At 47.5% G+C, this 51561-nt stretch overlaps 2 protein-coding genes across 8 annotated transcripts; both read left to right on the plus strand.

The window, feature by feature from the left end:
• The first annotated feature begins 1556 nt into the window (after nt 1–1556).
• Nucleotides 1557–5502, plus strand: TARM1 (T cell-interacting, activating receptor on myeloid cells 1). The gene is given in 4 exon segments (XM_021666509.2): nt 1557–1658; nt 3578–3874; nt 5202–5242; nt 5245–5502. Coding segments are annotated over 4 exon segments (630 nt in total). The 5' UTR covers nt 1557–1624.
• A 5504-nt stretch (nt 5503–11006) lies between these two features.
• On the plus strand, nt 11007–30059 carry VSTM1 (V-set and transmembrane domain containing 1). Of its 7 annotated transcripts, XR_010344208.1 has the most exons (10): nt 11007–11362; nt 15812–15847; nt 15968–16252; nt 18025–18063; nt 20814–20916; nt 28164–28256; nt 28337–28364; nt 28555–28592; nt 29012–29049; nt 29803–30059. XR_010344208.1 is itself a non-coding variant. In XM_064380879.1 (9 exons), exons 1-9 carry the CDS (start codon nt 11329–11331, stop codon nt 29920–29922), a joined length of 711 nt encoding a protein of 236 aa, XP_064236949.1. In that variant the 5' UTR covers nt 11007–11328; the 3' UTR covers nt 29923–30059. The 7 variants fall into 7 exon arrangements, 6 of the variants coding, with proteins under 6 accessions (XP_064236949.1, XP_064236950.1, XP_064236951.1 ...); XM_064380879.1 differs by lacking the exon at nt 20814–20916; XM_064380880.1 differs by lacking the exons at nt 28555–28592; nt 29012–29049; nt 29803–30059 and having other exon boundaries at nt 28337–28430.
• The last annotated feature ends 21502 nt before the right edge of the window (nt 30060–51561 follow it).

Raw genomic sequence — 51561 nt, forward strand, 5'->3', positions numbered from 1 at the left:
TTCTCCTGCCTCAGCCTCCTGAGTAGCTGGGACTACAGGCGCGCGCCACCATGCTCAGCTAATTTTTTTTGTATTTTTAGTAGAGACAGGGTTTCACCATGTTAACCAGGATGGTCTCGATCTCTTGACCTCGTGATCCACCCGCCTTGGCCTTCCAAAGTGCTGGGATTACAGGTGTGAGCCACCACGCCCGGCCCGATCCTAGTTTATTTTTTAAAAATGATAGAAATTACATTTTTGAGACAATCAGGGAAATTTCAATACTGACTGGGTATTAGCTGGTATCAAAGAAGTACTGTTAACTTTTCTGATGTGACAGTGCTATGGTGTTTACATTATTTTAAAAATGGTTCTTATTTGATAAAGATAGATACGTACTGAAATATTCTGAGCTTAATAAATGAGCTCATAACTGGCTGGGCACGGTGGCTCCTGCCTGTAATCCCAGCACTTTGGGAGGCTGAGGAGGGTGGATCACTTGAAGTCAGAAGTTCAAGACCAGCCTGGCCAACATGGTGAAAGCCCATCTCTACTAAAAAATACAAAAATGAACTGGGTGTGGTGGAGGGTGCCTGTAATCCCAGCTACTCAGGAGGCTGAGGCAGGAGAATCACTTGAACCTGGGGGATGGAGGTTGCAGGGAGCTAAGATTATGCAACTTCACTCCAGCCTGGGTAAAAAAGTAAAACTCTGTCTCAAAAAAAAAAAGTGGTGATGAAGTTCGGGTGCAGTGGCTCACGCCGGTAATCCCAGAACTTTGGGAGGTCGAGGAGGGCAGGTGACCTGAGGTCAGGAGTTCAAGACCAGCCTGACCAACATAGAGAAACCCCACCTCTACTAAAAATACAAAATTAGCTGGGCGTGGTGGCATATGCCTGTAATCCCAGCTACTCAGCAGTCTGACACAGGAGAATCACTTGAACTTGGGAGGCAGGGGTTACGGTGAGCCGAGATGGTGCCACTGCACTCCAGACTGGGCAACAAGAGGAAAACTCCATCTCAAAAAACAAAAAACGGGCTGGGCGCCGTGGCTCATGCCTGTAATCCTAGCACTTTGGGAGGCCGAGGCGGGCAGATCATGAGGTCAGGAGTTCAAGACCAGACTGGCCAACATGGTGAAACCCTGTCTCTACTAAAAAAGACAAAAATTAGCCGGGCATGGTGGCTTGTGCCTGTAATACCAGCTACTTGGGAGGCTGAGGTAGGAGAATTGCTTGAACCAGGACCCAGGAGGCAGAGCTTGCAGTGGGTCGAGATTGTGCCACTGCACTCCAGCCTGGGCTACAGAGCAAGACTTCATTTCAAAAACAAAACAAAAACAAAAACAAAAACAAAAACAAAACAAAAAAAAAAACCCAGAATGAAGTGCTTTCATCTCTTCAATACAAACCCTTCAGGGACAAGTCTGAAGCATTTTGGGGTTACCTGTTTGATGCCTGAAATCTGCCTGAGACAGGAGGATTTCCTGTGAGTCAAGTTCTTGAACACTGGTGTGTAAGGAGCGTGTTGCAATCAGCAACTGCCCATACGCTGGGGTGGGAGAGAGGCGGTGATGACTCCAGCTCTTCTCCCTTCTGTGGACTGCAGAACCCAAGATGGACCCTGGGAGGGCTGAGGAGCCGTCATGATCTCTCAGCTGCTTTCCCTTCTCTGTTTCAGTAAGTCTCACGGGGCTATCCACTGGGACTGCAGAATATCATGGAACTGGTGGGATAGTTGGGCTGGGGATGGAAATAATATCATCAACTTTGGCTTACATAGTGCATGGGAGGAGTGAGAAGTCCTGCTGAGTGCACTGCAGACATTCCCTGGAAACTAGCGCTCTGTAAACTTCAACTCCTCTAGTTTCAACTTGGTGATTTTTGCTGAATGCCTCCACCACCTGGACTTCACTGGCTTACCCTTTTTTTCAGGATCAACTCTGACTTTTTGTGTGTAAGTAAAAGTATTCAGAACAGAAATCTTAACTTAATACCATAAATACAAATTTAGTGTCAAATAGATGATAACCATAAAGTAAATTGAGGCTGGGCGTGTTGGCTCACACCTGTAATCCCAGCACTTTGGGAAGCCGAGGTGGGTGGATCACCTGAGGTCAGGAGTTCGAGATCAGCCTGGCCAACACCATGAAACCCTGTCTCTTCTACAAATACAAAAAAATTAGCCAGGCATGGTGGTGGTCACCTGTAATCCCAGCTATTTGGGAGGCTGAGGCAGGAGAATCGCTTGAACCTGGGAGGCAGAGGTTGCAGTGAGCCGAGATCACGCCATTGCATTATAGTCTGGGTGGTAAGAGCAAAACTCTGTCTCAAAAATAAATAAATAAATAGAATGAAAGGGAAACAACGTTAGGAGATTCTAACTATGTACTATTGCTAGGTCAGGTTCTGAGCCTGGAAACTGCTGTTTCTTTTATTTATTCATTTATTTTTTTGAGGCAGGGTCTCATTCTGTTGCCCAAGCTGGAGTGCAGTGGTGCAATCTCAGTCCACTGCAGCCTCAATCTCCTGGGCTCAAGCTATCCTCCTGCCTTAGCCCCCTAAGTAGCTGGGACTACAGGCACAAGCCACCATGCCTAGTCAATTTATATTTTTTTGTAGAGCCTCCAGAGTAGCTGGGATCACAGGCATGCACCACCACACCTGGCTAATTTTTGTATTTTTAGAAGAGAAGGGGTTTTGCCATGTTGGTCAGACTGGTCTCGAACTCCTGACCTCAAGTGATTTGCCTGCCTTGGCCTTCCAAAGTGCTGGGATTATAGGCGTGAGCCACCGCACCCAGCCTCGAGTGCCGTTTTGAAATGGAAGATGAGAATAGAAGGGTCAGTGGATGATGTGGAACCAGGAAAGGCTTGGAGCAAGGGGAGGTGAGAGCCGCATAGAACGGCCAAGGAGAATCTCTGGGAAATGAGGAAGGAGCTGGAAGTCGAGCGGAAGCCACAGTCCAGTGTGGGGAGAACAAGAGCTCCTGAGTGCATGACCTCCAAGTGTCTGTTCTCAGCAGGAGCCTCTGGGACGGTTCCCGGGGGTCAGGGCAGGCTGGCGACGTGGCCCCAGGCGGGGGCTTCTGTCTCACGGAGGATTCTCTTACAGGACTGTGCGTGGGCCAGGGAGACACAGGAGGAGATGGTGTTTCTTCAGCGACACCTCCTTGATCGGTCATCCCAAATCCCCTCCTGTTCTGCCCTCTTCTTAAAATGGGCTTCCTGGCCGGGGGCAGTGGCTCACACCTGTAATCCCAGCACTTTGGGAGGCCGAGGCGGGTGGATCACCTGAGGTTAGAAGTTCCAGACAGCATGGCCAACAGGGTAAAACGCTATCTCTACTAAAAATACAAAAATTAGCTGGGTGTGGTGGTGCCCACCTGTAAACCCAGCTACTCAGGAGGCTGAGGCAGGAGAATCACTTGAACCCGTGAGACGGAGGTTGCAGTGAGCCGAGATCGCACCACTACAGTCCAGCCTGGGCGACAGAGGGAAACTCCGTCTCAAAAATAAATAAATAAATAAAATTTTAAAAGGGCTTCCCGAGAGCAGGGGAGGGCGTCGGGTCCAGCCCTGGGCTCTGCTTCCTTCCAGGGTCACTGCCCAAGCCCTCCCTCGGTGCCTGGCCCAGCTCGGTGGTCCCTGACAACAGCAACGTGACGATGCGATGCTGGACTCCTGCCAGGGGTGTGAGCTTTGTTCTCAGGAAGGGAGCAACTGTTCTGGAGTCCCTGATGTCCCTTGATTCTACAGAGGGCCCGGCCGAATTTCACCTCCATAACTTAAAAGTCGGAAATGCTGGTGAGTACACCTGTGAATACTACAGAAAAGCGTCCCCCCGCCCCCACGTACACTCACGGCGCAGTGATGTCCTTCTACTGTTGGTGACAGGTGCAGACAGGGTGCCTTCCAACGACCTATGGGGGACGGGATGAGGGAGGAAGTGGAGGAAGAGAGGGAGAAATGGAGCCCACCTCCAGAGTAGTTGGGGGTGGCAGGAGAGGGAGAGAGACAGGAACGAAATTGCATACCTTGGTTTTATAGTCTGTCGCCCAGGCTGGAGCTCAGTGGCACAATCTTGGCTTACTGCAACTTCTGCCTCCTGGGTTCAAGTGATTCTCCTGCCTCAGCCTCCCGAGCAGCTGGGGTTACAGGTGTGCACCACAACACCCAGCTAATTTTTGTATTATCATTATTTTTTGAGGTGGAATCTTGCTCTGTTGCTAGGCTGGAGTACAATGGTGCGATCTCGGCTCACTGCAGTCTCCACCTCCCAGGTTCAAGTGATTCTCCTTCCTCAGCCTCCCAAGTAGCTGGGACTACAGGCGCACGCCACCACACCCAGCTAATTTTTTTATTTTTAGTAGAGATGGGGTTTCATTATGTTGGCCTCGATCTCCTGACCTCTTGATCCGCCCGCCTTGACCTCCTGAAGTGTTGGGATTACAGGTGTAAGCCACCATGCCTGACCTAATTTTTTTTTTTTTTTTTTTTTTTTTTTGAGACGGAGTTTCGCTCTTGTTACCCAGGCTGGAGTGCAATGGCGCGATCTCGGCTCGCCGCAACCTCCGCCTCCTGGGTTCAGGCAATTCTCCTGCCTCAGCCTCCTGAGTAGCTGGGACTACAGGCATGCGCCACCATGCCCAGCTAATTTTTGTATTTTTAGTAGAGACGGGGTTTCACCATGTTGACCAGGATGGTCTCGATCTCTTGACCTCGTGATCCACCCGTCTCGGCCTCCCAAAGTGCTGGGATTACAGGCGTGAGCCATCGCGCCTAGCCTAATTTTTGTATTTTTAATAGGGACAGGGCTTTCACCATGTTGGCCAGGATGGTCTCGAACTCCTGACCTCAGGTGATTCACCTGCCTCGGCCTCCCGAGTGCTGGGATTACAGGTGTGAGCCACCGCACCCAGCCTAATTTTTGTATTTTAAGCAGAGATGGGGGTTTCACCATGTTGGCCAGGCTGGTCTCGAACTCCTGACCTCAGGTGATTCACCTACCTTGGCCTCCCTAAGTGCTGGGATTACAGGTGTAAGCCACTGTGTTCAGCCTTATACAGGTCTTGTAGGAAGGAGCCGGAGTAGAAAGTGAAGGAAGGTCGGAGAAATCAAGAATCTCATTTCCCACACTCCATGAGAGCCTCCTGTCAAGAGAACAGAGGTGAGTGGGGGATTCCAGGCTTCTCCCCAGGACCTTAGAGCCTGACTTCTACAGGACATTTATCTAAACCTTTCCTGCAAATCTACCAAAGGGGTATGGTGACACGGTGACCGCAGGTGGAAGGGTGACTCTGCAGTGCCGGAAGCCAGACCAACTGTTGGCGCCTGTCATGTTCGCTCTGCTGAAGGCAGGGACGTCATCGCCCATCCAGCTGCGGAGTCCAGCGGGGAAGAAGATGGACTTCACCCTCGAGGGCGTGACAGCCGGCGATGTAGGGAACTATAGCTGCGTGTACTACCAGGCGAAGCCTCCCTTCAGGCCTCGGAACCCAGTGATGGTTTCGAAATCAGCTTGAGATATTGGTGACAGGTAAGGGTTTGTGTGATTTTGAAGAATTGTGTGTGTGTGTGTTTTTCAAATCAGAGATTGTTTTTTCTTTTTGTGAATCTCATTTCTTCATTACTTGCAATATCATTGCTCTTAAAAAAAATTTTTCCTTTTCAGCCAGGCGTGGTGGCTCATGCCTGTAATCCCAGCACTTTGGGAGGCCGAGGCGGGTGGATCATGAGGTCAGAAGTTCGAGATCAGCCTGGCCAATATGGTGAAAACCTTGTCTCTACTAAAAATATAAAGATTAGCTGGGCGTGGTGGTGCGCGCCTGTAGTCTCAACTACTAGGGAGGCTGAGGCAGGAGAATCACTTGATCCTGGGAGGCGGAGTTTGCAGTGAGCAGAGATCATACCACTGCACTCCAGCCTGGGCAACAGAGTGAGACTCTGTCTCAAAAAAACAAACAAACAAACAAAACTTCCTTTTCACAATTTCCACTCCTTTGCCTTTTTTCTTTTTTCTCTTTTTTTTTTTTTTTTTTTTTGAGACAGAGTTTCGCTCTTGTTACCCAGGCTGGAGTGCAATAGCGCGATCTCGGCTCACCACAACCTCCGCCTCCTGGGTTCAGGCAATTCTCCTGCCTCAGCCTCCCGAGTAGCTGGGATTACAGGCACACACCACCGTGCCCAGCTAATTTTTTGTATGTTTTAGTAGAGACGGGGGTTTCACCATGTTGACCAGGATGGTCTCGATCTCTTGACCTCATGATCCACCCGCCTCGGCCTCCCAAAGTGTGGGATTACAGGCGTGAGCCACCACGCCTGGCCTCTTTTTTCTTTTTTTTTGAGACAGAGTCTCACTCTGTCACCCAGGCTGGAGTAAAGTGGCACAATCTCAACTCATTGCAAATTCTGCCTCCTGGGTTCAGGTGATTCTCCCGCCTCAGCCTCCCGAGTAGCTGGGATTACAGGCATGCGCCACCACACCCGGCTAATTTTTGTATTTTTAGTAGAGATGGGGTTTCACCATGTTGATCGGGCTGGTCTCGAACTCCTGACCTCATGATCAACCTGCCTCAGCCTCTCAAAGTGCTGGGATTACAGGCGTGGGCCACCGCGCCTGGCCCTCCTTTGCCTTTTTGTTGTACTAGATCCTTGGATAACTTCTAGGCTGTTCTTCAAAATTATGAATCCACCAGCATCAGATTCCTTCTACCAGTCTTTGCATCTCTTAGTGTTTTGGTTATTTGCTTTGTTTTTTGTGAGACGGAGTCTCTCTCTGTCACCCAGGCTGGAGTGCAGTGGCGCAATCTCGGCTCACTGCAACCTCTGCCTCCTGAGTTCGAGGGATTCTCCTGCTGCAGCCACCTGATTAGCTGGGACTACAGGCGCCCACCACGCCTGGCTAATTTTTGTATTTTTAGTAGAGATGGGGTTCTCACCATGTTGACCAGGCTGATCTCGAACCCCTGGCCTCAAGTGATCTGCCCACCTCAGCCTCCCAAAGTGCTGGCATTGTACATGTGAACCACCGCACCTGGTGTGTTTTGGCTTTTCTTGGTGTTAGTGATTTCACTCCCAATAATTCTTTCTCAGTCAGGCATGGTGGCTCAGGCCTATAATCCCAGCAGTTTCGGAGGCTGAGGCTGGAGGATCGCTTGAGCCCAGGAGTTTGAGACCAGCCTGGGCAACGCAGTGAGACCCAGTTTCAAATTTAAAAAACACTTCTCTCGACCTCAGAACATGGCATTTGCACAGCCTCCTGCTTCTGTGCCATGGATGTGATGTCTACTTGTGTCTTTGAGCACTGGCTGCTATAATTCTTCCGACAGTATCTTGTTTCCTGCCAGAGTTCTGCCTCACTGGATGCTAGCACTCTGCTTCCTCAGCTCTGTAAATTATTTTTCATGCTGATGTAACTGTTGTAACGGGTTCCTCTTGGCGGCTGCCCAGATGAAGCCCATTCATCAAGACAAAGAAATTGCAAGAAAGAGTTTAATACACAGTGAGCCAGGTAGGTGGGAGACCAGAGTTTCATTATTACTCGAACCAGCCTCCCTGAAAATCTGGAGGCTAGGGTTTTGTTTGTTTTTCTTTGAGATGGAGTCTCACTGTGTTGCCCAAGCTGGAGTGCAGTGGCACGATCCGGGCTCACTGCATCCTCTGCCCCCATTCCCCCAGGCCTGGGTCAAGCGATTCTCCTGTCTCAGCCTCCCGAGTAGCTGGGATTGCAGGCACCCTCCACCACTCCCAGTTAATTTTTTTTTTTTTGTATTTTTAGTAGAGATGGGTTTTCACCATGTTGCCCAGGCTGGTCTCGAACTCCCAGCCTCAAGCAATCCTCCCACCTCTGCCTCTCACAGTGCTGGGGTTACAGGCGCGGGCCACTGTGCCCAGCCTCACCTCAAACTTTCTCAAGTGCTCTGCCTGCACAGCAGTGTGTGTGCTGTGAGGATGCTGACCCAGCCACGGAATTCGGGGCTCTGTGGAGCTTTCCCTCCCATGTGCTGCTCCTGAGACTATTCCTTAATAGAAGGATGGGGAAGGAAAAAAGGGAGTGTGGGAAGGTAGAATGGGACAAAGAGCAAATAAATGAAGGAAGAGAGCTAAGGTGGAGTGAATATCAAGGAAGGAAGATAAAGGAACTCCCAAGCCAGGTACGGTGGCTCACGCCTATAATCCCAGCACTTTGAGAGGCCAAGGCGGGCAGATCATGAGGTCAGGAGTTCAAGACCAGCCTGGCCAATATGGTGAAACCCTGTCTCTACTAAAAATACACACACACAAAAAAAAACTAGCCGGGCATGGTGGCGTGTACCTATAGTTCCAGCTACTCAGAAAGCTGAGGCAGGGGAATCACTTGAACCCTGGAGGCAGAGGTTGCAGTGAACTGAGATCATGCCACTGCACTCCAACCTGGGTGACAGAGCAAGACTCTGTCTCAGACCAAAAAAAAAAAAGGAACTCCCACTACAACTCATTAAGATTCCATATTATGGCCAGGTGCGGTGGCCCACGCTTGTAATCCCAGCACTTTGGGAGGCCAAGGCTGGTGGGTCACCTGAGGCCAGGAGTTCGAGACTAGCCTGGCGAACATGCTGAAAACTCATCTCTACTAAAAGTACAAAAATTAGCCAGGCATGCTGGTGGGCATTTATAATCCCAGCTACTTAGGAGGCTGAGGCAGGAGAATTGCTTGAACCCGGGAGGTGGAGGTTGCAGTGAGCCAGGATCGTGCCACTGCACTCCAGCCTGGGCAACAGGGGGAGACTCCATCTCAACACCAAACACAACAAAAGATTCCATCTTTTGTTTTCAGGGATTAAAACTTTAAAGTTCAATTAAAAGTTCAAAGTACAGCGGACTGTTGGCTAGAAAACACGAAGTGGATGATGAGAGTGAGATTTGGCAGGGCCGTTTGAGAAGGAGGGATACTGTCTGAGGGTCAGTGCATGCTGATCAGTTGTGGGATCGAGCCTGTGGATAGCCACTGCACTCCAGCCTGGGCAACACAGCGAGACGTCGTCTCTTAAAAAAAAATACAGTCTATCTTTTCTCTATTGATATGGCATGCCCCCGATCATAAACCAAAGTCCATGTATGTGGGGACCTGTTTCTGTGATTCTTGTTCTACTCTGTTCCTTTGATCAGCGTGGCTTCATTTTGCATTTTCCTGAGAGCATATGTTGTTGAGCGTGTTTTCTCACATGCTAATTGCTATATATATAATATTAAATCTAATATATGTTTATATTCCTGATAAATTACTGATTCAATACTTTGTCCATTTATAATTGGGTTGTCTCATTTTCTTTCTTTTTTTTTTTTTGAGGCAGAGACTTGCCCTGTCACCCAGGCTGGAGTGTAGTGGCATCATCTAGGCTCACTGCAACCTCCACCTCCCGGGTTCAAGAGATTTTCCTGTCTCAGCCTCCCAAGTAGCTGGCATTACAGGCACTCACTACCACATCCAGCTAATTTTTTTTTTTTTTTTTGAGGCAAAGTCTCACTCTGTTGCTCAGGCTGGAGTTCACTGATCTTGGCTTACTGCAGCCTCTGCCTTCCAGGTTCAAGTGATTCTCCTGGCTCAGCCTCCTGAGTAGCTGGGATTACAGGCATGTGCCACCATGCCCAGTTAATTTTTGTATTTTTAGTAGAGACGGGGTTTCACCATGTTGGTCAGGCTGGTCTTGAACTTCTGACCTCGTGATCCGCCCACCTTGGCCTCCTAAAGTTTTGGGATTACAGTTGTGAGCCACTGCGCCCAGCATAATTTTTAGTAGAGATGGGGTTTTCCCATGTTGGCCAGGGTGGTCTCAAACACCTGACTTGAGGTGATCCATCTGCCTCAGCCTTCCCAAGTGCTGGGATTACAGTCACTGAGCCTGGCTGGGTTCTTTTCTTTCCTTTTTTTTTGAGATGTAATCTTGCTCCTGGTATTGAAAATATACCATACACCAGTCGCGGTGGCTCAGGCCTGTAATCCCAGCACATTGGGAGGCCGAGGCAGGTAGATCACCTGAGGTCAGGAGTTTGAGACCAGCCTGGGCAACATGGCAAAACCTCGTTTCTACTAAAAAGAACAAAAAAATTTAGTTAGGCATGGTGGCAGGCACTTGTCGTCCCAGCTACTCGGGAGGCTGACACAGGAGAATCACTTGAACCCGGGAGGCAGAGGTTGCAGTGAGCCCAGATCACACCACTAAACTCCAACCGGGGTGACAGAGGAAGACTCCATCTCAAAAAAAGAAAAAAGCAAAAAATTAGCCAGGCATAGTGGCACATGCCTGTAATCCCTGCTACTCAGGAGGCTGATGCAGGAGAATCTCTTGAACCCAGGAGGCAGAGGTAGCAGTGAGCCAAGATTGCACCGATGCACTCCAGCCTGGGCAACAGAGCAAGACTGTCTAAAGAAGAAAATAGGTTCCAATTGCAGGAAGTCAACATGTCTCAGGGAAACCCTCACCCAGTGGGGGAGTGAAATTTGGCACATACACGTCCCCGCCCTCCATCTCTGTGGCAGGGGATTACATTAGGTGGCACATACAGTCCTCAACAGGCTTAAAGGAATCAAGCCCTCATTGTCCACTTCACAGACTTCAGCATCTTCTCCTTAGACAGGGTGTTGGCTCCCTGTCCTTCCCTGTCTTACTCTCCCTGCTACCTCTCTCTTGGTTTAAGACCACATTCTAGCCTGGGCGCAGTGGCTCAGACCTGTAATCCCAGCACTTTGGGAGGTTGAGGCGGGTGGATCACTTGAGGCCAGGAGTTCAAGACCAGCCTGGCCCATATGATGAAACCCTGTTTCTACTAAAAATACAAAAAATTAGCTAGGTGTGGTGGTGCATGCTTGTAATCCCAGCTACTTAGGAGTCTGAGGCAGGAGAATCCTTGAACCTGGGAGGCAGAGGTTGCAATGAGCTGAGATTGTGCCACTGCACTCCAGCCTGGGTGACGCAGTGAGACTCTGCCTCAAAAAAAAAAAAAAATTACCATTGTGGGGAGCTGCCTAGTGGGTACACAGAAAGCTATAGGTATTAATGTTGTAAAATAAAAACTACATTTACAGAAAAGTCTTGGCAGGACTTCAGATAAGGCAGGACTCAGCTCAGGCGGGTGGGGCCACACACACAGGACTCATGGGGAAGATGTTGTCATCGACGGTTTGTTGTTTCCTAAGTCGGTTGTGAGAAGGAAACTGGGGCGAAGAACCAGAGCGTCAGGACGAAGCCTCTCCCCCTGCACAGCCTGGGGACGAAGCAGTGGCGAGGGAGCCACGGCCACCCCAGTCCCGCTCCACCTCCGAAGGGTAAAGCCAGACGCGGGGTATTGGTTCTGGCAGAAGGGTCACTATGACCACAGAATTCCTCTCCCTGCTTTGCCTCGGTGAGTCTCCAAGACACGTGGGCTTGGACGGGGGCGCGGGGGGAAGTCCAGGTGGAAAGGCGGTGTGTGGAAGGAATGACTTCCACGCCTGCACACCTGCGGCGGGTGGGGCTGGGCTGTGAGCACTGCCTGCGTGAGTTCTGCTGCCCACATGGAGGCGACGAGGAGGCCACGCTGCAGAGACACGGGGGCAGCCTCTGCTTCCTCCGCTGGGCGATGCGGAGCTCGGGCAGGATCTCCCAGTCTGTCTCTGCTGAACACCGCAGTACTGCAATGCATCCTTCCTTGGCATAGAGGAGGCCCGGGCTTAAGGATCTACAGGGTGCAAGGCTATGGGCAGAAAGTCAATTTTCTCTCTCTCTCTCTCTTTTTTTTTTTTTTTTGACACAGTACCTCACTCTGTCATCCAGGCTGTAGTGCAATGGTGTGATCTTGGCTCACTGCAACCTCTGTCTCCCAGGCTCAAGGTGGTGTGTGGAAGTAATAACTCCATGCTTGCACACCTGCGGTGGGTGGGGCTGGGCTGCGGGCTACAAGCCCCGCCTCATCTTCCCAAATAACTGGGATTACACGTGCCTTCCACCACGCTCGGCGAATTTTTTTTTTTTTTGAGACGGAGTTTCGCTCTTGTTGCCCAGGCTGGAGTGCAATGGTGCAATCTCAGCTCACCGCAACCTCCGCTTCCTGGGTTCAGGCAATTCTCCTGTCTCAGCCTCCTGAGTAGATGCGATTATAGGCATCCGCCACCATGCCCAGCTAATTTTGTGTTTTTTATTAGAGACAGGGTTTCTCCACGTTGGCCAGGCTGGTCTTGAACTCCTGACCTCAGGTGATCTGCCTGTCTCGGCATCCCAAAGTGTTGGGATTACAGGTTTGAGCCACTGTGCCCGGCCTAATTTTTGTATTTTAAGTAGAGACAGGTTTCACCATGTTGGTCAGGCTGGTGTCGAACCCCTGACCTCAGGTGATCCACCTGCCTCTGCCTCCCAAAGTGGTGGGATTACAGGCATGAGCCACCACACCCGGCCCCAAGAAGACAATTTTCTGACCAGCTCTATTCTTAGGCTGATTTTAACCTTCCTCAGATTGAACCTGATTATTCAGACAGAGCTTAGACTGTCAGAAGGAAGATCTGGGTTACAATCTTGGCTTCACTACATAGGAGCTCTAGGCTTGACCCAGCAGAGCTCCACCTCCCTAAGGCCCCAGTTCCTCCCGGATGCATGGAGGGGTGTGGTAGACATCAACAAGCTTCACTGCCTCAGTTCCTTCCCCCTTTTCTGGGTGCAGCCCTTCCCTGTGGGGTAATGCTCCTCTCCTCTCACATTTGCACCTTAGATTAGCTTTTTTTTTTTTTTTTGAGACAGGGTCTCACTCTGTCACCCAGGCTGGAGTGCAGTGGTGCCACCATAGCTCACTGCAGCCTCGACCTCCTGGGCTCAAGCGATCCTCCCCGCAGCCTTCTGGGCAGCTAGAACTACAGGTGCACACCGCCATGCTGGGCTAATTAAAATCATTTCTTTTTTAGAGATGGGGTCTTGCTGTATTGCCCAGGCTAGTCTCCAACTCCTGGGCTCAAACGATTCTCCTGTCTCGGCCTCCCAAAACCCAGTGATCGCAGCCTGGCCTCTGCCTCTGTCTTTGCATGGCTATCTTCCTTCTTCGTGTCTCTGTCTCCTTATTCTCTTCTTATAAGTTTTTATTGGATTAGATACCCAGCCTACTCCAGTATGACTTCATCTTAGCTTAACTAATTACATCTGCAAAGACCAGATAATGCCATTTCCAAATAAGGTCATAGTCACAGGTCCTGAGAGTTACAGCTTGAACTTATCATTTCAAGAAATGCAAATCAGCTGGGTGCAGTGGCTCACGCCTGTAATCTCAGGACTTTGGGAGGTCGAGGGGGGCAGACCTTTTGAGGTTAGGAGTTTGAGACCAGCCTGGCCAACATGGTGAAACCCCACCTCTACTAAAAATACAAAAATCAATTCGGTTTGGTGGCACGCCCCTGTAATCCCAGCTACTCAGGAGGCTGAGGCTAGGACAATCGCTTGAACCCAGGAGGCAGAGGTAGCAGTGAGCTGAGATTGGGTCACTGCACTCCAGCCTGGGTGACAAGGGAGACTCCATTTCAAAATAATAATAATAATAATAATAATAATAATAATAATAATAATATGGGAATTGGACTGAGTGCAGGTAGCTCACACCTGCAATCCCAGCATGTCGGGATGCCAAGGTGGGAGAATTGCTTGAGCTCCAGTGTCCGAGACCAGCCTGAGCAACATAGTGAGTCCTCATCTCTACCAAAAAATTTAAAAATTAGCTGGGTGTGGTGGCACGTGCCTGTAGTCCCAGTTATTTGGGAGGCTGAGGTGGGAGGATCACTTGAGCCCAGGAAGTCAAGGCTGAAGTGGGCTGTGATTACACCCCTGCACTCCAGCCTGGGCCACAGAGTGAGACCCTGTTTCAAGAAGAAAAAGAATACAGGAATCACTGTTTGAACAGATGATTGGCGGATAGCAGAGATGAGATGACATGAGTCTAAAGCGGGATTTAGGGAGGGTCTCAAAAGAAAGCCTGAGTCCTGGGATGCTCTGCTCACGCAGAGGTTGCTTCCTACCTGCCCATCCCAGCCAGTCTCGCTGCCAGCACAGCCTGGATCCATCATGAGGCCTCAGCCTCATTCCTTTGGGTGAAGCTTGGTGGTGGCGGGGGACACGATCTGTATCCACACCTGTGTCAACAAGGAACCCACGTCCTGAGACACTCTCATGGCTCTGGAGAAATTCTACCTAACTTCACCCTGAAACAAACCCCATGACCGATGTCCCATTTTCCACACAAGTTTATGACGCTCCCTTCCCAGTGGGGAGTATAGAGAGCGGAGAACAGAACAAGGAGGGGATAATGTAGGTGGAAACCAAAGATAAAGCGAGGGGAGCATTTGGTACCAGAAGACACGGGGAAGCGGGAGCAGATCTCTCCATCGGAGTCAAGGGAGAAAACCTGCCCCTCTCACTCCTCGGTAAAATAACCTTTGCATTATTTAAGTGGCAAGGCTGAAAACTACAATCAGGCCCGGCACAGTGGCTCACGTCCATCATCCCAGCCCTTTGGGAGGCTGAGACTGGAGGATCACTTGAGCTCAAGAGTTTGAGACCAGCTTGGGCAACATGGCGAAATCCAGTCTCTACTAAAAATGCAAAAATTAGCCGGGCATGGTAGCGGGCACCCGTAATCCCAACTCCTCGGGACACTGAGGCAGGAGAAGTGCTTGAACCTGGGAGGCAGAGGTTGCAGTGAGCTGAGATCCTGCCATTGCACTCCAGTCTGGGTGACAGAGCAAGACTACATCTTTAAAAAAAAAAAAGAGAGAGAGAGAGAAAGCCGGGCACGGTGGCTCACGCCTGTAACCCAGCACTTTGGGAGGCCGAGGGATCAGGAGATCAGGAGTTCCAGACCAGACTGGCCAAAATGGTGAAACCCCGTCTCTATTAAAAACACCAAAATTAGCTGGGCATGGTGGTGGGTGCTTGTAGTCCCAGTTACTCAGGAATCTGAGGCAGGAGAATTGCTTGAACCCAGGAGGTGGAGGTTGCAGTGAGCACTCCAGCCTGGGCAACAGAGTAAGACTCCATCTCAAAAAAAAAAAAGCGGTTGCTGGAATTTTGTACATACCATAGCTTTGGAATGACAAACAATGGAACAAAAATTAAAGGTAAGTCTGGGGAGACATCTGCTAAAATATATATGTATAATAGGCCGGGCGTGGTGGCCCACGCCTGTAATCCCAGCACTTTGGGAGGCCGAGGCAGGTGGATCACGAGGTCAAGAGATCGAGACCATCCTGGTCAACATGGTGAAACCCCGTCTCTACTAAAAATACAAAAAATTAGCTGGGTATGGTGGTGCGTGCCTGTAGTCTAGCTGAGGCAGGAGAATTGCCTGAACCCAGGAGACGGAGGTTGTGGTGAGCCGAGATCGCACCACTGCACTCCAGCCTGGGTAACAAGAGAGAAACTCCGTCTCAAAAAAAAATATATATATATATATATATAAATAAAAACAATATATATATTTTTTGGCAGATGTCACCCCATATATATTATGTATATATTCATATCTAAATATGAAAAAATACATAATATATATTAAAGTATATTTTTAAAATAAATATGTAATAAAGTATATAGATATATAAAAATATATAATATGTGAAATATAAGTCTACATTTAATATATGTATTACATAATATATAAATATATAATTTACATATACGTATTTATGTATATGTATATCTGCATATATATGTATTTATATTTATAAAATACATGTATTATTATATATATATCAGACCTTTAACGAGCTGGTCATGCTTTCTCTGCTGGATTTGTACTCGAAGACAAGCACGTAATTTTCTCTCATTGCCATTTCTCTTCCAGGGCTGTGTCTGGGCTATGAAGAGAACAAAGAGAATGGTGAGTTTTCTCCCACTTAAACTTTATTCCTGCATCCCACATATCATGACCTTTTCCTTTAATCCTCTGAATTCCAGGTCATCAACATGCAGACTCGAATTAACTCTGAATTCTTTCCAGAGAAACTGTCCAAGCCCTCCCTCCACGCCTGGCCCAGCTCGGTGGCTGAAGCCGAGGGCAACGTGACCCTGAAGTGTCGGGCTCATTCCCAGAACGTGACATTCACGCTGCGCAAGGTGAACGACTCTGCGTACCAGCGCGAACACAGCTCGGCGGGAAACGAAGCTGAATTCCCCCTCACGGACTTGAAGCCTGAGGATGCTGGCAGGTACTTTTGTGCCTACAGGACAGCAGTCTCCCATGAGTGGTCAGAAAGCAGTGAGCACTTGCAGCTGGTGGTCACAGGTGAGAAGGGCAGCCTCAGATGCGCTCTTGATGCACACGTCTTCGGTTTTGCTTGCCTTTTTTTTTTTGAGATGGAGTCTCGCTCCGTCGCCCAGCCTGGAGTGCAGTCGGCTCACTGCAACCTCTGCCTCCTGCATTCAAGCCATTCTCCTACCTCAGCCTCCTGAGTAGCCGGGATTACAGATGTCCACCACACCCGGCTAATTTTTGTATTTTCAACAGAGATGAGGTTTCACCATACTGGTGAGGCTGATCTCAAACTCTTGACTCAGGTGATCGACTCGCCACAGCCTCCCAAAGGGCTGGATTCACAAGTGTGAGCCACCTCGCCAAACCATTTTTTTTTTTTTTTGAGAGGTTGTCTTGCTCTGTCTCCCAAGCTGGAGTCGGGTGACACAATCTCAGCTTACTGAAACCTCCACCTCCTGGGTTCAAGCACTTCTACCTCAGCCTCCCGCGTAGCTGGCACTACAGGGGTGTGCCACCATGCCCGGCTAATTTTTGTATTTTAGTAGGGTTTCGCCATGTTAGCCAGGCTGATTTTGAACTCCTGACTTCACCCGATTTGCCTGCCTCAGCCTCCCAAATTGCTGGAATTACAGGAGTGACCCACTGCGCCCAGCTGCTTTTGTTTTTTGCTCTGTCACCCAGGCTGGGGTGCAGTGGCATGAACACAACTCACTGCAGCCTCAACCTCCCAGGCTCAAGCAGTCCTCCTGCGTCAGCCTCCCAAGTAGCTGCCAGGCAAGCACCACCATGCATGGCTAATTTTTAAATTATTTGTTGAGACAGGATCTCTCTATGTTGCCGAGGCTGGTCTTGAACTCCTGAGCTCAGGTGATCCTCCTGCCTTGGCCTCCCAAAGTGCTGGGATTACAGATTTGACTCACCGAGGCCTGCCTGATGCGAGTTTTTCTTTTTTTTTTCTGTTGGGGGATGTGACTGGGGAAGAAGGAACTCGGGAGACAAAAAGATGCGACATCTTAAATGTGGAAATGGGAACGGAATGTGGGGCAAGATTCTCATCAGGGATTCTGAGAGGGTCCCAATCATGTGGATGCTGGAGAGTGGTGTAGAATACGGTCAGTTAATAGAAAATGGGGGTACAGGGCTGGGTGTGGTGGCTCATGCCTGTAATTCCAGCACTTTGGGAGGCCAAGGTAGGTGGATCATGAGGTCAGGAGATCGAGAGCATCCTGGCCAACATGGTGAAACTCCACCTCTACTAAAAATACAAAAAATTAGCCAGGTGTAGTGGCACATGCCTGTAGTCCCAGCTATTCAGGAGGCTGAGGCAGGAGAATCGCTTGAACCTGGGAGGTGGAGGTTGCAGTGAGCTGAGATCGTGCCATTGCACTCTCTCTACTTAAAAAATACAAAGTTAGCCAGGCTTGGTGGCACATACCTGTAATCCCAGCTAGTCGGGAGGCTGAGGCAAGAGAACTGATTGAACCTGGGAGGCGGAGTTGCAGTGAGCCGAGATCGGACCATTGCACTCCAGCTTGGGCAACAAGAGCAAAACTCCATCTCAAAAACAAAAAACAAAAAACAAAACAAAGCAAAACACCTATCAAACTCCAGGAGTATTAGGAAGAGTAATCTGAGATTCTGTCCCCGGTCTGAGGACCCAGGGAGCATCTAGGAATGGAGAAGCCATTCTCTTTTCTGCTTCCCAAACAGGACAGGAAGTCAGTAAGTAGGACGTGAGGACTCCTGCCCACAATGTTCCCATATAATTAGCCTAATTCCTTATCTTCTCTTCTGTTTTCCAGATAAACACGATGAACTTGAAGCTCCCTCAATGAAAACAGGTAAGATAATTAGAAAGGAGATGTTTTTCCCAATTAGATCTGCTTCATAATACAGGGGATCGCCTTTCCTTAAAGTGCACAGGAGGGCTTTATTTTTACTTTATTTTTTGAGACAGAGCCTTGCTCTGTCACCCAGGCTGGAGTGAAGTGGCACAATCTCAGCTCACTACAATCTCCACCTCCTGTGTTCTGGGTTCAAGCAATTCTCCTGCCTCAGCCTCCCAGGTAGCTGGGATTACAGGCACCCACCACCATACCCAGCTCATTTTTTTTTTTTTTTTTTTTTTTTTTTTTTTTTGAGACGGAGTCTCGCTCTTGTTACCCAGGCTGGAGTGCAATGGCGCGATCTCGGCTCACCGCAACCTCCGCCTCCTGGGTTCAGGCAATTCTCCTGCCTCAGCCTCCTGAGTAGCTGGGATTACAGGCACGCGCCACCGTGCCCAGCTAATTTTTTTGTATTAGTAGAGACGGGGTTTCACAATGTTGACCAGGATGGTCTTGATCTCTCGACCTCGTGATCCACCCGCCTCGGCCTCCCAAAGTGCTGGGATTACAGGCTTGAGCCACCGCGCCCGGCCTTTTTTTTTTTTTGAGATGGAGTTTCATTCTTGTTGCCCAGGCTGGAGTGCAATGGTGTGATCTCGGCTCACCACAACTTCTGCCTCCCGGGTTCAAGCGATTTTCCTGCCTCAGCCTCCCAGGTAGCTGGGATTACAGGCATGCACCACCGTGCCTGGCTAATTTTGTATTTTTAATAGAGATGGGGTTTCTCCACGTTGCTCAGGGTGGTCTCGAATCCCAACCTCTGGTGATTTGGGAATCCTCCTGAAGGCTGGACTTACAGGCGTGAGCCACTGCACCTGGACTTTTTTTTTTTTTTAAGTAGAGATGGGGTTTTGCCATGTTGGCCAGGCTGGTATGAAACTCCTGACCTCAACCAATTCCCCCACCTCAGCCTCTCAAAGTGTTGGGATTACGGGCGCAAGCCACTGCACCTGGCCTACAAGAAGAACTTTAATGTCCACTTTCTCAATGTTATTGGGGAAACTGCTGTGTTTTGGGGGGTCGGGGGAGGTAACTTCTAAAGTGCTTCCAGGTTCTGAAGAAGCTGGTGTGTAAAACAGCACAGAGTGCATCATCTGCCATATTACGTGATGAAAAGCTAGGGTGGGGCTTGGGGAATAATGGGGATGAATTTTTGTGTGACTTCTTTGGGGAGTAGGACCAGGACCTACTAAGAGTAGGTACTTAGGGAATTTGTGTAATCAAGAGTTTGTTATAATTCTAAAATTCTCAAAAATAGGTGAATATTAAATTCATTTTCCTGATGTTGCTTATTCATTAACAATTGACTAGCCACGCGTGGTGGCTCATGCCCGCAATCCCAGCACTTTGGGAGGCTGAGGCAGGCGGATCACAAGATCAAGAGTTCGAGACCAGCCTGGCCAACACAGTGAAACCCTGTCTTCACTAAAAATACAAAAAATTAGCTGAACGTGGTGGCAGGCACTTGTAATCCCAGCTACACAAGAGGGTGAGTCAGCAGAATCCCTTGAACCCAGGAGCTGGAGGTTGCAATGAGCTGAGAGTTCACCACTGCACTCCAGTACCTGCCAGCATCCTCAAGCTTCAGGTTCTCATAAAAATTAGAGCTTTTGGGCCAGGCACAGTGGCTCACGCATGTAATCCCAGCACTTTTGGAGGCCAAGGCGGGTGGATCACTTGAGGTCAGGAGTTTGAGACCAGCCTGGTCAACATGGTGAAACCCATCTCTACTAAAAATTCAAAATTTAGTCACACCTGTAATCCCAGCTACTCAGGAGGCTGAGGCAGGAGAATTGCTTGAATCTGGGAGGTGGAGGTTGCAGTGAGCTGAGATGGCACCACTGCACTCCAGCCTGGGCAACAGAGTGAGACTGTCTCTAAAAAAAAAATTTTTTTCAAAGTTAAAGATTTTGACAGTATTCAGCTGAAACAGGAGCTCATCCAGACTTTAAGGGCCAAATGCAGAATATAAATTGCCATCTAGATGCTTAATCATCCTTCCTTTCAGCAAGTCATAATCTTCCTGTAACCACGCCAAAGAGCCAAAGTTGCTGAAGGTTGATGTTAGCAGTCTGTGCTGGTATAATTGGGTTTTAAAAAGGTATCCTCCAAAGTGTTCTTGCAAGATAACTATTTGAAACGTTTTTTTTCCATGATAGTAGGTTTGGAAAGTGACTACTACCCTAGCACTATGAACACAATTCATGCCAGGCACATTTTCTAAGAAAGACATGAAGTCTAACAGAAGAGAGGAACATAGAAGTATCAGGAATAAGGAGGGAGATCTAGTGAGGTGTAAGAGGGAGGAGAAAGAGAAGCTTTTTTATTTTGAGCTCTTGTATCTTTTGTTTTCTTTCCTTTTTTATGGATATATAATTCACGTTCCAAAAATTCACCCTTGTAAAGTGTACAATTCACTAGCATTTGGATATTCACGAGGTAGTATAACCATCACCACTACATAATTCCAGAACATCCTCATCACCCTAAAATGAAATCCTGTACCCGTTGAGAAGCAGTCACTCCCCATTTCCCACTCTCCCACCAGACCCTGCCAACCATTAATATGCTTCTTCGTGTCTATGGTTTCATCTATTCCAGACATTTTGTGTAAGTGGATTCATTCACTATATGATTCTTTCTGACTAGCTCCTTTCGCTTTACCATGATGTTTTCTTTTCTTTTTTCCTTTTTTTTTAAATTAGACTTTAAGTTCTGGGGTACATGTGCAGATTGTGCAAGATTGTTACATAGGTATACACATGCCATGGTGGTTTGCTGCCTCCATCCCCTCGTCACCTACATTAGGTATTTCTCCTAATGTTATCCCTCCCCAATCCCCTAACCCTCTGCTATCCCTCCCCTAATCCCCCCACCCCCCAACAGGCCCCAGTGTGTGATGTTCCCCTCCCTGTGTCCATGTGTTCTCTGTGTTCTCATTGTTCAATATCCACTTATGAGTGACAACATAGCATGTTTTCAAAGTTTATCTGCAGTGTAGCATGTATCACTGTTTCATTTCTTGTCATGGTGAAAAGCATCTCATTGTATGGATAGACCACAGTCCAAATTTGCTTATTCATTCCTTTTTTTTTTCTTTTTTGAGATGAAGTCTTGCTCTGTGGCTCAGGCTGCAGTGCAGTGGCACAATCTCGGCTCACTGCAACCTCTGCCTCCCAGATTCAAGCTATTCTCCTGCCTCAGCCTCCTGAGTAGCTGGAAGTACAGGCGCGCGCCACCACACCTGGCTAATTTTTGTATTTTTAGTAGAGATGGGGTTTCACTGTGTTGGCCAGGCTGGTCTTGAACTCCTGACCTCAGGTGATCCACCCGCCTCAGCCTCCCAAAGTGCTGGGATTACAGGCGTGCACCACCACGCCCGGCCCCATTCTTCTTTTGATGGACATTTGTGTTGTCTGTACCTCTTGGCTACAGTGAGTAATGGTGCTTGAACACTGGTAGGAGTATCTGTTTGCCTCCCCGCTTTAAATTATCTTGGGTATGTACCTAGAAGTGGAATTGCTAGGACATATGGTGACTATTATGTTCAACTTTTTGAGGAACTGCCAAATCATTTTCCATTGTGGCTGTATCATGTTATATTCATTCCTTCCAGTAATATATGTGGGTTCCAATATCTCCACATCCTTGTCAACACTTCCTTTTCTTTCTTTTAAATTATAGCCATCCCAGTGGGTATTACATAATTTCTTTAAATGTAGTTTTTGAGTTCAAATTTGTATCATCACAATTCTAAACAGAACAAAGGATCTCGGCCGGGCACAGTGGCTCATGTCTGTAATCCCAAGACTGTGGGAAGATGAGGCAGGAGGATCACTTGAGCCCAGGGGTTCAAGACCAGCCTGGGCAACCTGGTAAGACCCCATCTGTACAAAAAATACAAAAATTAGCAAGGCATGCTGGTGTGGGCCTGTAGTCCCAGCTGCTTGGGAGGCTGAGGCAGGAAGATCATTTGAGCCCAGGAGTTTGAGGCTTTCAGTGAGCTGTGATTGCACCACTGCACTCCAGCCTGGGTGACAGGGTGAGACCTTGTTTCAATAATAAAATAAAAATAAAATATCTTTAAGCACAGGTATAATGTCTCCATCCTGTATTTATATGCCTCAAACACACCAGAAAAGGACCCTATATTCAACTGCTATGTAGAGAATGAAGATGAATTTAAGCCAGGTGCAGTGGCTCATGCCTGTAACCCCAGCACTTTGGGAGGCCAAGATGGGCAGATCACCTGAGGTCAGAAGTTCAAGACCAGCCTGGCTAACATGGTGAAACCCTGTCTCTACTAAAAATACAAAAAGTTACCTGGACGTTGTGGTGGGCGCCTGTAATCCCAGCTACTCAGGAGGCTGAGGCAGGAGAATCACTTGAACCTGGGAGGTGGAGGTTGCAGTGAGCCGAGATTACACCATTGCACTCTAGCCCGGGCAACAGAGCAAGACTCTGTATCCAAAAAAAAAAAAGAGAGAGAGAATAAAGATGAATTTTATCACACAAGACCCGGCTTTCTTTCTGGTGCCTGTGGCTTCATTTATGCCCCAGTCTGGCTGTATCCTGTTGCTCAGTTTGATTCCAGCAATGTAGCAATTTATAATTTATTCTGGCAATTTGTAAATAGTGATGTGAAATCTGGCCAGGATATGTGGACATCTTGGGGTCTACCCAGTTCAGCTCATTATGGTGTCATATGAAGACGAGAATTTTACCATAATGTACTTCTCATTTCGAGCAAAGTGCTGCTTGAAAGATACTGTAGGCTAGAAAAAAAGAGAGAATTGAAGGGACAAGGCAAGGCTGCTGTTTCTCTGCTTCCATCTGGGGAACCCGAGGATCCAGGAGCAGCTGTGCCTGCCCTGGATTTGTAACTCCTTGGAGATGCACTGACAGAACTTTTGCTTTTTGCTGGGTGCAGTGGTTCATGCCTGTAATCCTAGCACTTTGGGAGGCCAAGGTGGGCAGATCACTTGAGCTCAAGAGTTTGAGACCAGCATGGCCAACATGGTGAAACCTTGTCTCTACTAAAAATATAAAAAATTAGCAGGGCATGCTGGCAGGTGCATGTAATCCCAGCTCCTTGGGAGGCTGAGGCAGGAGAATCGCTCGAACCCGGGAGGTGGAGGTTGTAGTGAGCCGAGATTGCACCACTGCACTCCAGCCTGGGCGACAGAGCAAGACGCTGTCTCAACAAAATAAAAAAGAATTGTTGCCCTTGAGGGGTTTTCGGATCCAACTCCACCGGAAGCAGGCTCTTAGCATTAGTGTGAAAGTGACATTTTAGGGCAGTGGGGAAGAAGGCCTGGGAGGAAAGGAGATTAAACACGGGTGGGATATTCATGTCCCTCAGATGGTATATTTGGCTCAATCCTGCAGAAAAGCAGTGGAGACAGAGAAGGTCAAAGACCGGAGGCTGGGGAGCTGGGGTCTTCCTATTCCCCTGCAAACAGCAGGCAGTGGCAGTTCGGCCGGGAATATACATTCCAAGGCATTTTGAGTCCTCTCTGGCTCAAAGAAGAGACGTTCACTTTGGAAAGGGAAAGAAGCCTCGATCTAGAATGCATAAAAATGGTAAAGGGATCTGGGGAACATGGGTTGAGGAACACTGACAGAATCTGTTACAGAGAGAGATGTGTGTGGGTGGAATATTGGGTGAAAAATCATCATTATACCTACAATCCCATTATCCTACACAGTGAGTCAGTTTCTAGACTGAGTGCTTGAAAGCCAGGATTTTTCATCATTACCTAACTCCTCAAGTTAGGTATTATTAGCTCTCTGCCTCCTCCTTATATTTAACCAAAGAATAACGTATTCCAGAAAGGGAAGGGAACATTTAGAAAGTCGGGAGGTGGGAGACTCAGTACTAGAACCCAAGTGTGTGCTGTTACAAACTCTCCACTCCTCCTGCTGCTCGCTGATGGTCAGCTCAGAAACAGCCTTATTTCAGGGAGGGAGGGAGACAGATAATCAGATATGACAGACAGATGATAGGTAAGTAGGTAGATAACTAGATATGATACATTAGATAGATATTAGATAGATGGTAGGTAGATAGATATGATAGATTAGATAAATAGATGAGAGGCAAGTAGGTGGATAACTAGATACAATCGATTAGATAGATAGATGATAGATGATAGGTAGATACATAACTAGATATGATAGATTAGATAAATAGGTAATAGGCAAGTAGGTAGACAGATAACTAGATATGATAGATTAGATAGATGATCGGTAAGTAGGTAGATAGATACAGATGATAGATTAGATAGATGATAACTAGATATAGGTAAGATAGATGATCAATTAGATAATTAGATACAATTGATAGATACATTAGATGATAGATTAGGTAGACAGATGATAGGTAAGTAGGTAGATAGAGATAGGTAGGTAGATACATAGATACCTAGATAGGTGATAAGAGTTGTAAGATAGAAAAAATAGATAGATAGATAGAAGATAGATAACTAGATATGATAGATTAGATGATAGGTAAGTAGGTGAATATTCAATACCTACAGATGATAGATGATAGATAATAGATATGATTGATAGATACATTAGATAGATGATAGATTTGTTAGATGATAGGTAGGTAGGTAGATAAGCAATCATTAGAATAAATTACATAGATGATAGGTAATTAGGTGGAGAGATATACACAGATAGATAGATAATTAGATGTGATAAGATAGATTGCACAGATGATAGGTAAGTAGGTAGAGACACAGATAAAGATGGCTAGGTAGACAGATAATAGATACCCAGACAGATGATGGACAGATGAGTGAGGCAGATAAATCAGGTAGGTACTTCTCCCTGCATAGGTATGTAGAAATGCCGACGCAAGCACAGTGAGAGAACGCGGTAGGGGGAGGGTCTGGATGGGAAACTGTGGGTGCAGAGGACCAGGCGCGTGAAGCAGCTCAGACGCGGCTCTGCCATGTGGCCACAGATCCGCACATCCAGGAAGCATTCTCAGCCTCGAAGCGCACTAACAAAGACAGCCAGGGTCTTGGTGAGGCCCCGCTCTGCGGCTTCACTTCTAAAGTTGCTCACCTTTTTGTATTCAATCATGTTTCTGCTACTGACTCCTTAAAGTCTCATGACGTGTGTTTCCTGAATCTCAAGTGCCAAGAAAAAAAAAAAAAAAAAAAACAGGGGAATTGCAGGGACTCTTTCACCCAGTCTTAGTAACAGGCTCGCTCTCCCTCAACACTGTGAGCTTTGGATGGAACCCTTGTCGTAATCCCGGGAGTTACACGGGAACACATGCTCTTCACCAGTGGGATAGGAATAATGGTGCTACCTTGCAGGGTTGTTCTAAGAATTTTAACATGCTACGATGTAGACTTACGTGGCAATATTGCTCAAGGACTCATTTGTTTTTTGAGACAAAGTCTCGCTCTGTCGCCCAGGCTGGAGTGCAGTGGCTCAATCTCGGCTCATGGCAACTTCCGCCTCCTGGGTTCAAGTGATTCTCCTGCCCCAGCCTCCTGAGTAGCTGGGACTACAGGTGCACGCTATCACGCCTGGCTAATTTTTGTATTTTTAGTAAAGTTGAGGTTTCACCATATTGGTCAGGCTGGTCTCAAACTCCTGACCTCAGGTGATCCACCTACTGAGAGGGATGATTTTTAGTTTTGGTTCTTCTTTTTTTTTTTTGAGACAGAGTCAAGCTCTGTTGCCCAGCCTGGAAGTGGTGCAATCTCAGCTCACCGCAACCTCCGCCTCCTGGGTTCAAGCCATTCTCCTGCTTCAGCCTCCCAAATATCTGGGATTACAGGTGCCCGCCACCACACTCAACTAATTTTTGTATTTTTAGTAGAGATGGGCTTTCACTGTCTTGCTGGTCAAGCTGGTCTCAAACTCCCGACCTCATGATCTGCCTGCCTCGGCCTCCCAAAGTGCTGGGATTACAAGTGTGAGCCACCGTGCCTGGCCTAGATTTGGTCATTCTTATTTATTTATTTATTTATTTAGAACTGGAGTCTTGCTCAGTCAAGTGCATGATGCAGTGGCATGACCTTGGCTCACTGCAACCTCTGCCTCCCGGGTTCAAGCGATTCTCCTGCCTTGGCCTCCCGAGTAGCTGGGATTACAGGTGCGAGCCAGCATGCCCAGCTGTTTTTTTGTATTTCTAGTAGAGACAGGGTTTCACCATGTTGGCCAGGCTGGTGTCAAACTCCAGACCTCAAGTGATCCATCCACCTTGGCCTCCCAAAGTGCTGGGATTACAGGCCTGAGCCACCATGCCAGGCCATTAGTCTTTCTTTTCCACCCTGGTCTAACCCCATTCTTGTTAGGAATCCTCCCTGAGTTCTCCCAGCTGATCCCTTGTCGTTCTGGTGTCCAAGGGAATCATGTGTTCTTCAGAGAACCTCACCCTTTCCCATACCTTCTGTGCCCATGTCACTGCTGTTCATTACCTGGCATCAACAAGCTCACTGAAGTGTGTTTGAAGTTGGCTGGGCACGGTGGTCTGAACTCTCAGCTACCCTGGAGGCTGAGTGAGGAGGACGGCTTAAGCCCAGGAATTTGGGTTTGGCTGTGTCACTGCACTTCAGCCTGGACGACAGAGTGAGACTCTGTCTCTTCATCAAACTGGTAAGAACAGATACTACACTTAAGCTCTTAACCAAGAGGCCGAGAAGCGATGACTCTGTCTCTTTAAAAAAAAAAAAGAAAAGAAAGAAAAGAAAAAGAAAGAAATGTATTTGAAGAGCTGAGATCATGTCTGTTAGCCAGGGTTTTCCAGAAAAGCAGAACCAATAGAACATATACATGTATATACACAGAGAGAGATTTGTTTCAATGAATTGGTTCACGTGATTGTGGGAGGCTGGCCAGCCTAAAATCTGCAGGATAGGCAGGCAGGCAGGAGATCCGGGGGAGACTTGATCTTGCAGCTTAGTCTGGAGGCAGAATTCCTCCCTCCTTGGGGGACCTCGGTCTTTTCTCTTAAAGCCTTCAACTGATTGGATGAGGCCCAGTCACATGACAATGGGTCATCTGCTTTACTCAAAGTCTATTGGTTGAAATGTTCATTACAGACAGGCGCGCTGGCTCACCTGTAATCCCAGAACTTTGGGAGGCCAAGGTGGGCGGCTCACTTGAAGTCACAAGTTTGAGACCAGCCTGCCCAACATAGTGAAACCCCATCTCCACTAAAAATACAAAAATTAGCTGGGCGTGGTGGTGTACGCCTGTAATTCCAGCTACTCGGGAGGCTGAGTCAGGAGAATTGCTTGAACTTGGGAGGCGGAGGTTGCGGTGAGCCGAGATCGCACCACTGCACACGCCAACCTGGGTGACAGAGCGAGACTCAGTGTCAAAAAAAAATTATATATATATATGTTATATACACACACATATATATAATATATATATTTGAAGCACCTGGCACAGAGCTGGCTCACAATAAATGATCAATATCATGGCTATGCACCAAACATTCACTTGGAATTTTCTATGCACCAAACACTGTTCCTTTTTTTTTTTTTTTTCCCGGAGTCTCACTGTCACCAAGGCTGGAGTGCAATGGCATGGTCTCAGCTCACTGCAACCTCTGCCTCCCAGGTTCGAGTAATTCTCCTGCCTTGGCCTCCTGAGTAGCTGGGACTACAGGCACGTGCCACCACGCCTGGCTAATTTTTATATTTTTAGTAGAGACGGGGTTTCACTGTGCTGGCCAGGCTGGTCTCGAACTCCTGACCTTGTGATCCACCCACCTTGGCCTCCCACAGTGCTGGGATTACAGCTGTGAGCCACTGCGCCCGGCCTGTCCCAGCCTTCTCTATAGGTACTGACCCACCATCCAATAAAGTAGCCACTGCTGCTATCCTCACTTTACAGATGAGGAAACAGAAGCTTGGAGAAGATTAAGAAAATTCCCCAAAGCGATAGGAAGTTCCAGCTCTGAGGTGGGAGATCCAGGCTTGGAAGCCAGGCTGTCTGGCTCCTCTTAGCTTTTCTGCTCACCCTCTCAGTGCATTTCAGGAGCCAGGCTGATTCCCTGACCTGCTCTTCCTCTCTAGACACCAGAGCCATCTTTGTCAGCATCTTCAGCTGCATCTCCATCCTTCTCCTCTTCCTCGTAGTCATTGTCATCTACAGATGCAGCCAGAACGGTGAGCTCAGAGAACGCAAAGGGAGAGAGGGAGGGTGAAGCATTTTCTCAGTAGGTAAATTCCTCCTGCATTTTTTGTAGGTTCATCACCTGAAGAATCCACCAAGAGGTACATGCTTGGCATAGCTTATGCTCCACCCAATTCCCATGTCATTCTCCAGGGAACCCACTGGCACATCCAGGATTGGCGCCCTAAGCCCCTACTCCTGCCCATTCTGTGACCTCCTGTCCCCTCCATAGCCCTCACCCTCTCCCCACAATCTTCACAGCCCATCCTTTCACGTGTTTCTCTCGCTTAGAACCAGTCATTCCAAACTTCCAGAACGAGAGGCTGCTGGTAAGGGATAGGGGAAGTCAAGGGGATAACTAGACAGAAAGACTAAGTTCTGGCCGGGCGCGGTGGCTCACGTCTGTAACTCCAACACTTTGGGAGGCTGAGGTGGGTGGATCACGTGAGGTTGGGAGTTCAAGACCAGCGTGGCCAACATGGAGAAACCCCATCTCTACTGAAAATACAAAATTAGCTGGGCATGGTGGCGCATGCTTGTAATCCCAGCTACTCGGGAGGCTGAGGCAGAAGAATCACTTGAACGCAGGAGGCAGAGGTTGCAGTGAGCCAAGATCGCGCCATTGCACTACAGCCTGGGCAACAAGAGTGAAACTCCGTCTCAAAAAAAAAAAAAAAAGAAAAAAAAAGAAAAGACTAAGTTCTGACATCTGCAGCTGAGAACTGATTTTTTTCTCTCTCTCACTCAGATGCAGATTTATTCAAGATGGAAAGGGTATATCTCTCGGTGAGTCCTCCAGCTTGGGAGTCCTTCACCATGACAGAAGTTCGAGACCAGCCTGACCAACGTGGTGAAACCCTGTCTCTACCTATGAGTCCCTCCCTTACCACACCGGGCTGGTAGTGTCTGTCTGCTGGTTAAGCCCACACAGAAATGTCCACTGTTTATTACCCGTGTGATCTTAGACAAGTCACAAAACTCCCATAATGGGAACCAAAATCTCCATTTAAAAGGCTTATGCGGATCTGCTGATGTCACAAACATAAAGGTTTTAAAAATAGAAAAGAGGCTGGGCATGCAGTGGCTCATGCCTGTAATCCCAGCACTTTGGGAGGCCGAGGCGGGCAGATTACCAGATGTCAGGTGTTCAAGACCAGCCTGGCCAACATGGTGAAACCTCGTCTCTACTAAAAATACAGTAATTAGCCGGGAGAGGTGACGGGTGCCTGTAATCCCAGCTACTCGGGAGGTTGAGGCAGGAGAATCGCCTGAACCCAGGAGGCAGAGGTTGCAGTGAGCCGAGATCACGCCACTGCACTCCAGCCTGGGTGACAGAGCTAGACTCCAACTCAAAAATAAATAAAATAAATAAATAATAAAAACAGAAAAGAAAAAGAAATGCATCTGGCGTGACCGAGGACCTGGATTTTAAATTTAACTGTAATTAATTTAAATGTCAATAGCCATGGGTGGCTAGTGGCTGCCATATTGACCACTCAGTGCTAAATGCCTGTCCGTATTCATCTATTTTCCCCAAAGACCGCAGACCCCCAAGGAGTGACCTATGCTGAGCTAAGCACCAACGCCCTGTCTGAGGCAGCTGCTGACACCACCCTGGAGCCCCCAGGGTCTCACGAATATGTGGTACTGAAATTGTAGCAAGAACACAGCACAGGCCACCAAAGGAGGGGGGAGGTGCCGGCTGAGGTTATCGAAAACGTGGAGATGTGGGTGACTCTGTGTCCCTTGCTTCTCGTTCATATCAATAAAATTAAGTTTCTCATCTTAAAAAGAAATCTGTCTTATTTATGGATTATTCATGCCCCAGAACCCCGCCATACTCTTTCTACCCCACATTTCCTCCTAGAACAATTCAAGGGAATAATAATTATTGATCAGCTATCCAGCAAAGAATGTAAGAATTATTGAACATCTCCAGGAAGCACAACAAGCAAAAGAGAAAATGGCCAGGAGGCTGGGCTTGGTGGCTCACGCCTATAATCCCAGCACTTCAGGAGGCTGAGGCGGGTGGATCATCTGAGGTCAGAGTTCAAGACCAGCCTGGCCAACATGGTGAAATCCCATCTCTACTAAAAACACAAAATTAGCCGGGTGTAGTGGTGGGCGCCTGCAATCCCAGCTACTCGGGAGGGTGAGGCAGGAAAATCGCTTGAACCCAGGAGGCAGAGGTTGCAGTGAGTCGAGATGGCGCCATTGCACTCCAGCCTGGGCAACAGAGTAAGACTCCATCTCAAAAAAAAAAAAAAAAAAAAAAAAAAAAAAAAAAAAAAACAGCCCAGACCTGCAAATTCCTACACCAGAGAGCAGAAAACAAAAGGACCAGAGAGTAACATTTCCAGCTTTGTGGGTGGTAGGATCTCTGCTGAGGTTACCCCACTCTGCTGTTGTATCATGAAAGCAGCCATTGCTGATATGTAAACAAGTAGGTGTGGTGGTGTTTGAATAAAACTTTATTTACAACCTCATGTTCTCACTCATATGTGGGAGCTAAAACAGTGGATCTCATGAAGGTAAAGAGAGAGTGAGTTATTAAAGGCTGGAAGGGGCGGGTTAGTTAATGGGCACAAAAGCAGAGAGAAAGAATAAGTTCAAGTGTTCAACAGCACAGAAGGGTGACTGTAGTTTACAACAATGTATTGTATGTTTCCAAATAGCTAGAAGAGAAGATTTGAAACATTCCCAACACAAATGATAAACGAGGCAGGTGCAGTGGCTCACTCCTGTAATCCCAACACTTTGGGAGGCTGAGGTGGGCAGATCACCTGAGGTCGGGAGTTTGAGAGCAGCCTGATCAACATGGAGAAACCTCATCTCTACTAAAAATACAAACTTAGCCGGGTGTGGTGGTGCATCCTGTAATCCCAGCTACTCAGGAGGCTGAGGCACAAGAATTGCTTGAACCTGGGAGGCAGAGGTTGCCGTGAGCCAAGTTGGTGCCACTGCACTCCAGCCTGGGCAACGAGAGTGAAACTCCATCTCAAAACAACAACAACCACAAACCCTGATTCCCGAATGCTCAGGGAGACTGATTTGAGTAATAAAACTGCAGTCTCCCACACAGTCAGCTCTGCGTGAATTACTCTTTCTCCACTGCAATTCTCCTGTCTCGATAAATCAGTTCTGTCTAGGCAGTGGGCAAGGTGAACCCATTGGGTGGTTACAGGTCTGGGGACTCGTCTGGGATGGTCTTGTGGCTACCTGCTCACGGTTTGGTACCCCGCTCCAGTGACGGGTGCAGCAGCTGGCCCAAGTGACCGCCTAGTTCTCTTGGTCTAGGGGCTGACTCTGGCACCGTCTCCACTAGTGGGGCACTGCCAACCCAATGTGCATGGATTAAATTGCAATTCCCCTGTCTTGATAAATTGGTTCTGTCTAGGCAGCAGGCAAGGAGAACACACTGGGCAGTTCACCTCTCAAAGGCCCTACCTTCTAATGAAGCATTGAGGGAATGTATTCTCTTCCCGGGTCCACAAGGGGGCGTGGTTTCAAAGGCAAGAACTTCCCAGTGCCATGCCTCCACCTACCTCTCCATCCAGGAGCTTAGAGTTCTTTGTCAGACTTTCGCCAGCAGGAAGATAGACTGCCCAGGTGAGCTTTTCTAAACAAAGAAAAGCCCACGGGAGGACTCTGGAACAAACAACAAATCAAAGGTCAGAATCAAAGATCAATCACTCCAGCGGAAGTTTAAAGGAACTCCTTTCACAGGACAAAAAACTTGAATAGGGTGGGAATAACTCCCAGATTAAAAGTCCCCTTCTGTCTCATCTGGGCGGATTCCGTCTCTGGATCCCCTTCCACGACATCGTGAGAGCTGCCTTTCCTTCTCCTTTTTCTCTCTCTCTGCCTAAATAAATCACTTTCTGCAAAACTCTTTGGGGTCCAATGTTTACTTAAAATGAGCTCACTGCACTGGGCGGGGTCCTCTCCCCGATTCTTGGGTGAGTGAGGGACCAAGGGCCTGGAAGAACACATCCTATCAGGGAGCAACCTGAGCCCATCATCTGCAATTTGGTCACAGCATCATTGTCTGGGGTAAATACCTGAGATTCCTCGTCTCATGCCAGGGAATTTGGGGATGCAGACATACAAGAAGTGAATTTAAGAGTGGAGATTTAATAAGCAAAAGAAAGAGAAAACAGAATAGCTTCCCTAAAATGTGTAAAGCTAAGCTGCGCCTCAGCCACCTTGGGTACATGTTGTCTGGACCTCCTGAGGGCTGTGTCACAGGCCATGGTCATTATCATCGTTGGCTCAGAATAACTCTCTTCAAATAATTTACAGAGTTTGACTCTTTTTGTCGATAAGAGTTAAATCCTGAAATGTGCTTGTTTTCTTTCCATTAGCATTTGTATTACGTATCATTTCTCTATTTATTTATTTTTTTTTTTGAGATGGAGTCTCACTCTGTTGCATAGGCTGGAGTACAGTGGCACAATCTCAGCTCACTGCAACCTCTGCCTTCTGGGTTCAAGCAATTCTTCTGTCTCAGTCTCCCAAACAGCTGGGATTACAGGCGCACACCACCACGTCTGGCGAATTTTTCTATTTTTAGTAGAGATGGCATTTCATCATGTTTGCCAGGCTGGTCTCGAGCTCCTGACCTCAAGCTATCCACCTGCCTCAGCCTCCCAAAGTGCTGGGATTACACGTGTGAGCCACCACGCCCGACCTATTCATTTACTTTCAACCTTTCCATGCCTTTATGTCTCTTGGAAACATAACAATTTTTTTAGTTCAACCAAATGTTTTTTTCTAACTTGATCCTTTAGTTCATTCACATATATTTGTGAGAGAGAGAGAGAGGCTCCCAAGTGGGACTTCTGATCTTGTGGTGAAATGCACGGGAGTTTTATAGATGAGATTGAGGAGGCAGTGTCTGATTTAGATAGGGCCTGAGAGATTGGTTGGACCCGCTGTGATGTTGGCATAGCCCATGAAGAAGCAGGCCATCCCACTCTAATCTTTTATGCAGGTGGGGTCTCTACCTGGCCAGGGCCATGTTTCCTGCTTTTTTACTGCACATGTGGGGACACAGAAAATGGAAGAGCGAACTTCCACGTAGCATATACCCTGCTCCCAGGCATCCCTTTTCTATTGGCACAGCTGCTGGCATTTACCTGTGCAAGGTTTTAGCTTGCTCATCTATGCTTGCATCTAGATTTTTCAGGCTGCTTTCTGTTAGAGAAGAAATGATTTGGGGCTGCTCTTTATGAATAGGAAACCTTACTGAGGACTCTCTTACCCTCACTGTCTGCCTAAATAATTTCGTTTTAGCTCCTGTATTACTAATACCTTTAGCTGTTGGGGTTGGGTTCCAGCATCTGAGTTTTGTCGGGACGCAAACACTGAGTTTACAATACCCATGAAGCTGTCCCCTGCTTGTCTCTTGTCCTAACCAGAGGCTCCCAGGAATGCTGCAACTGAAGGAACAAGCTTGATATGGCTTGTGTCCCCACCCAAATCTCATCTTCAGCTGTAGGTCCCATAATTCCCACGCGTTGTGGGATGGACCCAGTGGGAGATAATTCAATCATGGGGGCAGATTCCCCACTACTGTTCTCATGATAGTTAACAAGTGTTGGAAATGGGTTTGTAAGGCCGGGAAAAATCCACACCGAGACAATGGATGACTCAGCAAGGCTAGTTTTACTTCCTGCAGGAAGGGTGCAACTCCCCGGCAGTGTTGCCACGAGAGCACACCTGAACAAAGGAGACAGGGACATTCATAACTTTCATAACCTGACACAGTCGCCCTACTGCTGTGTCCAGTTTCCATTGGCCGGAATGGGACCTCACATTTTATACTTGACCCAATTGGCTAAAAACTTATTTTAAAGAAGTAAAGGCAGAGGAGAACAAAGGAAAAGAGGAAGTAACTTGAGGAATGCTTAGAGAAGCAATAACATTTCCAAATAAGGAAGGGGAGTAAGCTGTAACCTAAGACTTGCCTGGGCTTGTCCAGGCATGTCAGGACAAATATCTAGGTTAAAGTGTAAGAACTAAGAACACGGGATCCACTTCTTTCTTTATTACGACTAACAACTACTTTAAGATTATTAGCAAAAGCTTTAAAGTAAATGAACCTTTGAAGAAACTATTATTTATTTGTAATGAACTAAGAGGAAAGCTTTGAAGAGGAACCTTTTATTTATTCTTATTTCCTACAAGTCACATGAGATCTGATGTCTTTATAAGGGGTTTCCCCTTTTGCTTGGGTCTCTCATTTCTCTCTTGTCTGCCACCATGTAAGACGTGCCTTTTACCTTCTGCCATGATTGTGAGGTCTCCCCAGCCATGTGGAACTGAGAGTCCATTATACCTCTTTTTTTTTTTTTTTTTAAACAAATTATCCAGTCTCAGTATGAGAGATGGGAAAGTTCTTCAAACTTTATTTCTTAGACTACATGATAAGGAATTACAATCTCTTGCTTTATGACCGTTATCTGCAATTAGCATAAACATATACCTACATATATATATTCTCTAAATCAGCCACGTCTTAAATCAGCTACCTCGACTCACTCGGGCGTGTCTGAACACTGCCAGCGAGTGCAGGGAGCCAGAGTAGACCACCCTCTCAGCGGGGATCAGCAGCAAGGCTGCTGTGAACTTTGGCTGAACCTCAGGGAAGTGAAACCATAATAGGAGGATGTGTATGTCTCGGGGTAGAACAGAGACCGGCCTAGAGAGATAACTGGCTTTTGCTGACCTTGCTGCAAGATAGTTTTTAGCTCAAGTATGTTAACTGAAGTATGAGAATAGTATCCACAGGCTGTTCTAAGTAACTGCACCCTCCCTCTGCTGTGTGCTTTGTGAACATGCAAAATAAAGTACACTGAGACAGGTCGGGGCCGAAGAGACTGACATCCTCACCTCTTGGACCGCCTGGCCCAGCTTTCTCTGTCTGCGTCTGTGTCTTTCTTTATCCCCCACCGTTCCCTCTTAGGTCTTTGAACCCTTGTGCAGCGAGGGACGCAGCACACGCCAGAGGCGAGCTGCACCCTTCCTGCAGAAAGTAAACCAGCTTCCGAGCGATCCATTGTCTCGGCGAGCTGCACCCTTCCTGCAGAAAGTAAACCAGCTTCCGAGCGATCCATTGTCTCGGCGAGCTGCACCCTTCCTGCAGAAAGTAAACCAGCCTTCCGAGCGATCCATTGTCTCGGCGAGCTGCACCCTTCCTGCAGAAAGTAAACCAGCTTCCGAGCGATCCATTGTCTCGGCGAGCTGCACCCTTCCTGCAGAAAGTAAACCAGCTTCCGAGCGATCCATTGTCTCGGTGTGGATGCTTCCCGACGTTGTCAACCCGTTTCCAACACTCAGCTGTGTTTTTATCGGCAGTGTGGAAATAGACTAATGCAAACCTCTTTGCTCCCCTCCCCTCACTACACAGCCCCAAGTTGAGGTGTGGGAGCCACGTGGGGAGTAGCAAGGTGGGGGAAGAGTGTCTCTCTGTTTTCTTGCCACAGAGAGTCATTCTTTTTAAAGCTTGGGAGTTCTTGGTGGCCATCTGTCTCGCCATGTGGAGGAAGCCAGTCTTTCTGCAGAAACACAGAGATGACTCAGGGAGCATCCGGGAAGCGGGAGTGAGTAACCGCTTTCAGCTTTTGTTTTCTCGGTTTTAATTGCTTCCAAAGCTCAGCATTCCTTTGCTCCCTGCAGCTTTCTTGCTCAATCATTCTTGAACCAAAAAAACCCAAAAAGTCCTTCTTTGATTCTAAGCTATTCTGAGAATGGATTTTGTTTTGATTGAAGAGTCCTGGCAAACATTGTAAAAATTGATGACCCTAACGGATGTCCTTTATGGACATCTATGCTGGTAGTCTCACTTTTAATTACCATAGTGAGAACTAAGCTCTGATTTTTTTTTTTATCTTGCCCAAATTCCTATCTAAAGGGTCTGGGGAGTCATGCCCTACAAACCATAAATTCTCATCAGATGCGTTTTATTTAACCCTAAACATCATGACTTACTTTCCAACCTGACTCTGGCATAACATGACATATTTTCTTCTTTGGGTGTGGTGGCTTACACTTGTAATCCCAGCACCTTGGGAGACTGAAGTGGACGGATCATGAGGTAAGGAGTTCAAGACCAGCCTGACCAACATGGTAAAACCCTGTCTCTACTAAAAATACAAAAATTACCTGGGCGTAGTTGCATGTGCCTGTAATCCCAGCTACTCAGGAGACTGAGGCAGGAGAATCGCTTGAACCCTGGGGACAGAGGTTGTAGTGAGCTGAGATCATGACACTGCACTCCAGCCTGGGCAACAGAGCGAGACTCTGTCTTAAAAAAAAAAAAAAGAAAAATTTTTTACCCCAAAACATGTTTCTTGGCTATATTTTAAAATACCCCTGCAAAGCTGTCCTTTGTGGTGGGGTGGGGGGAGTAAATTTGCATATGTAAATAATCTCTATTAACATAGCTAGATCTTTTTCCTCCAAGACCTCCCAATCCTGAGGAGATTAACTGAGAATCTAGAATTTTTTTTTTTTTTTTTTTTTTTTTTTTTTTTTGAGATGGAGTCTTGTTCTGTTGCCCGGGCCGGAATACAGTTGGCACTATCTCAGCTCACTGCAACCTCCATCTCCTGGGTTCAAGCGATTCTCCTGCCTCAGCCTCTCGAGTAGCTGTGATTACAGATGCATGCCACCACGCCCAGCTAATTTTTTTGTATTTTTAGTAGAGACGGGGTTTCACCATGTTGGCCAGGATAGTCTTGATCTCTTGACCTCCTGACCTGCCTGCCCTGGCCTCCCAAAGTGCTGGGATTACAGGCATGAGCCACCACGCCCCACCACACCTTTCAAATATCTGAATAGGAAACATTTGTCATCTATTATTTCTAAGGGCAGCCACTATAAGACTTCAAAAGAAACTTGGTCTCCACAATCTTTTATCTTAACCTGAACATTTCCTTTCTATTAATCCCAAGTCTTTGGACAAACTCAACCAATTGTCAGCCATAAAGTTTAATTTATCTAAAGCCTGGAAGCCCCTGTCTCCTTCAAATTGTCCAGCCTTTCTGGACCAAACCAATGTATTTCTCAAATGTATTTGATTGCTGTCTCTTGCCTCCCTAAAATGTAAACAGCCAAGCTGCACCCAGACACCTTGGGCACATGCTGTCAGGACCTCCTGAGGGCTGTGTCACGGGCCATGGGCATTATCATATTTGACGCAGAACACATCTCTTCAAATATTCTATAGAGTTTGACTCTTTTTGTCGACAAGAGTAAGTCTTCATGTGTCCTTGTTTTCTTCTGCTTAGTATCTGCATTTTGTATATTTTCTCTCCTTCCTTCCCTTTTTTATCCTTCCTTCCCACCCTCCCTTCCTTTTTCTTTCTTTCCTTCCTTTTCTTTTTGCATTTTTTCTCTCTCCTTCCTTTCTCTCCTTCCTTCCTTTCTCTCTTCCTTTATCTCTCCTTTCCTCCCTCCTTTTTCTCCTTCCCTCCCTCTTTCTTTCTTTCCTTCCCTCCTTCCCCCTTCCCTCCTTCCCCCTTCCCCCCTTCCCCTACTGCCTTCTTCCTTCCTTCCTTCCTTCCATCCATCCATCACCCAGGCTGGAGTGCAGTGGCACAATCTCAGCTCACGGCAACCTCTGCCTTCCGGGTTCAAGCAATTCTCCTGCCTCAGTCTTCTAAGTAGCTGGGATTACAGGTACACACCACCATGCCCAGATAATTTTTGTGTTTTTAGTAGAGATGGGGGTTCACCATGTTGGCCAGGCTGGTCTCCAACTCCTGACCTCAGGTGATCCACCTGCCTTGGCCTCCCAAAGTGCTGGGATTACAGACATGAGCCACTGCACCCACCCTTAATTTTTGTATTTTTAGTAGAGATGGGGTTTCACCATATTGGCCAGGCTGGTTTCCAACTCCTGACCTCAAGTGAGCCATGCCCGGCTGAGTTTTTTTTTTTTTTTTTTTTTTTAAAGACCTCAGGGATGTACATCTAATTGACACTACATCACATTAATCAATAGCTGTGCTTTTTGCAAACTGTGGCTATGACAGTCTTGAACAAGAAGGGCTTCCTACTTAAGCTGCAGTCACTTTTCTGACTATGGGTCATCATTCCTTCTGTGGCAGATTTTTACAGTTCCTTTAATGCATTTAGGATGAGTGTCTCCAAGTAACCTGCAGCTCTCCCGACAACTCCTCACTGTCTCTCCTGCTAGCAACTGTAGCCCTTTTCTGCTGTTTCTAGAACCTTCTGTTTCCATATCCATCACTTCCACCACCAGATCCATAATGACCACCCAAGGGAATGCCTGAGCTTCTTCCACCAACACTGCCCCGATCAACTTGAGCTTTTCAGCGGCATGACATTTACGGAGTGACACTTAAGCCCTTTTCAAGTTTAACTTGATCTTGTTAAGGTAAACGATCCATTCAGTCACTTTCTTTTTGCATTGACAATTTTAATAATGTCTGATCATTTACTTTCTAAAATTACAAATGCACTAGCAAGTTTTGGTCAGTTTCATTTTCTTAACTTTTCTTTTCCACATGGGAAATGCTGGGGAAAGAGACCTAGAATTATGGCAAGAGGAGAGTCAGCCGGGTGCGGTGGCTCACGCCTGTAATCCCAGCGCTTTGGGAGGCTGAGGCAGGCGGATCATGAGGTCAAGAGATCGAGACCATCCTGGCCGACATGGTGAAACCCCGTCTCTAGTAACAATACAAAAATTAGCTGGGCGTGGTGTCGCGTGCCTGTAGTCCCAGCTACTTGGGAGGCTGAGGCAGGAGAATTGCCTGAACCCGGGAGGGGGAGGTTGCAGTGAGCTGAGATCATGCCATTGCACTCCAGCCTGGCAACAGTGAGGCTTGTCTAAAAAAAAAAAAGGAGAGTTGTCTGCTTTTAGTGTTGGATACAAAGTACAAACTAAAAAGTAAACCAGCTTCCGAAACTGCATGCCTTTCCTCATGGTGGAGACACAGATCTCGAATAAGGTTGCTGTAGATAGTATGACCAACTGTTTCCGTTTTACCAGGACTGGTGTGTGCAGGGGCGTGTGTGTTTGTCTTAGGATGTGGGACTTTAGGTTTTAAAATAGAAATGAGGGATTTCCCAGGACACAGAAATTTCAGGGCTAAACCAGAGAAAATCCTGGGCGAACCGGAACAGTTTGGTTGCCCTAGTTGTAAGCGCATGTGTTATAAAGATGTAGGTGTGATTATTCCATAGATTCAGTAAACAATTTTTTTCTTTTCCCCCATTACCCTATCATACCCACCTCCTAGGTCTAATTCTTTACCTGTGCCCTTGGGGAACATCTAAGGCAAGTCTCATAATTTTTTTTTTTTTGAGATAGTCTTGCTCTGTTGCCCAGGCTAGAGTGCTGTGGCACAATCATAGCTCACTGCAACCTCCGCCTCCTGGTTTCAAGTAATTCTCCTGCTTCAGTCTCCTGAGCATCTGGAATTATAGGCGTGAGCCACCACGCCCAGCTAAGTTTTGTATTTTTAGTAGAGATGGAGATTTACCATGTTGGCCAGGCTGGTCTTGAACGCCTGACCTCAAATGATCCACCCACCTTGGCCTCCCAAATTGCTGGAGTTACAGGCGTGAGCCACCGCGCCTGGCCTTCTCATAATTTTTATAGTCATCTTAGGTCAAAAAGACTTTCAGCTGCTTCTTAGAAAAAGTCACATACAAGAAAAAAATATAGTGTCAGCTCAGTAATTAAAATGCTTTTGGCAGGTTGCCTGCAATGTAAAGGGAGTGTGGTCAGCTTTTTCTTTATCTCCCCACGTGGAGCTCCTCCTGCTTCCCCCACTCTCTCACACTCATAAGGCTGCAGATGTCTCACCTGCAGTTCCTCTGATGCCTTTAAATGCAACTCCACTACTTGGTCACATTTCTGAATCCCTGGGGATCTGTCAGTACGTTTCCAGCTTCTCTCTGCAGACTTCACCTCCTACCTCCAGGTGGCGCTCCTGCAAAGGATAAAAGACAGCTCCTGGTTCATTGCCATATTCTCCCCTACCCCAGGTCGGTCTCTCCCCTGTACTAGTCCATTCTCACACTGCTATAAATACCCAAGACCGGGTGTGGTGGCTCTTGCACCTGTAATCCCAGCATTTGGGAGGCTGAGGTAGACGGATCACTTGAGGTCAGGAATTTGAGACCAGCCTGGTCAACATGGTGAAATTCCCTCACTATTAAAAATACAAAATTAGCCTGGCATGGTTAGCCCTGCATGGTGGCACAAACCTGTAATCCCAGCGACTCAGGAGGCTGAGGCAGGAGAAGCCCTTGAACCCAGGAGGCAGAGTTTGCAGTGAGCTGAGGTTGAGCCCTTGCACTCTATCTCAAAAAAAAAAAAAAAAAAAAAAAAGAATGATACAATGAACTCTGGGGACTTGGGGAGAAAGGTGGGAGGGGACGAGGGATAAGAGACTATAAATAGGGTGCAGTGTATACTGCTTGGGTGATGGGTGCATCAAAATCTCACAAATCACCACTGAAGAACTTGCTCATGCAACCACATGTACCCCAATAACCTATGGGGAAAAATGTCTCCCCTAATCTCAACACTCCTTTCCTAGCTTCGGATGGACAAGAGACAAAGGGTGTGGGGAAATTAGCTTTTCAGCATCTTCCCCTGACGTCATGCAGACATGGTCCTACTGTGAGATCCTACTTCACTGGAAACTGTAATCTCTGGGCCTGAGCAGAAACTGAGATCGCAATGAGTCTACTTTGACACTCTGTTATATACACGTGCAAAAACCATGGGAATGCTGTGTATGAGCAGGTTTGGAAGGATAATGGATGGTAGGAATTCGTTTTCATTAAAAAAAAAAGCTCAGGCTGGCATGGTGGCTCATGCCTGTAATCCCAGCACTTTGGGAGGCCGAGTTGGGTGGATCACGTGAGGTCATGAGTTTGAGACCAGCCTGGCCAACATGGTGAAACCCCATCTCTATCAGAAATACATAATTAGCCAGGCATGGCGGTGGGCACCTGTAGTTCCATCTACTCAAGAGGCTGAGGTGGGGCATCACTTGAACTTGGAAGGCGGAGGTTGCAGTGAGCCGAGATTGTGCCACTGCGCTCCAGCCTGGTGTCAGAGCGAGATGCCATCTCCAAAAAAAAAAAATGCTCATGAATAAGTGCACAAAAAACTGTAAAATCACATTCACCAAAACACTGACAGTGGTTGGAAACTTGGGTAACTTCTATTCTTCTTTTAACTGTGAGAATGTACTATTACATGAACACAGTAACTATCTGGTACGATTTGGCTCTGTGCGCCAACCAAAATCTCATCTTGAATTGTAATCCCCGTGTGTCAAGGACCAGGAGGAGGTAATTAGATCATGGGAGTGGGTCCCCTATGCTGTTCTCATGATACAAGCTCTGATGGTTTTATGAGCATCTGGCATTTCCCCTGCTAGCACTCATTCTCTCTCCTGCCGCCCTGTGAAGAGGTGCCTTCTGCCATGATTCTAAGTTTCCTGAGGCCTCCCAAGCCATGAAGAACTGTGAGTCCATTAAACCTCTCTTCTGTGTAAGCTACCCAGTCTGGGGTATTTCTTCACAGCAGTGTGAGAATGGACTAGTACACTGTCTAGTAAAATACACTGCATGTGATGACTGATAGATGGTGTGTGTAGCTGGCATACCATTCATTCCACAAAAGGTCACTTTATTTCAGTTCTTTTGCAGAACTTGACTCCTTGCCTTAGGACGGGATGTGGAAACAGCTGTTTTTCTGTATCCCTTTGATTGCTTGCACAACAGTTAAAGAACTTTTTTTTTGGAAGGGGAACAGAAGGTAGGAGCCTAGAACTGTGGATTTGGGAATGGAGCTGTTTTGTAAATGGGAACCAGTTTTTCCCCACTCTAAGAAAATATCAGAGAGCTTACCTCAAACTCAGAACTACATCCAAAGGCTCATGCCTGGAATCCCAGCACTTTGGGAGGCCAAGTCAGGTGGGTCACCTGAGGTCAGGAGTTTGAGACCAGCCTAGTCAACATAGTGAAACTCCGTCTCTACCAAAAATAGAAAAAACTAGCCGAGCATGGTGGTGGGCACCTGTAACCCCAGCTACTTGGGAGGCTGAGGCAGGGAAATTGCTTGAACCCAGGAGGCAGGGGTTGTGGCGAGCTGAAATTGTACCACTGCACTCTAGCCTGGACGACAGAGCAAGACTCCGTCTCAAAAATAAAAATAATAATAATAATAATTTTAAAAAAAGTTTCAGCTGAACTCCCTCTCCTGTCCCACACACCAAGACACAGAGAATGACATTTTTATTTTATTTATTTTCTTTGAGACAGGGTTCTCTGTCACTCAAGCTGGAATGCAGTGGCACAATCATAGCTCACTGCAAACTTTACCTCCTGGGCTCAAGTGATCCTCCCACCTCAGCCTCCCAAGTAGCTGGGGTTATAGGAGTTCACCACCATGCCTGGCTAATTTTTGTATTTTTTGTAGATATGGGGTTTCGCCATGTCGCCCAGGCTGGTCTTGACCTCCTGGGCTCAAGCGATCCTCCCACCTCAGCCTCCCAAAGTCCTGGGATTACAGGCATGTGCCACCATGCCTGTTTTTTTTTTTTTTTTTTTTGAGATGGAGTTTGGCTCTTGTTGCCCCGGCTGGAGTGCAATGGTGTGATCTCGGCGCACCGCAACCTCCGCCTCTCGGGTTCAAGTGATTCTGCTGCCTCAGCCTCCCAAGTAGCTGGGATTACAGGTGTTGCCACCACGCCCAACTAATTTTGCATTTTTAGTAGAGACAGGGTTTCTCCATGTTGGTCAGGCTGGTCTTGAACTCCTGACCTCAGGTGATCTGCCCGCCTTGGCCTCCCAAAGTGCTGGGAGTATAGGCATGAACCACTGTGCCCCGCCAAAGGATGACATTTTTAAAAGATGCACCCCAATGTGAGTGCTCAGCACTGTATAATCATTTCCGGCTTCTCCTCCAAAAAACAAAAACAAAAACAAACAAAAAAACCCAGAGAGAAAAGAAAGTTTTGGAGCTAATAGTTGTGCCCTAGAAAAAACAAAAGCGAGCTTTGTTCCAGTTCCCACCAACCTCATGTCCCTTTGAGACCACCTAAGCTGGCCTTCGCTTTCAGTACTTCTTTCAGCATTTGGTCATGAGCATTTAAACAATCTCAAAGATGTTCCACACTTCCCCTTAAATTCCCATCTCTACTGAGCGTGCCAGGCTCTAACCTCTGCCCACTGCCCACACTTCCCCTTAAATTCCCATCTCTACTGAGCATGCCAGGCTCTAACCTCTGCCCACTGCCCCGACCCAAACCTGTTCCCATGTTGTCAGTTATCTTCGGCCAAGTGCTCCACGCCTCGGCACCCATTTTCAGTGTTATTGTATGAGAATAAAAGTGACAATAATATAGGACTCTTTGAGGGGCAAAGTTTAACCGGCTCCTAGGGAACATCCAGACCTTCATATTCCACCCTGATTAGTGAGTTCAGACCAAATGTCTCGAATTCCTATTTTTGTTGCTGTTTGTTTTTTGTTTTGAGACATTCTCACTCTGTCACCCAGGCTGGAGTTCAGTGACACAATCTCAGTTCACTGCAACCTCCACCTCCCGGGTTCAGGCAGTTCTTGTGCCTCAGTCTCCGAGTAACTAGGATTACAGGCACCTGCCACCACGCCCAGCTAATTTTTGTATTTTTAGTAGAGATGGGGTTTCACTGGGTTGGTCAGGCTGGTCTCGAACTCCTGACCTCAGATGATCCGCCCACCTTGGCCTTCCAAAGTGCCAGGATTACAGGTGTGAGCAACCGAACCCAGCCCAGACCAAATATCAACATATACAGAATGAGAGTTTCATTCCAATACTTTTTATCATCATTTTCTTGTGTTTTATTTCTGTCACTCAAAAACTACGTTTTCAGGAAGACTAAGGGTGGAAAGAGGGTTTCGGCATGGAAGGGTGCTGCAGTTCCAGCTGTATCCCGAGGGCAGCTGGTGACTAGAGTCGACTGGGCCAAACTGAATGGTCCAAGCAGCAAACCAACGTGGCATAAGAGGTGGCAGGGCATGGCACCTCCAGCGTTCTCTGAGCACACCCTCAACCCTGCTGTCCCAGGGGCACGGTTGGGTTGAATCTCCCTGAAGCCTCATCTCTGTCTCCTGTCCAAATTCCAAGCTGTCTAATAAAATCAAGTTGCCAAAACTTGTAGCAGAAAAACATTAACATCGGGAGCTTGAAGTTCCCTCCACAAAGAGAGTTTTCACAAACAAACAAATTGAAAACAAGGGAGGCCGGGCGCGGTGGCTCACGCCTGTAATCCCAGCACTTTGGGAGGCCGAGGCGGGTGGATCACGAGGTCAAGAGATCGAGACCATCCTGGTCAACATGGTGAAACCCCATCTCTACTAAAAATACAAAAATTAGCTGAGCATGGTGGTGCATGCCTGTAATCCCAGCTACTCAGGAGGCTGAGGCAGGAGAATTGCCTGAACCCAGGAGGTGGAGGTTGCGGTGAGCCAAGATCGCACCATTGCACTCCAGCCTGGGTAACAAGAGCGAAACTCCGTCTCAAAAAAAAAACAAAACAAAAAAACAAGGAAGTGTAAGGTGACACTTGGCCAGGTAAACCAACCTGTGAGCTGATTACAAAAACAGAATCCCGGGGCTGGGCCAGTGTGCGGTGGCACATGCCTGTAATCCCAACACTTTAGGAGGCTGAGGCGGTTGGAATACTTGAGGTCAGTAGTTCAAGACCAGCCTGGCCAACATGGTGAAAGCCCCTCTCTAAAATACAAAAATTAGCCAGGCTTGGTGGTGGGTGCCTATAATCCCAGCTGCTTGGGAGGCTGAAGCAGGAGAATTCCTTGAACCTGGGGGGCAGAGGTTGCAGTGCGCCAAGATTGTGCCACTTCACTCCCACCTAGGCAAAAGAGCGAGACTCCATCTCAAAAAAAAAAAAAAAAAAAAAAAAAAGAGAGAACCCCAGACTTCAAGTGATGAAGTGATGTCTCATGCCTGTAATCCCAGCATGGTGGCTCACTACAGCCTTGACCTCCTAGGCTCAACTGATCCTCCTTCTTCAGCTTCCCAAGTAGCTGGAAGTACATGCAAACATTAATTTTTTAAAAACTTTTTGTAGAGATGGGGTTTTGCCAGGTTGCCCAGGCTGGTCTTTAACACCTGGGCTCAAGTGAGCCTTCTGCCTCAGACTCCTAAAGTGCTGGAATTACAGGCATGAGTTGCCACACCTGGCCTCCAGAACTATTTAAAATAAAATGTTAGGCCAGGTAAGGAGGCTTACTCCTGTAATCCCAGCACGTTGGGAGGCGGAGGTAGGCAGATCACGAGGTCCGGAGTTCAAGACCAGCCTGGCCAACATGGTGAAACCCCATCTCAACTAAAGATACAAAAAATTAGCCGGGCGTGGTGATGCGCACCTGTAACCCCAGCTACTCAGGAGGCTGAGGCAGGAGAATTGAACCCGGGAGATGGAGGTTGCAGTGAGCCAAGACCGCGTCACTGCACTCCAGCCTGGGTGATGGGGCGAGACTCTGTCTCAGAAATCAAACATAAAATAAAAGGTGTCCACTTACATCTCCCTAAACACAGCTGCATCCAGCCCCTTCCTTGAGTCATCACTAGCAGTAAAGTGTGAGGTTACCTAACTGAGCTCAAGTGTTCAAACTTCAGCGTGCATCAGAATTGCCCGGAGGACGTGTCAAACCACAGCTTGGAGAGGAGGAAAAAGGAAAAACTCACCCTCAGAGTTTCTGATTCCGTAGGTCTGGAGTGGGGCTCAAGGATTTGCCTTTCTGACAAGCTCCCGGGTCACGCTGACGCCGCTGGTTCAGGGGCTACACTCTCTGAGCCAGCACGTCACTAAGCCTCAGACACATCAGGATTCATGCCTGAAACTAGAAAAGGGCCAAGTGTCCAAGGAACAAGGGTGGCCACTTGACAGCTGAACAAAATCAGGGCTCTCGGCCGGGCTCAGAGGCTCACGTCTGCAATCCCAGCACTTTCGGAGGCCGAGGCGGGGGATCACCTGAGGTCAGGAGTTCAAGACCAGCCTGGCCAACATGGTGAAACCCCGTCTCTACTAAAAATACAAAAATTAGCCAGGCATGGTGGTGAGCACCTGTAATCCCAGCTACTCGGGAGACTGAGGCAGGAGAATCGCCTGAACCGGGGAGGCGGAGGTTGCAGTGAGACAAGATCTTACCATTGCACCCCAGCCTGGGAAACAAGAGCAAAACTCCACCTCAAAATAAAACAAAAACAAAAACAAAAAGAAAATCCGGATTTTCTCAGAGAAGATTTTGGATTTTGAGAAGCAGCTGTCCCTTCTGTCTTACGATGGCTCGTCTCTTCTTATTCTTACTTCTTCTGATATTAACATAGCAGCTTCCTGGAAAGCCACCTCCACGTTTTCTCGCTTGCTCAATTTTCTTCAGCTGTATCAATTCTACTGCCTAGTCGTCTTCTTTTTTTAAAGAGACAAGGTCTCACCATGTTGCCGAGACTGGTCTTGAACTCCTGGTCCAAGTGATCCTCCCACCTCAGCCTCTCAAAGTGCTAGGATGACAGGTGTGAGCCACGGCACCCACCCTACTGCCTATTCTATTAGAAGATAATGTTATATATATATTTTAACCATCATATATTTTTATACTGCTAACATGTGTTCTTATTCATTCTTATTCTACTAAAAAAAAAAAAAAAATTAGCTGGGTGTGGTGGTGCATGCCTGTAATTCCAGCTACTCAGGAGGCAGAGGTTGCAGTGAGCTGAGATCGTGCCACTGCACTCCAGCTTGAGCGTTTCGCATGTGGTCTTATCTTTTTTAGTATGTTTCTTCTTTTCTTTTGATTTTTTGAGACAGTGTCTTGCACTGTCACCCAGGCTGGAGTGCAGTGGCACAATCATAGCTCATTGCAGCCTTGACCTCCCTGGCTCAAGCGATCCTCCAGCCTCACAGCCTCCCAAGTAGCTGGGACGACAGGTGTGCACCAACACACTGGGCCAATTTTTTGGGGGGAGAGGGTAGAGATGGGTATCATGCTATGTTGTCCAAGCTGACTTTTTAAAGAAGTACATTTCTTATGCTTATTTAAAATTCTTGATCTGACACCTCCTCCCCAGCCCCCCAAAAAAATCACTCTCATTTGGCTTTACCACATCAAGCAAATGACGAAGCTTTACATTCAAGTCCTCGGAGAGAACAGCTAGTTTTAAAACACAGCTGCAAGTTGTTAAGACAGTCTCCTGGTTTTTTTTTAGATGGAGTCTTGCTCTTGTTGCCCAAGCTGGAGTGCAATGGTGCGATCTTGGCTCACTGCAACCTCTGCCTCGCAGGTTCAAGCGATTCTCCCGAGTAGCTGGGATTACAGGCGTGCGCCATCATGCCTGGCTAATTTTTTTTTTTTTTGTATTTTTAGTTGAAATGGGGCTTTGCCAAGTTAGCCAGGCTGGTCTTGAACTCCTGACCTCAGGTGATTTGCCCACCTCGGCTTCCCAAAGTGCTGGGATTACAGGCGTGAGCCACCACACCCAGCTGACATTCCCCCGTCTGCAGGTGCAGTCTATAGCTCCTCTCTCTGAAATATTGGTGAGTCCCTGACTGCTTCGGCAAATAGAGTCAGAATAGACACTGTCTCTACATTAAAAAAAAAAAAATTATCAGGTCATGGTGGCATGTGCCTATAGTTCCAATACTTGGGAGGCTGAGGCAGGAGGATCTCTTGAGTCCAGGAGGTCAAGACTGCAGTGAGCTGTAATTGCACCATTGCACTCCAGCCTAGACACAACTTCTGAGTCTAGATCATAAAAGGTGATTCACCTTCTGCCTTGTTTGCTGAACCAGACACCATGCAGGAAGTCCGACTGTCCTGAGACCACCATGCTGTAAGGAAGCCCAAGCCACACAGAGAGGCCATGTGTGGGCACTCGGGTCAGCTGTCCTCCAGCTGAGCACAACCTTGCAGTCATCCAGCCCAGACACCGGACGTGTGAGTGAAGAAGCTCCCAGATGTTCCAGATAATTCTAGCACCCTCCATTCCAGTCTTCCCAGCTGAGGGTGCAGATAAAACCACCCCTGCTGTACTCTGTCCGAATTATGGACTACTAGAATCTACGACTATAAATAAACTATAGCCTGGCATGGTGGCTCACACCTGTAATCCCAGCACTTTGGGAGACTGGTTCGCCTAAGGTCAGGAGTTCAAGACCAGCCTGGCCAACATGGTGAAACACCATCTCTACTAAAAATACAAAAATTATCTGGGCATGGTGGCGCGTGCCTGTAATTCCAGCTACTCAGGAAGCTGAGGCAGGAGAATCCCGCTTGAACCCAGGAGGCAGAGGTTGCAGTGTGTGATCGCCCCACTGCACTCCAGCCTGGGCGACAGAGTGAGACTCTGACTCAAAATAAACAAACAAACAAATTATAAATAGCCTTTGTTTTATGCCACTAAATTTGGAGTAACTGGGTGTAAGTCAGTAGGTAACCAGAACAGAGAAGCTGCCTTGAGAGAAGGCAATTGTCCTAATTTAAAAGGAGGACTGACAGACGCCTTTGTTGCTGTGGCCCCAGCTCTAGGTCCAAGTTGTTGCTGTCATTTTCGCCGCTAGGTGGCGACTCACGACTGTTTCCAGCCAAAGGCGGGGCTGCCAGAGGGGATGTCAATTTCTCTCCCAGCCTCGCCAGCTGCTGTTGCCTCCAGCCTGGTGCCTAGCACAGCAGTCAAGCAGGGCGATGATTATTTCCTTGCAGAAACCCAACTTCACCCGACCTTTCCGCACATTCATACCTTCCTTTCCAGCCTCAAGTCTTTTGCTCGAGTCCACAAAGCCCCTCAGAGACGCTGCAGACACCGGGGCTCCTTAGCCCTGTTCCAGAGGCCCTAGTTCAGTCTGCGGCTTGAGAAGGAAGTGGGAGCTGGGGAGGCCATGCTCCACCCCTCACACCTGCTCCCGTCTTCTGCTCCACGGCTGATCTTTTGCTGACGCTTCAGGAAATGAAACGCAGTTCATTGCAACATCATGGACTGTTTTCCCCACCACCAATATGAAATTGAATTTTTAAAGCATTACTGATTTATTTTTTAATGGCCAGATAAGAATTGTATGTATTTATGGTGTACAACATATGTTGAAATAGCATACGTTGTGAAAAGGCCAACTTGAGCTGCCTCACATATGCCTTGCTTCACATTTATCATTTGTGTGTGTGTGGTAAGAACGCTTACAATCTACTGTCTTAGGAAGCTTCAAGAACACAGCACATCCTTACCAACGAAAGCCCCTCTGTGGCAGCGTCATCCTCAAAGGCCATCCCCTCCCAGGTTTCCCTCACTAAGAGTCTGCAGCTGGCACCACAAAAATTCAGGCCTTCAAGCTCTAACTCATAAAATAGAATTGCCATGGGATCCAGCAATTCCATTTCTGGGGAGATACCCAAAATAATTGCAATCAAGGTCTAGAAAATGTATTTATTTATTTATGAGATGCAGTTTTACTCTGTTGCCCAGGCTGGAGTGCAGTGGCACAATCTTGACTCACTGCAACCTCTGCCTCCCGAGTTTAAACAATTCTCCTTCTCAGCATTCCGAGTAGCTGGGACTACAGGTGCACACCATCACACCCTGCTAATTTTTATATTTTTAGTAGAATGAGGTTTTACCATGTTGGCCAGGCTGGTCTCGAACTCCTGACCTCAGGTGATCTGCCTGCCTCAGTCTCCAAAGTCCCAGGATTACAGGCATGAGCCACTGCCCCCAGCCCATCTGTGTATTTATTTTTGAGACAGGGTGTCTCTCTGTTGCCCAGGTGAGTAGTGCAGTGGTGTAATCTTGGCTTACTGCATCCTCGACCTCCTGGGTTTAGCGATCCTCTCACTTCAACCTCCTGAATAGTTGGGACTACAGGCATGTACCCCCAAGCCTGGCTAATTTTTATTTTTATTTTATTTTACTTTTCTAGAGACAAGGTTTCACCATGTTGCCCAGACTGGTCTTGAACTCCTGGGCTCAAGCGATCCACCCTCCTTGGCTTCCCAAAGTACTGGGATTACAGGCACGTGCCACCACACTCAGCCTGAAGGGATATTTATATGTTGATGTTCTTAACAGCATTATTCACAAAAAAAACCCAAAAAATGTGTTGGAAACAGATGCTCGATGCCACAAAGATAAATTAGCACTAAAACAAAGGATTTTTTAGCAATGCAATTTTTATTTCCTGGACCGCAGGAAGGGTACTCTTGCTGGCCATCTTCTCACAGAGTACAATGAACAAAGGAAAGCAGACATATTTATTCCTTATGCATTTGGGGTCATCCCTACTGCTGTGTCTGATCTCCGTTGGCTGGAGCCAGACAGACCTCACAATCTTTTTTTTTTTTAAAGACAGGGTTTCACCATGTTGGTCAGGTTGGTCTTGAACTCCCAACCTCAGGTGATCCGCCCACCTTGGCCTCCAAAGTGCTTGGATTACAGGCGTGAGCCACCACGCCCGGCCCTCAGACCTCACAATCTAAACTGAAACCCGATTCGCTCACAACTTAAAACTTTTCTAAACAGGTAAAAGCGGTGGAGAGCTGGGACATGCCTGTGAGCACGTCCAGCACAGATATCTTGGTTAAAGTACAAGGACATAGAACGTACTACGTGCCTGTAAGCATGGCGTGTCTAACAGCTACATAGGATAGGGCTTAATAGTAGCACACTTACGATTTATTCTTTAACAAGCAAGGAAACTTTAAAGAGGAACTTTTCTACTTCCCACAAAATGGAAGCAACCTAACGGCCATCAATGAATGAATCATAAATGGAGTGTGGGAGCTACATAAATGGACAGGTCTTCAGCCTCTGAAAGGAAGCAGATTCTGACACACGCCTGCGGGAGGCCAGCACTTGAACCAAGAGAGCTGATCCATGAAGAACCTTGAACAGTCGACCCAGAATTACTTCTGGTTTGGGGCTTTCAAAGAGTGTGTGAAAGTATGGCCCTTGCCTTCGTCAGCCTTGAATCCGAGGGGAACAGAGCACTGGATGGCAGTCTGAGAATCGGGAGACAGACTCCTGGTGCAGCTTCCCTGTTCTGAGCAAATCACCACCCTTCCCTGGAACTGTCTTATTTATCCAGTGATTTCACAAATATTTGTTGAGCGTGTTCTACAGACCAGGCATTTTGAAAGGGCTGTGACTGTTGGCCGGGCGCGGTGGCTCACGCCTGTAATCCTAGCACTTTGAGAGGCTGAGGTGGGTGGATCACTTGAGGTCAGGAGTTCGAAACCAGCCTGGCCAACAT

The sequence above is a fragment of the Aotus nancymaae genome, unplaced genomic scaffold (assembly GCF_030222135.1).
Source record: "Aotus nancymaae isolate 86718 unplaced genomic scaffold, 86718_ANA_hifiasm-v0.15.2.pri h1tg000028l, whole genome shotgun sequence".
Taxonomy (NCBI): Eukaryota; Metazoa; Chordata; class Mammalia; order Primates; family Aotidae; genus Aotus; species Aotus nancymaae.

Coding starts and splice junctions, on each gene's coding strand:
- VSTM1 (XM_064380879.1), top strand. CDS start 11,329: ATGACCACAGAATTCCTCTCCCTGCTTTGCCTCG. Junction 28,257..28,336: donor CTACAGATGCAGCCAGAACG/GTGAGCTCAGAG, acceptor CATTTTTTGTAG/GTTCATCACCTGAAGAATCC. Junction 28,365..28,554: donor CCTGAAGAATCCACCAAGAG/GTACATGCTTGG, acceptor TCTCTCGCTTAG/AACCAGTCATTCCAAACTTC.